The sequence below is a fragment of the Theropithecus gelada genome, chromosome 7b, assembly GCF_003255815.1.
Source record: "Theropithecus gelada isolate Dixy chromosome 7b, Tgel_1.0, whole genome shotgun sequence".
Lineage (NCBI taxonomy): Eukaryota > Metazoa > Chordata > Mammalia > Primates > Cercopithecidae > Theropithecus > Theropithecus gelada.
In genome coordinates, this window is record NC_037675.1 from 21841137 (window position 1) to 21912270 (window position 71134).

At 44.6% G+C, this 71134-nt stretch overlaps 2 protein-coding genes and 7 non-coding genes across 11 annotated transcripts; 3 read left to right on the top strand and 6 right to left on the bottom strand.

The window, feature by feature from the left end:
* Window positions 1–1997: 1997 nt before the first annotated feature.
* Window positions 1998–29061, bottom strand: RNASE11 (ribonuclease A family member 11 (inactive)). Of its 3 annotated transcripts, XM_025392468.1 has the most exons (3): window positions 28756–28978; window positions 9724–9892; window positions 1998–3613 (listed from the first exon to the last, which is right to left on the bottom strand). In XM_025392468.1, exons 2-3 carry the CDS (start codon window positions 9852–9854, stop codon window positions 2992–2994), a joined length of 753 nt encoding a protein of 250 aa, XP_025248253.1. In that variant the 5' UTR covers window positions 9855–9892; window positions 28756–28978; the 3' UTR covers window positions 1998–2991. The 3 variants fall into 3 exon arrangements, with proteins under 3 accessions (XP_025248253.1, XP_025248255.1, XP_025248254.1); XM_025392470.1 differs by lacking the exon at window positions 9724–9892 and having other exon boundaries at window positions 28756–29061; XM_025392469.1 differs by lacking the exons at window positions 9724–9892; window positions 28756–28978 and adding an exon at window positions 6697–6859.
* TRNAP-AGG lies at window positions 28545–28616 on the bottom strand. The gene has a single exon. It is a non-coding gene; the product is annotated as a tRNA-Pro (tRNA).
* A 245-nt stretch (window positions 29062–29306) lies between the features above and the next one.
* On the top strand, window positions 29307–29388 carry TRNAL-AAG. The gene has a single exon. It is a non-coding gene; the product is annotated as a tRNA-Leu (tRNA).
* A 3499-nt stretch (window positions 29389–32887) lies between these two features.
* On the bottom strand, window positions 32888–32959 carry TRNAP-AGG. Its single transcript has one exon. It is a non-coding gene; the product is annotated as a tRNA-Pro (tRNA).
* A 326-nt stretch (window positions 32960–33285) lies between these two features.
* On the bottom strand, window positions 33286–33358 carry TRNAT-UGU. Its single transcript has one exon. It is a non-coding gene; the product is annotated as a tRNA-Thr (tRNA).
* A 13242-nt stretch (window positions 33359–46600) lies between these two features.
* TRNAL-UAG lies at window positions 46601–46682 on the top strand. Its single transcript has one exon. It is a non-coding gene; the product is annotated as a tRNA-Leu (tRNA).
* Window positions 46683–52891: 6209 nt separating this feature from the next.
* On the bottom strand, window positions 52892–52964 carry TRNAT-UGU. The gene has a single exon. It is a non-coding gene; the product is annotated as a tRNA-Thr (tRNA).
* A 1770-nt stretch (window positions 52965–54734) lies between these two features.
* Window positions 54735–54806, top strand: TRNAP-UGG. The gene has a single exon. It is a non-coding gene; the product is annotated as a tRNA-Pro (tRNA).
* Window positions 54807–63288: 8482 nt separating this feature from the next.
* LOC112628281 (olfactory receptor 6S1) lies at window positions 63289–64284 on the bottom strand. The gene has a single exon (XM_025390971.1). It carries the CDS (start codon window positions 64282–64284, stop codon window positions 63289–63291), a length of 996 nt encoding a protein of 331 aa, XP_025246756.1.
* Window positions 64285–71134: the final 6850 nt, after the last annotated feature.

The following is a 71134-nucleotide window of genomic DNA, read 5'->3' on the forward strand; positions in this document are numbered from 1 at the left end:
CCATCTCATGCTCTCTAATGTTTTCTTTCAGCTAAGGGATGTAACACTTATTCACTTCTCAGTTATTTTTCTTCTCTTTCTTTCTTTGTTTTTTGCTTTTGTTTTATTTTTTTTTTGAGACGGAGTCTCGCGCTGTCGCCCAGGCTGGAGTGCAGTGGCCGGATCTCAGCTCACTGCAAGCTCCGCCTCCCGGGTTCACGCCATTCTCCTGCCTCAGCCTCCCGAGTAGCTGGGACTACAGGCGCCCGCCACCTCGCTCGGCTAGTTTTTTGTATTTTTTTTAGTAGAGACGGGGTTTCACCGTGTTAGCCAGGATAGTCTTGATCTTGTGACCTCGTGATCCGCCCGTCTCGGCCTCCCAAAGTGCTGGGATTACAGGCTTGAACCACCGCACCCGGCTTTTTTTTTTTTTTTTTTTTTTTGAGACAGTCTGGCTCTGTCTCCCAGGGTGGAGTGCAGTGGTGTGATCTTGGCTCACCATAACCTCTGCCTCCTAGGTTCAGGTGATTCTCCCACCTCAGCCCCCTGAATAGCTGGGATTACAGGTGTGCACCACCACATCTGGCTAAGTTTTGTGATTTTTGTTTAGTTGAGACTGGGTTTCACCATGTTGGCCAGGCTGGCCTCAAACTCCTGGCCTCAAGTGATCCACCTGCCTTGACCTCCCAACGTGTTGGGATAGGTGTGAGCCACTGCATCCAGCCCACTTCTCAGTTACTTTTCTAAAATGTGCAAGGAACATTTGTTTGACTATATCTAGTCAGGTGGAGTTTGTGCAATTGAGTGGACTGAGATGACAGACTGAGAAAGGGAGAAGGAAGCACGTGGAGATAAACTGGCATAGGAGTGAAGACAAGGATACACCAGCTCTGTAGACTCAGAACAGCAGAGATAGGACAGGTACTGGAGACAGGCTAGGTCAGATGAGAATGGAGTACTGGGGGCCTGGAAATTCAGCCTGAGAAACAGGTGTGAAGCTGCAAGAAAAAAAGGAGCTCTCTGCGGTTTGGGAGCAGAAAAGGGACGTTATAAAAACTGAGTACTTTAAAATCTGAAAACTCATGCCCATCATACTCATGAAGGATCTGAGGATGTACAGGATGTCGAAAGTGTAACACGCTTCAAGGATGAGAGGTGCTGGCCCTCGGGAGCACTGACTCCCCACGCACTCCACATTCGGCCTTGCTCAGGCCTCATTGTATGATGACGGCACAGATCCTGGTACATCAGGGCACCAAAGGACTGGAACCCAGAGTTCCCGCTTCATTCAGAGAAGTGGAAGGGTTTGGTCTTAACTAAGCCTCTTTAAAGGATGCTCCTGGCCCAAAATGAGCCAGCTATTCTGGGTCTTTGTTTTCTCTTCTGGTGAGGGATGCTATGAGTACTCAGTTTGAAGTAGGCAGCGTTTACTTTTTCTTACACATTACAGAAAACTCTCCCAGAGTTTAAATAGTTGGGCTCTGAGGCTGACATACCTCTCAGCCAGAGCTGGAAATCTACTGTAGGAAAGAAGTTATTCAAATCTGAACTAAATTTGAACAAGAGGAGACTGCTTAGACTGCTCTACTGTGAATGGAGTCCACCCTTTTTTTTGATGAGTAGGTGGTAGTGTCAGACTTGCTATGTGGAGCTACCCTTGGGATGGAACTTAGTAAGCACATCTTCCTTTCTGGGTCCTGAGTCCTCCTCCTACAGAGAAGAGAACTTTGGGACCCAAGCATTTTGCTTTATTACTCTGTCCTTTGGCTGCCGAATGCAAACTGAGTCCTAATTATATACCTCTTTGGCCAAACCCACATTGATTAAACAACGGCTACACTGACAAGGGAAAGCCAGCTAAAAGGTACAAAAATGTTGCTGTAATGCTGCATATTGGGTGATTGTAAATGTTTTACAGTTCCAGTATATTGAGAATTCTGCACCAAATATAATAAAGTTTGAGGAAAATGACATATAGAGAATTATGTACAAGAAAGAAGTTACCATGACATAACATTCATTTACATGCATTTATTTAAAATTAGAACATTAAGAAAGAGGGGTCTCAGGATGGAGGGAGGATTTAAGGAGAGGAATAGAAGCATATGGCCACACATCAGTGAAGAAGATAACTGCCCATACTTTATGCAGAATGAACCACGAACGCTTACAAACAAATAGCTGGTAGTGAACAAAATTAACTACAGTATCATAAGACATCAAGGTTGAAGACCAGTCCTGCCTGGTACTTGGCACAGACTTTCTATTCCCATCTTTCTTTCTGCCTCCTCTATTCTTCCATGGCTTGCCATTCCTCTCCCACAGCCCCAGGGTATCAAGACTTTGCTTGAATAAAGATTACAATCAGAATTTTCTTCTCTTTACTGCAACCTGTGAAATAGAGATGGGGGTGGAAGAGTGGAGATTGCATAGGGCTGGAGCTATTGACACTGAGAGCAACAGCTAAGCCAAAGGATCTTTTTCCTCTGGCATCTCCTAAAGGACAGGCAGACCGTTTGTTGTGTGCATACATCAGTTCACACAAGTGTGAGCACATACCCTTTGAAGAGAGTAGTGATAATAATATATGTCACACTCATCACTATTTTTCTGAATAGTATCATTGGCAGTACAATTACTTTTTAATTGTCCATATTGGCTTTAGGCCTTCTTTCCTTAATTCTGCCTAGTTAGGTGGACTCTTGTTTCTTGGCTTTATAGCTGAACTAGGATGAAATTCAGTTTGTTTCAGACACCCCCCCAACCCCACCACCCCCCTCACACACACATATACACAGAGAGAGAGAGAGAGAGAGAGAAGAATCTGCACGCCAGTATCAGTTATAAATTTTAATTGAATTATCCACAATTTTGAATTTTTCACTCCTCCAGTTAGAATAAATAATCAAGAGTTTACTATAGTGCTAAAGAGTAGATATTAAGGAAAGAAACAAGAATGAACATGAAGAGGTCCTTCTTTAGTAAGACCCTAGTCTTAAAGCTCTGTGGGATTTACAACTTAGAGCCACAAACTAACCAGCTCATCAGAGAATGACCTGTCAATACTGTCAATATCTTCTCTAATGAGGTAACACTATGGTATTGGCACCTGGGCAATTGTTTGTCTGCAGTGAGTTGACACACTGTATTTTCCAGTTCTGGGCTCTCACGGCAGCTTATGCCAGGATTCTGTACAAACTTGCAGCTGGGGGCCTTGTGGACCCCGTGCATCACTTCTGTGGAGTCATGGATGAAGTTATTGCTCCACTTGCACGATCTGTTTGCTTCTGAAACTTTTCTCCAGACTGTCATGTCATTGCAACACTCTTTGTCATTACCTGAACTGTTTCCCTTGGGGTCATTATAATGTAACCTTCTGAATGTCAGTAATGAGGAAGACATATCATCCTTGGACATGCTGAGGCTGGTATTTTTAACTAACAGGATCGAGTTCATTAATATCTCAATGGTCTGTTTTCCTTGGCCACTTTTTGCCATGTCATATTGCATCTCTTCCTCTGTAAATTCTTCTTTGATTATCTTCATTGTGCTTTCTGATGCTTCTGCAAGGACCAGCCCCAGGCTGAGCAGCAGCAGAGGAAAGGTCTCCATCTCAGATGTAGTGTAATCTCTTCTGCAGTAAAGACAATAAATGAAAGATAAAATAAGAAGAAGATTAAAGAGGTAGTTCTTTCTTCCTCCTGACAGTTATTCCTGGGAGTAACCCCTACATGTAGGTTAAAATTTTTATATCTGTGAATGGAACTATGATATAATAGAAACACGATCAGCTGTGGAGTCTGAAAACTCATGTTCAAATCCCTGCTTTTCTGCTTATAATTTATTCTACCTTATTTAACCCCAGTTTCCCCATCTGAAAAAAAATGGTGAGAATTACGTAAAGTGATATGTTTAAAGATCTACAACGAAGTATTTGTTTCTTATCCATTTCCCTTGGTCTGTCGTCTCATTGGTGGGGTGTATAATCTCCATGGTGGGTCACAATTCTCACTCAACTCATCCCTCACCATTACCGTATCTCCTATGGCCTCATATATATAGAACCTGGCACATGGTAGCCACTTGAAAACGAAATAAAACACACATCGCCATTTCCCCATCTCTCACTTCTTTTTCCACCCATTCTCAGTCATAAGATTTCTGTCTTGACAAGTTCCTTCAGCAAGTGGATCCTGTACAGGAAGATTCCACTTTGTTGCAGAGCTGGAAGTGAAATTGTGTTTGTTCCCTGGGAGTTTCTGCTGTTGTGTCCAACTGAGGGAAGGAGGGGCAACAGAGGGGTAGACAGGATTGTATGAGATTAATGCAGGAGACCATGTGGAATCAAGGAAGCTCAGGGAGAACTGAACAAAGAGTCCATTTGGCAGTCAGAATCCCAATGGCCTGGGCAACACCATTGCTTCTTCTTCTGTGAAATCTTTTCTGTCTATTTATACCAAAACCCAGCCATGACTTTTTTGTTTTCTGAAACCCTACAGCACAGATTAAGTTGCACTTCATTTTATATGATCTTTTTCATTTTTCTAGTTAGTCGATTAATGTTAATCTTTTCTCCCTCTTGTTAGGCTAAAAATTCCTTGAGCCTGAAACACAGTTTCTAATTATTTATACTTTTATTCATACAGAATCAAATAATGAACTGTAGATTAATAAAGAATCTGCACTCCAGGATCAGTTATAAATTTTAATGGAATTATCCACAGTTTTGGGTTCTTCACTCCTCCAGTTTATAAATAATCAAGAGTTTACCATCGTGCTAAAGAGTAGATGTTAAGGAAACAGGAAGAAGAGCAGAGCAGAAATTCTCAGTCTTTCTGAATCATGTAATTCAAGTGGACAGCATTCATAGCTGCCTGGGTTTTATTCAGTGTGTATAATTACTGCACACACACTAATTTCTCAACACTATTTGTTAACAACATAACATGACTTTACTAGTATATAAAATCCTTTACTTGAGGTCAATCCTGGTAAATCCCGAAAGAATGGTTATTTAAGTTAATAATTCTTTCTCTCTCTTTAGAATGATTCTATTTTCCTCTTTTTTATCTTCCACCTCTATAGCCTCCATCCCTTCTACATTGATCTCCTACATTATTACCCTTACTTCCCTCCTAATCATCCCTTCTTGACCCTCCAATTTCTTCTATACACTACTTTTCTAAAAACATAACTTGCAATGACACTCAGAATTTTTGAAACATTCCTCTTTGCTCACAGTAGGAAGTCTGATCCCCTGAGCCCAGTAGCCAATGCTCTACTTGCTCTAATCTCAATCTGCCTATCAGGATTTATTTTCCATTATTTTGCTACACAAACCTGCCTTAGTCAATCAGGGTTACTCTCTTTTTTTTTTTTTTTTTAATATACCCTATGCCATCTTTCCCACTTAGCTTCTTTCTTGAATGGCTATACTTTTCTGTCTCTTGAAATCCTTCAAAGCCCAGTTCAGATCTCATTCTTTATTTTACACATTTCATCACCGCTTAAGTCTACTAAACCCATTTCCAACTTCTCTGAACTTCTAATCATTCCCTTCTTATACTACTCATTTGATGTTATTATGTATGAACTTTTAAAATATTGTATTTGAATTTAAAATGTATGTGTGAGAAACTAGAGCAAAAACCTAGCACCAAGAATACATAAGCCTTAATTGGGTTAATGGATTATTGATAGATTATTAATAATTAAGTATATGCATCCAGGTGTGTGTGCCCAAGGATGACTTGACAAAAGACCTGATGCATTTTGAAGGGAGAAAGGATGAGGGATTTATAGGGAATTTATTTTGTTTCCTAAACTTCTATATCCTATGCCATTGACATCAGTAGTAAGGTGATAACAGGGAAACAGAAAGACCAGGAGGAGAAAAAAAAAAACAGGAGGAAGAGCAGGGCAGAAATTTCCGGTCTTTCTGAGACATGTATTTCAAGTGGGCAGCATTCACAGCTGCCTAGGTTTTATCTGAAACTGCTAAGAGGTGCCCATTAAAAAAATATACCTGGCCGGGCACAGTCACCTATGCCTGTGGTCTCATTGCTTTGGGAGGTCAATGCAGGAGGATCACTTGAGGCCAGAAGTTCAAGACTAGCCTAGGCAACATAGTGAGAATTCATCTCTACAACAACAACAACAACAACAAAAAGCCAGTTGTAGTGGCACATGCCTATAGTCCCAGCCACTAGGGAGGCTGAGGGGAGAGATTTCTTGAGCCCAAAAATCTGAGACTGCAGTAAGCATTGATCATACCACTGCACTCCATCCTGGGCAACAGAGTGAGACTCTGATTCTATGTATCTGTATAATATATATATGTATATACATATTTAGATACAGATGGATAAATATAGATACACACACACCCAAACTACAAATGTCTAAAATGTCATAATTCATTTGAATTTGGTGTTGATCCCTGTTGAATGAAATTACTCTGAGGATAGATCCTATTGGTTCATCTCAGTTATACTTTTATATACTTAACTAGAAAAGAGGAAGTTTGGTGAGGAAGGGGAGAAAAAGCACTGAAAAGGAAGGAAAAGACAATGAAACCTAGGGAGAGGGATAGGAAAAGGACTCGGAATTCAGAAAATAGATGTAGGAACCTAAAGGATGCATTTCATCCACTTCAGAGTTTTGCCCAGAAAATGATGCTACCAAGACCCAACAAATCACATGCTAGGGACCACCTACCTGTTCCTGTTAAGTTTCTATTCAGATGCTGAGGACTCTGTTTACCTGGTGACACCCAAAATTATATGGAGACAACAATGACAACAGAATTACCACAGAGAACTAGAAAATAAAACTCAGCTGAAAAACAGCCACCTAAGATGGAAGAAGCCATGAGATGAGTAAGCGTTGCCTGCTCACAAGGTTGCAAACTGTCCTTCACTTACGATTATCCCCCCACCTCCCCCTCTTAAATCTAATCAATCACATAGAACTTGATGGTTACAAGAGACAGAGCTAACAACTAGCATAAGTGCACCTTCTTCTTTGATATGACCTTGAACTAAGTCCAAATGAGCAATGAACAGCTGAAGTCTCTCAACTGAAAAGATCAGGACAGAGAGTGCTCTCCAAAGCCTGTGACCCACTCATGCCTGCTCTAGGTCACTGCATGAGTCTCTAGCTCTCACATACAGGATTGAAATGCCATAGCTCAGAATTAGTGGCAACATAATCTGGCCTTTATTTGCCAATCGCCCCTCATTTCTTACTACCTCACAATACAAATTCTCCCCTCCAACAATGGCTATAATATAGCCATTTTCTATACTACCTAAGAAATAGAATTATAGACTAATAGACTTGGAAAGAACTTGAAACGTTATCTAATTCAAGATCCTCGCTTTACAGACAGGGAAACTAATGAATAGAGAAGAAGAGGACTTCATGAAATTCCCAGAATTAGAAGCCTCTCTTTCTCTTCCTTCTCCTTCCAGCTGAAAGGATGCTACGCCTATTGCTGAATGTGGGGAAACTAAGCAGTAAGTCCAATTGTAAGAACTGAAAAGAGAAAAGAGTTAGTAGTCTGGCTCAAAGTCCGCTCTGTTCCTTCTGGAGATGCAAAGAGGAGATCACTGAGCTCTGAGAGTTGCAATCCCTTCCTGGGAAATCCTTATCTGTGTCTCTGTAAAGTCTTTAAGGGAAATGGTTTCAGATCAGTCAGGCTCCTTTCTTTATTTGAAGCCAAAAAGGGAGCTGCTGAACAGAAACAGATGCTCCTTGAGTTGTATATGCTATCTTTAAAAAAACCCTAAGAGGTGATCTCTGTTGCTTCTACAGCTAGCAGTAGGGCTAGGATTAGGCTGAGGTTAATGAGACACTCACTCTAAGACCAAAATTTAAGAGGGTGCCAAAAAACTCAATAATCAAGATAAATAATATTTTAATGCACCAATTTTAGAAAATATTTAATTAATAATTAACTTATTTATTTATTTTTGAGACAGAGTCTTGCTCTGTTGCCCAGGCTGGAGTGCAATGGCACGATTTTGGCTCACTGCAACCTCCACCTCCCAGGTTCAAGCGCTCCTCCTGTGTCAGCTTCCCAAGTAGCTGGGGTTACAGGCATGCACCACCACAACCGACCAACTTTTGTATTTTTAGTGGAGACAAGGTTTCGCCATGTTGGCCAGGCTGGTCTCAAACCCTTGACCTCAAGTGATCCACCTGCCTCAGCCTCCCAAAGTGCTGGGATTACAGGTGTGAGCCAACGCACCTGGCCAGAAAATAAATTTAATGCAAAATAATCACTGATGAACAAATGTTAAAATTGTAAATACCAGGATCTGACCCTGCACTACATGTTACTCATATAACTCATCTGACCCTAATCTTAGCCTTGTCAGATTGGATCTTCAAAATTTTGTGATAGATATTTTGAGCATCCAAGATTTTTGCATTAAGTTTGATTTTTTTAAAATACTGAAATCAAGGCTGGGCGTTGTGGCTCACACCTGTAATCCCAGCACTTTGAGAGGCCGAGGTGGGCGAATCACCTGAGTTCAGGAGCTTGAGACCAGCCTGACCAACATGGAGAAACCTCATCTCTACTAAAAATACAAAATCAGCCGGGCGCAGTGGCACACGCCTGTGATCCCAGCTACTTGGTAGGCTGAGGCAGGAGAATCGCTTGAACCCGGGAGGCGGAGGTTGCGGTGAGCCGAGATCACGCCATCGTACTCCTGCCTGGCAACAAGAAAAAGAAAAAGAAAATCCTGAAATCGGCCGGGCGCGGTGGCTCAAGCCTGTAATCCCAGCACTTTGGGAGGCCAAGACGGGCGGATCACGAGGTCAGGAGATCGAGACCATCCTGGCTAACACGGTGAAACCCCGTCTCTATTAAGAAATACAAAAAACTAGCCGGGCGAGGTGGCGGGCGCCTGTAGTCCCAGCTACTCGGGAGGCTGAGGCGGGAGAATGGCGTGAACCCGGGAGGCGGAGCTTGCAGTGGGCTGAGATCCGGCCACTGCACTCCAGCCTGGGTGACAGAGCGAGACTCCGTCTCAAAAAAAAAAAAGAAAATACTGAAATCAAATATATTCATCTAGGTTACTAGGTTTTTGGTCTTTTGGTGCCCTCTTAAATTTTGCATCTAAAGTGAGTGGCTCATTCACTTTATCTTAATCTCAGTCTTGTCTCTCATCAAACGACCCAGAGATAAGGGACAAAAAATTGAAACACATGTAGAATTTATGGTTTAATTCAATAAAGATTCTTTTATTGAAGCAGAATAAAACAATCCCAACTAAGCAATACAGGAAGGATAAATTAATTACCAGTGGCTTCCCCTTCCACTCAAGGCATTGCCCCATGTCCAGGGTTCAGGTCTGCCTCAGGTACAGCCAGCTCCAATGCCATTGAGAGAAGAGATCTCAGACTCGGGAGCTGATCTTGAGTTATTTAACATAGCCCAGGAAAGTATCTGGCCTCAAGTCATCACAAGTGACAAGAACAAACCCCTCTGTGGTGAAATCGTGGTACCTGCAGGCAGGGTATCTTGTGCCCTCAGTGAGCTGACAGACTGTCATTTTGAACTTTGTCTCACTCTGAAAGCAGAAAATGGCCGAAAGGTTTTGGCAAGCTACCTTCTTGGGAGAAGTGCAAATACCATTGATTTTTCGAGGCCTCTCATGGATGAAGACGTGCTCCTTTTTACAAGTGTGGTCAGGTTCCCTGATGACTCTTTGTATGATCATGTGGTTGCAGTACCTTGCAGGAACGGGAACATCATTCTGAGGGTAGTCCACATGCAAGTGTTCTAAGGTTGACGTCACTACTTCATCGTTCACCTCATTTTCCCAGAACAGAAGCACCAAGAAAATTATCACCATTATTATCATCAGAGGTAAGAGTGACTTCACATCTTTGGCTTTAACTGCTGTTGAGTAAGGGAAGATAGAAAGTAGCAAAGGACAGTCAGATTCCTCCTGCTGCAACCCCTGGCTGCTCCCCCATCCTTGGAATATTTTCTTTCCTTCTCTCCACTAATTAAAATCACACTGACCTTGCAAGATCCAGCTGGAGGCATAGTTCCCCAAGAAAGCCTTTTCTGACCATGTCAGCTCTCAGAGTTCGGTATTGAGCAGTTCTCTAAATTATTCCTGTTGTATTTGTTTTGTTTCTACAAGTTCTTTGACAGCATCTTTGACCACATCTCCTAGTTCTCAAATCCTTCAAAGTGCTCAGCACAGAGCTGGACATATAGAAGGTGGTCAAGGTTATTCATATTGCTGAATAACCTTCTTTCCTGTAATTTCTCAACCTTAACTCCACCCAATTGCACATGATTTTAGTACCTTCTTCTCATCTATTCTTCCCAGTTCCTTCCAAGTCCCTCCCTCTGTCAGTCCTGCTTGGCTCTGTGCTAGCTCCTCTCACCTGTCATTTTTCTGGTCGTTCTCACAGGTAACATAGCCTTTTGATCGTGGATTTGAGAAAATCGCTTGTGTCTTGCTGTTCCCTGACAATAACTGATAGAGAGCCTGTTGAATGTGGGGAGGGCCAAAGTAGAAAAAGGGAGGGACCTGCAGAGGGTGTGCTTGGGCACCGCTGGGGAGGAAGAGAAGTTACCTTCAGCAAGAGAGTCAGGTAAGGCAGGTCCCGAATGTGTCCTCATTAAACAAGTGAGGACTTTTCAGAACATTTAGTGAAGGCCAGTGTGTACCAGCCACAGTACTGCCTCCTTTCTAAATTTTCAATCAGTCCTTATGACAAATATATGAAATTTTTCATTTCATTGACAAATAAATGAGTTGCAGAAAGGTTAAGGTGGAGATAGGAAGTGGGAAGGAAAGCAAGAGTCCCATCCTGTCAGTGCCAAACACTTGAATTTCAGTTTTTTTTTTTTTTTTTTTTTTGAGACGGAGTCTGGCTCTGTCGCCCAGGCTGGAGTGCTGTGGCCGGATCTCAGCTCACTGCAAGCTCCGCCTCCCGGGTTTACGCCATTCTCCTGCCTCAGCCTCCGGAGTAGCTGGGACTACAGGAGCCCGCCACCTCGCCTGGCTAGTTTTTTGTATTTTTTAGTAGAGACGGGGTTTCACCGTGTTAGCCAGGATGGTCTCGATCTCCCGACCTCGTGATCCGCCCGTCTCGGCCTCCCAAAGTGCTGGGATTACAAGCTTGAGCCACCGCGCCCGGCCTTGAATTTCAGTTTTAGCAAGCTTCATTTCCACGTGGTGTCTAGCACAGGACAAAAACAATTCCCTGGCAATAACATTAATCTTGATAAATACCTGGGCTCTTGAGGAGTATGGAGATAGTTCCCAAACTGCTGAACGGTAGAATCAACGGGAGATTTAAAAAAATATTGGCTTCCACCTTGATACATTCTGCTTTAATTGATATTGTGTGTGATCTGGGTTGGGGACTCCTAAAGGATCCCCAAGTGATTCTAATATATAGCAAAACTTGGGAACCACTGAACCATGGTATACATGGGAAACCTACATGGGAGATTAGTGGATAAGGGTTTAGTAAAAAGATAGTGGTTCAAAGTATTGAGACCAGAGAATTCTTTTTGTTGCTATCATCTCCCAGTGAGTTGATATAGGAATGGGCAAATGGACTTAGTTTTACTACTTCATGCCCTGAAGTCATTTCTCTTTTGGAGAGACAGGTACAAAATCTCCTCTGTGCATATCTGTTTCTTTCTAACTGGCAGGAAGAAAATGATTGCTGAGTAAAAAATTATCTAGGAAAAACAGAATACTGGAGAAGCCTTCAAAAAATGCTTCTCTCTCTATACAAAAACGAAAGCCAAATTTCAAATTGTGACAATGAGCAACCAGGAGAATATATTTACTTTCCAAAAATGTCCATTCTGGGTGTCCTTTCAGAATTCGAACTATCCTGTTTTGGATACGTGTTACCCAATGTCACAAAGATATAAGTGCATGCTTAATTTTTGACATAATTTTCAATTAACAAAATTTGATTTTGTACATCTTGCAGAAACAATTCCAATGTATACAGAGAAGTATATCTATGTACTGTAACGCGTTCATTATTTCCTGCCAGAACTTCCAAGTAGCTGAAGTACAGATACTTCACTAAGTGTACAGGCAGAGAAGCAATCCCTGTTACAAAGATTTTCCCCAAAGGAGGCAACTAAACCTATCCCTAGAGTATTACACTGCAAAAGGAGTTGAGGCCGAGTCCAAATGTTAACTAGTGTGGCAGCCTGGAAGAAAATATTTGTAATGCCTAAAACCCCATAAGGATTAGCATCTACGTATAAGGAACTCCTTCCTGTCAGCCCTAAAAAGACAGGAAACCCCTGGGGGAGAAAAAATTGTCAGAGAAAAGCCAATTTCAGAAGATGAAGTCAAAATGGGTAAGAAGCAATGCTCCACTTCATTAGTAAGCAAAGAAATGAAAGCTAAAATCACAAAAGAAATAGTTTATAACCATCAGATTATCAAAAATGGTTATCAAGAATTAGAAAAACAGATAATATCAAGTGCTGGTAAAAACATTGCTGGGCATAAAAATTGGCGTGGCAATACTAGAAAGTAATCTGAAAATGTTTGGTAAAATTAAGGGTTTTTGACCTGAGACCTTTTAATCCCACTCCTGGGTGTAGACTCTAACAAAATATCACAGTATTGCTTCTATATCAAATTAACACTAATTGAGAATCGGCGCAGTAGCTAATGCCTGTAATCCCAGCACTTTGGGAGGCCGAGGTAGGCAGATCAATTGAGGCCAGGAGTTTGAGACCAGCCTGGGCAACATGGTGAAACCCCATCTCTATAAAAACACAAAAATTAGTGGGGCGTGGTGGTGTGCATGCCTGTAGTCCCAGCTACTTGGGAGGCTGAGGTGGGAGGATCACCTGAACCCAGGAGGTAGAGGCTGCAGTGAGCCAAGATTGTGCCACTGCACTCCAGCCTGGGTGACAGAGTGAGATTCTATCCCCCACCAAAAAAAAAAAAAAAGAAAGAAAGAAAGAAAGAAAAATTAAATCTAATTCTGAGTCTTTTGGCTTAGAATTAATTCTCACTGGGGAGAATTTCAACTCACGCCATTATAAAGTTCCCTCTTCCTCCCCAGATTTCCAAGGGAATCTGGACAGCGTATTGTTCTTATTCCTTCTTTTTTCTGTGGCACCTGTAGTGGCCAACGGCATTAACTAAGGGACAAACATTCTCATTCACTTCTCTGGTAAAAACACCTAGAATACAGAGTTCAGATCCAGAATCTTGACCCTTTGTTGTAGTAAGACGTGACTTTTTTCAAACACCTACTATATAAAGGATTTTTGTCACCTATTGTAAGGGTCTTTTATCATTCACGTATTATTTAACTCAACATATATTTATTAAACACTACCTGTGCCAGGCACTCTTTGAGGCCCTTGGGACACAGCAGTGAAAAGACAAAGGTCCCTGTCCCCACCACTGGCTCTAATCAGTACCTCAATATGAAAATGGGTAATGAAAATAGAAGAACTGCACATTTATTCTGCCGTTCCTTCAGAAACTACATTCCTGGGCAACCAAATCACTTCCATGTGCTGTGGAAAAGCTCTTCTTTAGAGAACAATGACAACGAATAAACATGTAAAGAATAATAAAATGAGAAAATCGCCATTTTATAATCATTAATGAAATTATTAAGCCAGGCAAAAAGCATTTGCTGAGTGGTAAAATTATTAAAAGAGAGCCTATATAAGGCTGGGCACAGAGGCTCACACCTGTAATCCCAACACTTTGGGAGGCTGAAGCAGGCGGATCATGAGGTCAGGAGATCGAGACCATCCTGGCTAACGTGGTGAAACCCCGCCTCTATTAAAAATACAAAAAGTTAGCAGGGCGTGGTGGCGGGCGCCTGTAGTCCCAGCTACTTGGGAGGCTGAGGCAGGAGAATGGTGTGAACCCGGGAGGCGGAGCTTGCAGTGAGCTGAGATCACGCCACTGTACTCCAACCTGGGTGACAGAGCAAGACTCCATCTCAAAAACAAAACAAAAAACAAACAAACAAAACACACACACACACACACACAGAAAGAGAGGCTATGGGGAACTTTGCAATGGAAGATCTGGTTGCCACCACCCAAACAGAAGTAGAAGGTGAGTTATGATGTGCCACCTAATATGGTACCATAGCAAGTGCACAGCACTGTTTACCCAGTAATATTGCCAAAGAATTGAGCAGATTAGTTTATTAAGCCTTAGATTTAACTTCCAGATTATAGGAAATTTAGGGAAAAGAGGCACAAGTTATATAATACTACAAGAAAGCAATAAGACAGGTCCAGATTATGTGACATTCTACCAGTTTCTTCACAAAGTGTATCACACAAAAACAAAGAGGGATAAATTGTTACAGATTAAAAGAATATTCAGATTTTGAATCTTACTTGAATGTGAATATGGACTGGGCATCAGATTATGTTAAGAACATAATTTTACTTTTATAAGATATAATAATTATAATTATGTAGAAAATGTCTTTATTTTTTGGAGATAATATTCAAAAGTTCTAAGAGTGAAATAACATGATATCATGTATTTTCTTCCAAGAAATAAAGAGAAAAGAAAGGAAGGAAGAAAAAGGAAGGAGGAAAACAGGAAGAGAGAAAAAAAATCAATGTGGCAAATTTTTCATAATTGTTGCTTTTAGGAGGAAAAGTGTAATAGGATCTATTATTCTATTCTTTCTACTTTTATGTATATTCGCAAATAAGTATTTTCTAAAAATTAAATTCCTGCTCTCATGGAATTTACATCTGGTGGAAGGAGATAGACAATGAAAAATAAACATGATCAATACTTTAGTGTTTTAGTGGATAATAAGTGCTGTGCACTTTTTTTTTTTTTTTTTGAGACAGAGTCTCACTCTGTTGCCCAGGCTGGAGTGTAGTAGCACAATCTCGGCTCACTGCAACCTCAGCCTCCCAGGCTCAAGCGATTCTCATGCCTCAGCCTCCTGAGTAGCCGGAATCACAGGTGTGCACAACTGTGCCTGGCTAATTTTTGTATTTTTGTAGAGATGGAGTTTAGCTATGTTGCCCAGGCTGGTCTGGAACTCTTGGATTCAAGCAAGTCACCCATCTTGGCCTCCCAAAGTGCTGGGATTTCAGGCGTGAGCCACTGCACCCAGCTGCTGTTGTGCAAATTTAAATAGGATGATCAGAGCAGTCCTAGCCGTTATAGGTTTTCCCTTTCTGCCTTTCTGACCAAGCTCTAATATTGTTTGAGAATCTACCAGTTCCCCATATAACCATGAGCTTCAAGGGAACCTGCTGGGGATCTGGGTGTGAATCTGCTGGGCCCTGAATCAGTCAAGGTAATCCCATTCATGTGGGGCCAGTGAGAAGGAAAGGATGCACAGCTGGAAGCTTTTGGGAAGAGTGCACAGGGTAAGGATAAGCTGCTGTAACAAAGACATCATCAGGCCGGGCGCAGTGGCTCATGCCTGTAATCCCAGCATTTTGGGAGGCCGAGGCAGGTGGATCACTTGAGGTCAGGAGTTGGAGACCACCCTGGCCAACAGGGTGAAACTGTGTCTCTATTAAAAATACAAAAAGTAGCCGGGCATGGTGGCGTGTGCCTGTAATCCCAGGTACTCCGGAGGCCAAGGCAGGAGAATAACTTGAACCCAGGAGGCAGAGGTTGCAGTGAGCCGGGATGGTACCACTGCACTCCAGCCTGGGCAACAGAGTGAGGCTCCATCTCAAAAAAAACAAAAACAAAAACAAAACAAGAAAACAAAGCCATCATCAGTAATCCAGTGACTTAAAGAACTTAGATGGTGATTTCTTCTCGGCTTAACAGTTCAAGGTGAGCATTTCAGATTCCATTCACACCATCATTCAGAAACAGAATTATTCATATATACTTTTCTGAAAACATAAAACACTTTAGGAAAATATTAAGGACTAATTCAACTATATTATGGAGTGGAAACCTACCAGGTTATGTACTCAGACTTTTTTTTTTAATTTAGATTTTTATTTTTAATTGATGAATAATAATTGTATATATTTATGAGGTTCAATGTGAAGTTTTGACATATATAGTACATTGTGGGATGATAATATCAAGCAAATTAACATATGCATTACTTTTTTAATAGTGCAGATCCTTTTTTAATAGTGAGAACATTTGAAACCTACTCTTTGAATACTTTTGAAATCTACAAAATGGCAGCATGGCCCAGGAGTGTGACTGGCAGTGAAGGAGCTGGGAAGACCTTGGATGCAGGAAGGTCATTTAAAGCAAAAGGTGCTCCCCTAACTCCACGATTTTTCTGGCCTTTTCCTACTTCTCTATCACCCAGAAGCTACCTTTGAGCACCTCTCTTAAGACTAAAAGGTTGAAAGTGCCTCTGAATTGGGACCCGATTTCTTTCCTTTTCTGTTTATTTTCACTAAGGAGCCCCCCGAACCATTTTCATCTCCTACTCTGGTGATGAAAAGAGTCAGATGATATCCTGAGTTTCTAGCAGTAGAAGTAGGCCTTGCTCATGAGGAAATCTAGGCTGGTTCACACACACTCTTAGTCACCCAATGTAAGTTCACATATCGAGAAATATTTCTAAGAGCAATGCAAAGGCGGTGGGACTTTATCAGTCCCTCCAGGAACCCTTTCTTAAGCTAACCACCCACCTCTCTTCCTTGAGTATCTACAAGAAGCTTTTCTGTGTGGTTCCAGCACATAACTTCCTATGTGGTGCTACAGGAGGTTTATCTGGCCTTCTCCTTACATGGTGCGGGCCTCTGGAGAGCAAGAGGAATGTGCTTGTTCTCTCTAGCACACTGCCTGGTATTTCTGAAGAGATCAAAAAATGTTTGTGGAGTGGATGAATGGGTGAAAGATGTCAGATGTTTCCCCTCTTCTGCCAGTGAGTAGCGGTGTGATCATGGGAAAGTCATGTCACTGCTCAGGGTCTGCATTGCTTCAGCTCTAAAATGGGGGTAATAAAAAAGAATAAAGGAAGAATTTGACTATTTATAAGATCTCACTCTGCTTTTACAAACTAAAGTTCTGAGCTAAATTAAAATGAACTCAATGACCGTTCTCCTAAGATGACAATGCTCTGGCGACAAGTTTTATTTTCCCCTACCCTGAGGGAATATGAGGTGGTCTCTGCCTCCCAGCCTGGAGTGCAGGGGAGCAGTAGCAACCTGGAAGCTGGAACCTGAGTACCAGACCCTGAAGGGGGAGCTCTGACTCAGGAGTGTGGTGGAGCAGTTCTGTGAACTTGCCTAGGAATTGGCATTCGGTCGAAGGGACACCTTCCTAAATCGGGAACACTTACTACTGGGGAAAAAAGGCACGAGACACCCCTACTCTGGAGGGTTCATTGTCTACTTTTGGCAATTGCAGAGCTGTTTTCTTGACAAGGTGTGAAATGAAGGATTTGTGCGGTACCCTCATAAGCCCCTGGGCACTACTCCAAACCCCGTCCTACTACCTCACCTGTCCCCTTGTCCAGGTGAAGTAGACAGACTGGGGCCTGTGCGTGTCCAGAACAAGCTGCTCCTGATCATGGGCAGGACATGTTCTGACGAAGCCATCAATCTCAGCCCTGCAGTGACAGCCCTGTACTATGCACATGGGAAGTCCTGTTCTCCCTTGCGGAAAAACAAGTCATTTTTTGCTTTATAACTTTCCTTGTGTCTCTGAAATGATTGCCACCAGGCAGTAGCCCAAGGAAGACCAGGCTAAGGGAAATTTGCCTAAGCCTGTCTTTCTAACAGCTTCTGGGTAGGACCCTGCCTTCAGTTTTCCACTTCTGAGAATGCTTTGATCATAGCTTATCTGGCTTCTCCTGTGTGTTCCCAGGCTAAGCCCTCAACAGTTCCCTTTGAATTCTCCTTGAGGAAGGACCATTAGCCAGCCTTCCCGTATGGCACCTCCCGGACATTCATATCTTTCATAGCACTCCCAGGCTTGAAATAACATAATTGTCCCCTGACCCCAAATAATCACGAAGGTCCTAAAGAACCCAGATGTGGTAAAAACAGAAACTCCCACGGTGAAACCCCGCCTCTACTAAAAATATTAAAAAATTAGCGGGTGTGGTGCCGTGCACCTGTAGTCCCAGCTACTCAGGAGGCTGAGGCAGGAGAATCACTTGAACCCGGGAGGTGGAGGTTGTAGTGAGCCAAGATTGTGCTACTGTACTCCAGCCTGGGTGACAGAGTGAGACTCCGTCTCCAAGAAAAACAAAAAAAAACCCAGAAACTCCCTTTTCATAACCACCTAACTAGAGCAGAATAAGCAGTGAGCCGAGAGTTGTGAAAGCTGGATTCCTGGCTTGACACGGGCCCTGCCACTAACTAGCTCTGTGACCCTGAGCTTCATTCCATGGGTCTCACTGGCCTCCTTTGAAAGTGACCGGGAGTTGGCAGAATTGGTGAGATGGAGGAAGTGAAAACAACTCAGTTTTAGAGGTGAAAAGCACCTGAGACTACACCGTTCTCTGAAGCAGGGCCCTATGCTTGCGTATTGGAAAGCTGAAACGTAGCTCCCAGGGGCTCAGCCACGTTTCCAGCAGCTTGTTCTGGACACGTACAGGCCCCAGTCTGTCTACTTCACCTGGACAAGGGGACAGCTGAGGTAGTAGTAGGGGGTTTGGAATAGTGCCCAGGGGCTTATGAGGGTACCATACAAATCCTTCATTTCACACCTTGTCAACCCTACTGCACCATAGTAATCTTTTTTAAACACAAATCCAGTTATGTGATATCCACTTTCTCCATCTAAAATGTGTCAATGGCTTTTCATTAGTCTTAAGATAATGACCACAGTCCTCACCTCTGCCTACCAGGCCTTGCATAGATGGCCTCTCCTGAAACCACTCTCTCTCCATCTTCAGATTCCTGCCATGCACTCCTCTTTTTAGTTCCCTCAACTCTTTGGGCTTTCTTCCAACTCAAGGTTTCTGTTTGTTTGTTGTTGTTCTTGTTGTTTGTTGTTTTGAGATGGTGTCTTGCTTTATTGCCCAGGCTGGAGTGCAGTGGTGTGATCTCAGCTCACTGCAACCTCTGCCTCCTCAGATCAAGAGATCCTCCCACCTCAGCCTCCCAAGTAGCTGGGATTTCAAGCGTGCACCACCATGCCTGGCTAATTTTTGTATTTTCAGTAGAGACAAGCTTTCACCATGTTGGCCAGGCTAGTCTCAAACTCCTGACCTCAAGTGATCCTCCTGCCTCGGCCTCCCAAAAGTGCTGGGATTACAGGCATGAGCCACCAGGCCCAGCCCAACTCAAGGTTTTTTTTTTTTTTTTATTGTTGTTGTTGGTTCTACTAAAGTAACCGTCAAAAAGATGAATGAGCTTTATAAAGAAAAGCTCTCTGATATTATGAAGAGCAAAATATAGCTCTTTTTGGCTATGAAAATATATTATTTCATTTACTCAATATTTATTGAGCAAATAGTTGTTGAACATTTATTGTATTCCAGGCACTGTGCTTAGAACAGAGATTTCTACAGGAAAGCAGACAGATGTTGTCTCTGCCCTCATGAAACAGTCAGACAATTTTTTAAAGCTAAGAAATATAATAAATGTATTATGTTAATGATAAGGACCACAAGGGAAATTGCAGGGCTTTATGCAAGCAAAACAGACTACTTCACTTATTCTGGGTTTTCTGGGAAGGCTTGTCTAAGGAAACGAAGGATGCATAGGTTCACCAGGCAGAATGGGGAAGGTGAGTGGAGTAAGGAACACTCCATAGTGAGAGAACCAGACTATGTGGCCTCAGCATGAGCTGTGGTACCCGGTGGCAGAGGCGCTGCTTGGATGGGCCCCAGTGGAAACATGGGAGGCAGTGAACGGGTCTCCCGCGAGTGTGAAGAAGGCACTGAAGCAATTGGAAGCTCACAGCACCAAGAAGGGGTGCACCTTCGCCAGCAGAGTTGGATGGGCATTGCTGACTGTACTGCATGAAGTATAGGCTCAGTCCCTGCGGGACACGGCACAGCTAAAGCACCTTCAGGCGTAAGTTGGGTTCCTGGGGGCCCAAATGCACAGCTTGGAGCAAAACCTGGGGGTAAAGGACCTCCAGGTGCAAGCAGAGCACTTAGAGGCTCAGATAAACAGCCTGGAGCAGGAGCGGGAAACAGCTGTTGGCATGACCTTGAGCCGGTCCTCCAGGCGGGACACTCCCGCTTGGTCTGATCCTGAGGAGGAGGCTCCTCTGCTGCGGGCTTGTCCTGTGATCCACCAGAAGGTAGAACATGAGCCCCTGATGGGACCCGAGGGGAGAGCCCAGAGGCTCCCCCACAGTGGTGGAATACACCTCTTATAGTGCTTATACTCCCACTGAGTTGCAGGAGTTAGGTAAGCAATGCAGGGAGCACCCAGCGGAGCCCCTCCTTGCCTGTCTACCCCATTTTGGGGATGAGGGGCTGACAGCATTTCTCGCTCTGCCTCCGAGATGGAGAAGCTGGCTTCTATCATAATCACCCCTCGCTTCATCAGTGGCTGCAGCTGTGCCGACAGTTGGCACAAGGGCAAGGTGAACACATGTTAATCGAGGGGCTGATGGCCGCCATATGGACTATTAGGAATGATGCCGGAGAGATACCGGAAATTGTGAGTAAATGGCCATCATATGCTGATTTGGTACAAGTATCCCTGGAGATGGGTATGCGGCAGGCTATGTTTGATCTGATTACCTAGAGGCTAGATGATGAACATTTTATCTGCCAAATGAGGGATCTTATGCTGGGCTGGCAGCCTCCGAGTGCTTTTGGCTGTCTAGCTGCTGTTCTTACTCCATATGTGGGGTGCCGCATAGAGGAAGTGACTACTGCTATGGCAGCCCTCGAGGAGGCAGAAGGCCATCAGCGGGACTGGGGAATCCGCGCTATAAAGAAGGGGAAGATGCCCCCTGCACAGGTAACCACCCCACGAAATAAAAAGGGACCCCAGCGGGTGACCCGTATGCAGATGTGGCTGGATTTGCTTGCAGCTGGGCTTGCTGGGAAGAAACTGACAGGAAACCCAATGGAATGCTGTTGGCTCTGTGGAGGCAATTGTCCCCCCAGCAGCAATTACGGATAATAGCCGAGGGGGCAAAATACTGTTGCTCAGCCCAGGCCTGCCCGGACACGGCAGCTCAAGGACTATTTGCAGATGGGTGAAGAGACCGGGCCCTTCCTGTTTGATTAGAAACTGGCTGAAGTGCTTGGCTTGGTTGGGGGGCCGGACGACTGGCGGCCTCATGTGGAACTGGCAATCCACTAATCCCCCACCAATGTACAGCAGATCCTAGCACTGGTAGATACTGGTTCAGACTGCAGTCTTGTTTATGGGAACACAGGTAAGTTTCGGGGAAAAGCTGCATTCATTGATGGTTATGGGGGCCAGTCAGTGAAAGTGAAACCTGTGTCTCTGCATCTTGGCTTCCAGCCTGTACACTATATATGTTTCTCCTATACCTGAATATATTCTGGGGGTGGACATTTTGCATGGTCTGGACTTACACACCATGGCCAGAGAATTCAGACTCCAGGTTCGTGTAGTAAGGCCGGTACTGCGTAGGCTTATACATGTCACCAGCCCCAAGTTCTGCCACAACCCCAACAGGTTATCTCCATTCATCAATCCCATTTGTCAGAGGGGTATACAGAGATAACTGAGATGATTAAGAAGTTAGAGGAGGTGCAAATAGTGTGGGACATCCATACCCCCTACAGTTCCCTGGTATGTCCAGTTGGAAAGCCTGATGGGACTTAGAGGATGAGAGTGGATGACCAGGAGTGAATAAGGTGACACCCCCACTGCATGCAGCTATTCCATGGATTTGAGGGACTACCTGACAATGGAACTGGGACAGTACCACTTTGTAGTGGACTTAGCTAATGGATTCTTCTCCATCGACATTGCTCCAGAGAGCCAGAAATAGTTGGTCTTCACATGGGAAGGGTGACAATGGACTTTCACTGTGCTGCCACAGGGCTGTGTGCATAGCCCCACCATTTATCATGGTCTTGTTGCCATGGACTTAGATGCCTGGAAATGTCCAAAAGGGGTCTGTCTGTTTCATCACATTGATGATACCATGTTAACCTCTGATTCTCTTGCAGATTAAGAAGCAGTAGTGTCCCTCTTGCGGCAAGAGTTGGCAGCATGCGGTTGGTATGTCAACGAATCCAAGGTCCAAGGGCCCGGATTGTCTGCCAAATTCTTGGGAGTTGTTTGATCAGATAAGACAAACGCCATACCAGAGGCTGTCATTGATAAAATCCAGGCATGCCTCCGACCCACCACGGTGAGGCAACTGCAGACTGTTGTGGGCCTCTTGGGGTATTGGCAGGTATTTGTGCTCCATTTGACTCAAATGATAAAACTGTTGTACCAGTTAACAAAAAAGGGGGCTACCTGGGATTGGGATGATGAGACTGAAACAAGCTTTCCGGCTGCCAAGCAGGCCATTCAGCAAGCACCGGACTTACAAGGAATTGATCAGGGGTGTCCATTTGAACTTGATGTACATGTAGCCACAGATGGTTTCGGCTGGGCCTACGGCAGCGCATGGAGCTCTTTAGAATGCCAATAGGTTTTTGGTCCCAGCTGTGGAAAGGAGCTGAGCTCCGGTATTCACTGATAGAGAAGGATTTAGCTGCTATATATGCTGCTGTTCAGGCCTGTGAGAGCTTGACAGGAAGGGTTGCAGTCACTGTGTGGATGACTTACCCAATAGCAGGGTGGGTGCATTCATGGGTAACAACCCCCCAGACTGGGGCAGCACAGACATCCCCATTAGCAAAGCGGGGTGCCTTAGAACAGCAGAGTATACTAAGTACAAGTCTATTAGCAGCAGAGTTACAAGAGGTTTTAGGGCCTGTAGTCCTAACGCAAGATAAGGCCATGGGACCTGAGGCACCCCAGACCTTGAGCCATCACCATTTAAAGAAGGGCGCCCTCCCATTCCTGATGGGGCACGGTATACAAGTAGGTCCAGCCGGGGTGCTACTGCTGCCTGGACTGCTGTAGCAGTCCAGCCTAGCACCGATACCATATGGTTTGATAACGGGTGCAGACAAAGCAGCGAAAGGGCTGAACTTTGAGGGGTGTGGACGGTGATTACTAAGAAGGAGTCGCCTATAGTACTTTGCACCAATAGCTGAGCAGTCTGTCGAGGCTTAACTTTGTGGCTGACTACCTAGAAGTTACAGAATTGGCTTGTAGGCCATCGGCCCATTTGGGCCAAACCACGTGGAACGACCTCTGGGAAATAGGTCATCAGAAAGATGTAACTATCTGTCGTGTGTCAGGTCATGTGTCCTTGGCCACCTCCGTTAATGATGAGGCAGATGCCTTGGCCAGGGTCTGATGGTGAGAGTCAGCACCTACACAAGATGTAGCCTTGTGGCTACATAGGAAACTGGGACATGCAGGGAGTAAGCGAATGCAACAGGTCAGTAGGCACTGGAGTCTGTCTTTGCCGTTGCAGGACATTTTGGAGTCCTGCTGGAAGTGCCCAGCGTGTGCTCAGGCATACCCCAAATGGAGGCACTGCCCAGTGTAACACAGCAACTAGGCCAGATGCCCTTAACCAGATGGGAAACAGATTCCAGTGGGCCACTGCCAAAATCACAGGGCTACACATATGCCTGTAGATACAGCCACTGGCTTGTTTTTTGCCTACCCTTGCAGGGCGGCTGACCAGCAACACACCATTTGAGCCCTGCAACACTTATGTGCCTTATATGGCTGTCCCCTGGCTGTTGAAAGTGATAGAACACATTTCACTGGACAGCAGGGACAACAGTGGGCACAGCAGATGGACATACAATGGGGATTTCATGTTTCTTATAACCCACAAGCCGCTGGCATGATTGAGCAATATAACGGATTCCTGAAGAATGGGTTACAGTTGCATGTTGCTCCCCTATCTTTGCAGGGCTGGAGTTCCAGGTTGGACCAGCTACTTAGAAGGAATTGATCATGGGTGCCCATCTGAACCTGATGTACATGTGACTACAGATGGTTTCAGCTGGGGCCTATGGCAGCGCATGGAGCACTTTACGCCAATAGGTTTTTGGTCCCAGCTGCGGAAGGGAGCTGAGCTCCAGTATTCACTGATAGAGAAGCATGTAGCTGCTGTGTATGTTGCTCTTCAGGCCTGTGAGAGCTTGACAGAATGGGATGCGGTCGCTGTGCGAACGACTTACCCAATAGCAGCGTGGGTGCATTCATGGGTAACAACCCCCCAGACTAGGGCAGCACAGACATCCACACCCAGGTTGGACCGATTACTTGCAAGGAATTGATCAGGGGCCAGTGCAACACATTTGCCATCTGGTTAAGGGCATCTACCCTACCATCACTTAAAATTTTGTGTTAAAATTTCAAACGAGCGACCACGAAAAGGTGGCCCAGCCCTGGTGGAGACCCTGTTACCCTGGGCCACCATCCCCATCCAGCTACAGATACACACCAAGGATGCCATCCTCTGACCAGGTATGGGGACAAATGGTAATAATCTATTGTTGCCTGCCCCAACGCCCCTGAAGGCAGGGGAACAGAAAAGCTGGTGTTGGCCATGAACCCTCCAAGCACCCCATTGCAGATGGTTAGCTATTGTGGCCCCCTGGGGGGAACATCTGCAGTATGACCTACATGTGACTCCTTGGGTATTTAATGTGTGACCTCCACGATTGACCATTCATAGGGGAACCGGCCAGGGAAGGGACCCTCCTATATATGTACTGTCTATGTGGCCTATTTTGAGTTCCCTGTGACTTTGGCTTGGGTACAAGCCCCAAAAGAACCATGGGGAGCTGAGAAGGTGTGGTGTCATCACCCACGGCAGAAGCCCTTGGCAGCTGCATTGCTACCCAGAGAAGAAAAGTTAGCCTGTATTGGCCGGGCGCGGTAGCTCATCCCTGTAATCCCAGCACTTTGGGAGGCTGAGACGTGTGGATCACCTGAGGTTAGGAGTTCGAGACCAGCTTGACCAACATGGTGAAACTCCGTCTCTACTAAAAATACAAAAAATTAGCCAGGGGTGGTGGCGCATGTCTGTAATCCCAGCTACTCGGGAAGCTGAGACAGGAGAATTGCTTGAACCCAGGAGTCAGAGGTTGCAGTGAGCCAAGCTCGTGCCGCTGCACTCCGGCCTCAGCAACAGAGTGAAACTCTGTCTCAAAAAAACAACAAAAAAGAAAAGTTAGCCTGTATTTTGCCTGAGGGACGTGATTTACCCGTTAATACCTGTGCCTGCTTTGTTGTTCTGGCTACAGGCTGACACGCTCCCACAGCACTATGGACTGGGCCCACACCTACGCTGATGCGACCAATGTCTCCAACTGTTGGATCTGCTCCACCCTTCCAGCAGCAGCTGCGGACGGTTTGCCCTGGAACGTGTGTCCTGCTTCTGTGAAGAACTGGACATGGCTAGAAGCTTGGGGTCCCACGGACAATGGGTGGGATGCCACAGGGCGGGCTTTGGATAGAGGACATCACAAAACCTATGGCAAACCTGCCCCCTGGCTGACTCCTAGTGTCCATGATGGATGGGGCTGGCTAATGGGAGAACACTTCGTGCCCCCATTGCAGGTATCACAATGTATAGAGCAGCACTGGGGTAAAGTCACTGTGGGATGGTTGCCTACTGAGGTTTGTGCAAATATAACATGTGTCACCTCACCAAGGGTGTGGTGGAACAAGCGGCCTTACCAAGGCCAGGCCCGCATGGACTTTGTGCCCCCTGGGAGTTTATGGGTCTGTGGGGACACAGGATGGCCCTATCTGCCAGCCAATTGGACTGGACATTGTACCTGGGGTTGGCCCTATGTGCCTGCCACTGTGCTTCCCACATTGACTAGTCGCGGCATAACTGGGAGCCACTGTGTTCCAGCTTTTTGCCAGTGCAGCAGGCCCCCTGGTGGTTCTATCCCTTAGCAATGACGATCCCTGGAGCAGGCGTCATTACTGTAGAAAAGGAGGTTGCAGCCTTTGCAGACCACACAGCTCGGGCCTGAGGTGTGCTCCTTTGGTTAACTGATGAAGTTGATCAGATCAGGAAGGTGGCGCTGCAAAACCGGACGGCCTTAGACATAGTCACAGCTGCCCAAGGTGGCACCTGTGCCCTTGTAGGGACACAATGTTGTACATTTATCCCTGACAATCACCGGAATACAATGGCAGCTTTACAAGGGGTGTCATAGGAGATTAAGGTGACTGAGCACCTTACTGATGACCGCCTGCAGAGACAGTGGGCGTCTTTGGGCTCTGGCCTACATTGGGCTCTCATAATCATAGGTAGCATAGTAGGAATATTAGTGGTAGGTTGTTCCTCTCTGTGTTGTGGCTGTGGCCTATGGGTCCAGGATGTGTCATATGTGCACGGGTCCCCACCAAAAGGATTCCTAGTCCTAGGGGGTGGAGTGTGAGGAACATGGCTGTGTGCGGTCAAGCAGGCATAGGGCAGCAGGCATAGGCCAAGGTAAACAGCCTAGATGACTCATCGGGATTGGGGCACAAACGCACAGTCCCATATCTTATATAATCATAGCCATGTAGGCACAACATAAAGAAGCTCCCACCTGGCTCTCAGTCACTATCGTTTGTGTAGTGTATAAATGTAACACTGACCCTGTGAAGGGGCTGCTGAAGAAAGCCATGTCTCGTTTACCTGCTGTCTCTTGAGTGTTCTTCCAGCTCCCGGCCCCACGTCCACCCACTCCCCTCAGCCCTCAGCTGGGGCTAGAACCTAACCCTGAGCATGACAGAGATGCACAGAGGGTTGTAAGCAGAGAAACAACAAGCTCCTAGGATTTGAAAGAGTCATTCTGACTACTTTGTGGAAAATAGATTTGAGGGCACAAGGACAAAACAGAGAGACCTGCTAAAGGGCTGCTGCAATAGGGCAGATGAGAAATGGTGATGGCTTCGACTAGAGCAGTGGTGGTGGAGGAGGTGGTGAGAAATGTTTGAATTCTGGAAATATTCTGACGACAGAGCCAACATCATTCGTTAAGGGATTGAACATGAGTTGTAAGAGAGAGGAATAAAGGATAATTCCAAGATTATTTGTTTCATAGTTCTTCTAAATATCTGAGGAAGTAGCAGAAGTTAAATACTCAACAGTGTAGCTAGGAATTAAGTGAAAAATACCTGCGATTTCTAGTTCTTGTTCATCAGATGAGTCAGGACACATCTGGCTGAACTGTAGGATGTAAACACTGAATACCCCACTGGTAGCGGGGGAATAGAGATGAAGAGGGTGTTCTGAGGATCTAGCCGTTGCATAGACAGTGAAAGCCTCCCTCCCCCCAACACACGCAGCCACATACCCTTCTCAAATAAGCAGAGTGAACCACTAGGCTGTCTTTTCCCTCTTTGAGTTTCTTGCTCATACCACATTCCATTTCTGTGGCTTGGAAAGTAAGGAGGATTGCAGAGGCAAAATAATTTGGCACATGGTTGTACCCAAAAGAAAACGTAACTAGGGAAGATCAAGGACCAGCTAGAAGGGGGTGATTCTGAGGAACGCAGAGTAGGACACAGGGTTCTTATAGAGTAACCCCGCCCTGCATGGTCTCTGGCTGTGGCCTGTAGAGGAACTTGGTAGTATATGTAGCCCCCAGGGCAATTCCAGTTACATCTTGGGAGCTTTTTTTCTGAAAAATAACCATTCCTATGCTGGGCATGGTGGCTCACAATGGTAATCCAAGCACTTTGGGAGACCGAGGTGGGTGGATCACCTGAGGTTAGGAGTTCGAGACCAGCCTGGCCAGAATGGTGAAACCCTGTCTCTACTAAAAATACAAAATATTAGCCAGGTGTGGTGGTGCAGGCCTGTAATCCCTGCTACTTGGGAGGCTGAGGCAGGAGAATCTCTTGAACCTGGGAGGTGGAGGTTGCAGCGAGCCCAGATTACACCACTGCACTCCAGCCTGGGCAACAAGAGCAAAACTCCATCGAGAGAGAGAGAGAGAGAAAGAGAGAGAGAGAGAAAGCTTGACTCAGCAGTGGATGGTTAAAAAAGTTTCACAGGTGACTCTAATATGCAGACACGATTGCAAATCCCTGTGGAGAAATTCATTCCCGAGAGGCTACACCATCGAGTTCCCCACCCCCACGCACACACAGAAGGGTTCAGTGAGCTCAGGCTTGAATGACGGAGCCCAGGCTTTATTATGTGACAAGACCTTCGCCCCATCTGCTGGCCCCTGCGCTTACAAAGTGAGGGTTATGTGAAACTGTTAAAATATGCCTGTCCTGAATGAACAATTCCTGGATAATAACAAAGAACTGCAAAAGTGAAAAGGTGGTTGACTTAAAATAATGCTTATGTAAAAGAAATACTACATGATATGTGGTAGCACCTGATATGTATCCTTATAATGTAATACCATGACAAAGAGCATTTTTGCCTAAAGATGAAATACATATATTTGAAATAATGGTTCATTAGATGGTACTCGCATACTAACTTCAGACGGTGCTTACTTTGTGCGATGGTGTTTAACATGAATAAATCCGTGGTTTTATTGGGATGTCCACCCACAGAAAATCTGTGACTTTATGGGGCCAGCTGACTGAGAGAGAATAAAACACAGGGCTCGTCCGGGATTTGAACCCGGGACCTCTCGCACCCTAAGCGAGAATCATACCCCTAGACCAACGAGCCACCTGTAAAGTTTGCTTGGGTTACTAAACTTCAATAAGGAAAGTTTTAGCCACGTCTACAGTTGGTCACTGTCGTCTTCTATAACTATGGGCATGGGTGACACCTAGTGGATAAAATTAATCACTGCAGGTTTTCTCACCTAAATTCCGGAAGGCGGCGCCTTTTGACTGCAGATCCCTTTTAGGAACACTGTTCAGGCGTCAGCGGGAATAATTTAGCTGCATGTTTTCACTTCCGAGTGAGCCAAAGATGCTGCAGAACAGGGAGCGGGCAAATCAGGGACCGTCCCAAGTTATCCGGTGGCCGGAAGGCATCTCGTCCTTAGCAGGTACCGACCGCCGTGCCCGCGACCCGCGAAAGCTGTCGCCGCAGGGCGCCCTCCGTGGAGAGACCCCGAGGCAGAAGAGGGCCGTGACGCTGCCCGGTGACCCGCCTTACCTGGCACGGGGCTGGCGCTCCAAACCGTTAGACCTGACAAGATTACCCTCCGTCTCTCGGGACACCTTTCAAAACATGCTCTTTCCACCAATTTCAAATAGTGTGGCTTAAAAGATGAAGGAGAGCTAAACAAGCCAGAAAGAAAAGAAAGAAAAAATCCGGTAAAACTGCAAATACAGGATCATGAAGTTGGCAGGTGGGGAGGGTGAGAGAGAAAAGGGTAGAGAATATGTTCTTAATCGTTTGCGGGTTGGTAGCGTGGCCGAGCGGTCTAAGGCGCTGGATTAAGGCTCCAGTCTCTTCGGGGGCGTGGGTTCGAATCCCACCGCTGCCATGTGGGTTGCTTTTCTTTTTTTCCCCTTGGAAAAACCAGCCGTGTATTCCGATTACTGTACTGGCGCTACGACGTTAACACAGTCTCTTCACCCTTCTTTAGCACCCAATCTCGTATCTCCAGTTGGTAAAGAATGTAGCTGTGCGCTATTTTGGAATGTCTCGTATTTCTGAGTCTTTCATAATGTGCAGTACTTCATAAAGACAGTAAAATCCTCTCAAGATCATAAAGATGCTTTTGAATCCATGGTTTCCCAAAGGAAGGAAAGTGCTAGGACATTAATAACATTCATGTGTAGCCTTTGCTTTGCCTTTAAGTGGACAAGCGTATTTTGAGCTCTTTGCCTTTAAGTAGACGAGCGTAATTCGCACTGTTCTAGTTTTTGAGGAGTACAGAAAGATGAATAAAATAATGCCTACCCACAAGGGAAACTCACAGTCTAAACTGGAAAAATAAACCCTACAATTACAAAAAATGGTCTTGAAACACTGTAAAACATCACTGAGTAGAAAACAAATGTGGCATAAGGACAGGAGTGCAGTGACGAGGGAAGGATGGTGAAGGGACCGTGGGCTGGGCTGTTAGAATGCAACCGGTGGCAATTCTTACATTCCTGACTGTGGAATAGTGACTTGGGCAAGCTGCTTACCTTTTGTGTGCCTCTATTTCCTCATTTGTACAATGGAGATAATACATACTTCTATTATGAAAATTAGTAAATATATATAAGGTGCTTAGCGTCTAGTCTGCAGAGACAAGAAAGCTTAATTTAGGTTTCCATTTGTAACATAATTCCATAGCCATGGCTATTATCCGTAGGAAGATTCCAATCTGACTCTACAGAAACTGGAAATAAATTGCCATTTAATTGTGGCCTCTGGAGATCAGCAGGTGTGCCCAGGAGTGTGGTAATATTCATCCATCCATTCATCTATTCATTATTAATTGCCAACTATGTATAGTACACATTGCTAAGTGCTGAGTGTACAAAATCGAGCACAACAAAAGATTTGCCTTCCTGGAGCTTATATTCTTGTAGGGGAAACAGAAAGAAAGAAGGAAAGAACTGCATATAATAATATTAAGTAGTGATAAATGCTGTGAACAGCAATAAATTAGTGTAGGGTATAATGGCAATTGGAGGCTATTTTGGAAAGAGTGGTCAAGGAAGTTGTCTCTAAAGAGGTAACATTTGAGCACAGAAGGAGTGACAGAGAGAGGGATACAAATATTTGAGGAAGTGATGTGCTAGGCAAAGGAAACAGTAAATGAAAAGTCCGGAACAAGAAATAAGGCCCATGGATTTGAGGAACAGCGGGAGGGCCAGTATAGCTAGAAGAAAGTGAGTGAGAAGGAGGAGGAGGGGGTAAGCAGTTGCTATCAGAGGGACAGACACCACCGGAACACACAAGAGCTCGATCACAGATTCTGTTCTAAATGTGAGAAGTTATTGGCTGCTTTTAAGTGGAGGAGAGCATTGTTTGGCTTACATTTTAATAGGATAACGCTGGCCGTTCTCTAGAATAGGGAGTAGAGAAAAAGTAGGAAGATGAATTAGAAGACTATTATGGGATTTGTAAGAGTTGAAGGAGAATTTAAACTAGGGTGATAATGAATGTTTTGGGAAATAGATGAAGATAGAACAATGGATTGGATGTGATGCTGGAGAAACTGGATAAATGATGGATCTGTTTCCTGAGATACGGGTGGTGGTTGGAGAGCAATTGGAAGAGGAGTGGCAGGAAATCAAGGGTATCATTTGAGACAAGTTAATTCTGAGATGCCTATAATTTGTTCACATGCTGGGGCAAGCAGGTGACTATATCTACAAATCTAGGTCTAGGCTTATGAATAGGAGTCATCAGTATACGATGCTTTGTTAAGCTTCATGACTTGATAAGTATAGAGAGAGAAACAAAACAATGAGCAAGGGGAGAGCAAGATAACACTCAAATATTGAGAGGTCAGGAGAGGAGGTGCCATCAAAAGAGAGTGAAAAGTAGCCTCCTGAGATGAGAAATGAAATAGGACGAAGACTGAAAAGTGACCTTTAGATCTGGAAACATCAAAGTCGTTGGTAACCTTGACAAGAGCCATTTCAAGTGGAGTGGTGGAGAAAAAAGGCCTGATCATAATTGGTAGAGGACAGCATGAGGGCAGGAAGTTGAGATACATAATGCATAACTTTTAAGAACTTTTATTTTTATCTATGCAGAAGAAAGAGAATTAGGAAGAGTGGTTAAGAAGGCATTTTTTTTTTTAAGGATTGGTGATACTGCAGCTGTTTGGGGTTTGTATGCTAATTGGAATGATTGGCACACTGGGGGAAATAGCTGCTGTGTGTGTTCTTAGGGGCTTGGGGGTGGAGGTGCGGAGGTAATGTTGATTTCAGAAACCAAGTCCTTACCTAAAGGAGAGGAAATGGAAAATTCATCTGATGTGAAACTGAAGGAGCTGCCCTTAAATATGAAAAGTGAAAGATGGGCCTTGAAACAAAACAGAAGACAGAGACGATGAGTGTTGATGTGGGTAAGTTCGTCCATCTGCTTCCAGGAGGGGCTATAGTTCACTTCTAATGGAATCGTTTTATTCTGTAATAGTTATTCACACAATAAAGAAAGTTGCTAAGGGTTCACAAAACATGATTTTTAAAGTTAACATTTCAAAATTTGCCTGTAGAGATACACTTTCCCTCATCACTCTATTGCTCCACTGGAGTTCACAGAATTCATTGCCTGCCTCACAGTACAAAACAAACAAACAAGCAAACAAAAAGCAGAAAGGGTGGGGGAAAAGGAGAAGAAAAGGCAATATTATGTAATAACATATAAACCCCTTTTTATTTATTTATTTATTTATTTTTTTGAGACGGAGTCTCGCTCTGTAGCCCAGGCTGGAGTGCAGTGGCACCATCTCGGCTCACTGCAAGCTCCGCCTCCCAGGTTCACGCTATTCTCCTGCCTCAGCCTCCCCGAGTAGCTGGGACTACAGGCGCCCGCTACCACGCCTGGCTTATTTTTTGTATTTTTAGTAGAGACGGGGTTTCACTGTCTTAGCCAGGATGGTCTCGATCTCCTGACCTTGTGATCCACCCGCCTCGGCCTCCCAAAGTGCTGGGATTACAGGAGTGAGCCACCGCACCCAGCCATAAACCTTTTTTAAAAGATAACACATGATGACAATGTTAGTATGTGTCAGCTCCCAATTCATTCCCAGGAAAGAAAGCAGCTCCTTGTGTTTAGCAAGGGCTAAAGTTTCCGAGCAACTTTGCATACGCTATTTTATTTGACTTGACAGGATTGCTAGAGGTAGGCAAGGAGAAGATGTGTTACAGTTTCTCAGAGAGAATAAAAAAGATAACCTAGGGCTTTCTCTGCTTTGCTGTTTCACATCCCTGGGGAGTCTTTGGCTGCAATTTTTCAAAGCACAGTACACAGGGAGAGCAAAGTGCAGTCGTGACGTTTTCAACACGACATTCCTTGTTGAGTTGAAAAAGCGAGGGCTCGTCCGGGATTTGAACCCGGGACCTCTCGCACCCTAAGCGAGAATCATACCCCTAGACCAACGAGCCACGATGTAAGGCCATTTAAATTATGCCCCAAGGCTTATTCAAATCATTAGGCATTTTTTTTCTGATGAACTAGGTTCTTGGGTGCCTTCTATCGGCAGGAATACATACTTATTTGCACAGCAGAAGTAAACCACACGTCCCTAGTTATTGAGACTGGCAGCTTCCGTAGCAGGCGTGAACCCGCCTGGCCTAAATGACTGCCGAAGCGGCGCCGACTTGAAGTCATGCAGATGTGCCAAGCGACAGCCACTCTGCTGCCGCATTGTCTCACCCCGCTTACCTTCTGATGTGAAAATTCCTGTGGGCAAGAGGGAAAAAAAACACACAGGCCCCAGCGAGAATTGAACTCGCGACCCCTGGTTTACAAGACCAGTGCTCTAACCCCTGAGCTATGGAGCCCTCTCGTGGATTCGGTTTTTCTACCTTTCATCTTATAGATTGGTATTGTGCCGCTAGCATTCTAGCTATTCAATAGGATGTTTTACTCAAGCTGAGTAAAATTCCAGGATATTCTCCTACAAAATGAGAACGTTTTCGTGCTCTGTAAATCCCTCGAAAAGATTCTGCTTTGAGCACAGCAACTACCAGGCTGTCTTCCCGTTCCTCACCCTAATACTCTCTTGAGACGTTGCCTACTGTGCCTCTGTGGTGCATGGAAATGGTGTTGATGTAAGAATTTCAGATCTTTGGGTACAAGGGCGACCCCACATACACACCTCCCCGAAATATGAGGCGTCTACGGAGGGCGTCTGATGGACAAGGAAATTGTAGTGCACTCCTTCGGCTTAATATGGTGGTAAAATCCAGGGACGGAGGTGAGAAGAGATTTTCCACGATTTTTTCCTTTCTCAATCCAGATCCCCAAACCTCTAAACTTGCCTTTCTGGAGTTAATCCCTCACTCTCCAAGGTCCAGAGGTAGAAGCAAACAGGGAAAAGGGGTGTTGAGGAAGAAGAGTTTAATCCTTCCCTAAAGACATACACAGATTTATACACAGTTGGTATGAAAATAATACGACTTTTTAGAAAAGATTGTTTTTAATTTTTAGAAACCTTGTTTATATAAGCTGGTGAACAGAAACTAAGCAATTATTTAACTAAGAAAGATCTCGTACCCATTTCTTATAGCAAGTAAGCCGTAGATGAGAACATTGAAAAAAAGCACTGATTCATGAAAACCCAAGAAGTGACGCGACTCTACTTAGTAAGATTTAGACCCTCTGACCACAGGTCTGCTTTTTTACTTACAATTTTTTAGTGCTTTCATGTCCAAGATCGCAAAATTTGTAAGAAATCTGTAAGGTTATTATGATTCATTGTCTCCTTTAATTTTCATTATTTAAACGTAAAACACGATGCTGTTGACCTTACACATTTTCAAGGAAGAAAAGTGCTCTATTTAGATAGGAAAGTAAGGCATTTGTGGCAGATATTCTTGGATTTGGGATGAGTCAGGAAGAGGCCTCACAATGTTGTCCCAAGGTGAGATGAATACGTGTCTTCTGTAGCCTGACAAGGGCTGTTCCTTCTAAGACTCCTGGGTGTTTAACCCTCAGTCTCCTGCTCCCAAGAGAACTACAAGGCTTTGTTTTAACTGATTGAATTAAAAATTGAATCGCTGTACTCTATTTGCCTACATAAGACACTTCACTGGAGAAAACCTCTAACATGATCTCTTTGGGCCTAAAGACACACCTCATAGCTTAAGGAAATGGCAAGTTGCCTACCTTTTTTTTTTTTTTTTTTTTTTTAAACATCAGGGGGACACAAGTAGGCCTACCTTTTTTCTAGAGCAGAAAAGTCAAATTAAAATAAACTTTTGGTCATAGTTGATATGTGATTGTTGGCAGGTATAGACATAGAGTATGTAGTGCAGTGGTTAGAAAAAACCTAAATCGGTTATTTAACTCTGCCAGGTCTCAATGTCCCTGTTTTGGAAATAGGTGTTTATTATTATAATCATTTTTAGTATTATCTTCATTATCATTATTTTCAGAGAGACTGGCCATAGGCAAAACTACTAAGCAGTGTAAACTGTCTCTCAAACGGCCTTCTTCCTCTTTGCTGTTTCTCCTCCTCTCTCTGCTTGTCTTTCTCTGATGGTATTCATGGCTCCTCACCTTCTCTGAGAATCTGTACCCTCATTCTCACCCTGTCACAATTGGGCAAGCTCACTTCTATTCCCTACACGAATTGATTTCTTATCTTCTAACCACAGACTGTTATACATTTAAGAATAATTTAAATATGGGAGGCCGAGGCGGTCGGATCACGAGGTCAGGAGATTGAGACCATCCTGACTAACACGGTGAAGCCCCATCTCTACTGAAAATACCAAAAATTAGTGCATGGTGGCACGCGCCTGTAGTCCCAGCTACCCAGGAGGCTGAGGCAGGAGAATTGCTTGAACCCGGGAGGCGGAGGTTGCAGTGAGCTGAGATCGCGCCACTGCACTCCAGCCTGGGCGACAGAGCCAGACTCAGTCTAAATAATAATAATAATAATTTTAAATATTCAAAGAAGTATTCCAAGGAGAGAAGCCAGGGCAACAATCATGGATCTGATGTTTCTGGTTTCTCCTAGACAGAGGCTGGCTTTGTGGAGAGGGTTCTTACTCCTCTATCAGTACAAATAAACCTTTGACCAATTGACCGTGTCCACACTGAGCCCACCTCCTACCATCAAAGGTTGTCCCAGGACCTTATGTTATATCCTCATTCTTCCAGCCCCTTACTCCACAATTCACTGCAGTTGGCCTGTTGGACTCTAGGAAACTCCAAGAGCCCCTTCTACTAGTTTATCAGACTTAGCAACAGCAAACCTGGTTGTGCTCCAGTGTGTTCTGGCCCATCCTGAGCACTTCCTCGGCTGAGCAACTTGACTCCTAGTTGTAATCTTAGCAATATTTTTAATTGCTTTTTTTGTTGTTTGTCTGTATTTCTTCCATTTCCCCTCAACTTTCCATTTGGAAAAAATTTAATCCTAATGTGGAAATAAACGAACACCAGTTAATGAGAACAAGCAAAGGATATTCAGAGCTTTCTATAGCAAAGGAGTTAGCAGCCTTCACTTGCGATTTTTTTAAAATATAATTTCCATATTATTTTTCTCTAGAGGATAGTTTTTCTTTAGTCCTTAAGCACTCACCATCTTATATGGGCTTTGGTAGGGGTCATGTGGCAGCATCCATATGTCTGAATCAGGGTGGGGGTGTTCGGTCCTTGCAAGCTTCACAGGATTAATTCCTGTCTACCTTGGTGTGAATGACACAACTCCCACAGTAACAGAATTTCACGAACAACTTGGGAAGCCTATAGGCGTCAAAGATACTAGCTTCAGAAATGTCCCTGACAGATGCAGTCTCTACTACGTTTTGAATGATGAACTTCTTGATAGTCTTGCCTTTGGGTAGGCATAGGGCATAGTTCATGCAGCGAATAGGCTGCACGTGGCTGTGGCCCTTTTTGGCATGACCATTGTTATTTCTTCTCTTTGCCATCTTGGAAGTGAGGACCCAAAAAAGCGTCACTTGTGATTTGGCAGAGACTCAAAGGTAGGCAGAGGCGTAGGAAAACTTTATAGTGGACAAAGGGAAGCCTTCAAGAGTGCGCTGACTGGAGACTGTGGCATGAGGACGCGGCGGGCAGGCTAACTAGAAGCGGGGCATCCTATGTGATTGGTTAGGGATGCATATTTGGCTTTCTCTGGTTGATCCTAACTTGGAAACAAAAACAAATAACAGGAAAGGTGTTAATTATTCATAAATTCCTAGCCATTTGGGTCTGGTTTTTACAGAGGTTATTGTTTGGCTTCTTGGGCTGGTTGCTTAGAGATCGTGGTCTGACTTCCTAAAAGTCTGGCTTAAAGATAATGGACTGGCCAGGCGCTATAATCCCAGCACTTTGGGAGGCCAAGGTGGGCGGATCACCTGAGGGTCGGGAGTTCGAGGGTCGGGAATTCGAGACCAGCGTGACCAAAATGGAGAAACCCTGTCTCTACTAAAAATACAAAATTAGCCTGGCGTGGTGGTTCATGCCTGTAATCCCAGCTACTCAGGAGGCTGAGGCAAGAGAATCGCTTGAACCTGGGAGCCGGAGATAGCCGGTGATAGGCAGTGAGCCGAGATAGCGCCATTGCACTCCAGCCTGGGTAACAAGAGTGAAACTCCCTCTCAAAAAAAAAAAAAAGAGAGATAATGGACTGGCTTCCTGTGCTGGTCACTGTGGGTTGACTTCCTGCACTGGTTGTTGTAGGTTACTACTGGTCAGAGGTCTATTTTTATATATGTTCTGGCCACTGTCTGTTTGTATAATAATACCCTAGGGAAAAGTTAAAAAAAAAAAAAAAACTACGATAAAACCTGTATACCCTCTAACTAGAACACCCATTATTCGTAACATTTGCATCCTTCTTACCTCCCTATCCCCCTGTTTACATATACTATCCAAGAGCAGAATATTAGTACCATATCACACCCAAGAAAATTTATAATTCCTTATATGCTAATAGACATACAGTCCATATTCAAATTTCCCCACTTACCCCCTCCCTATTAAAATGATTTAAATTCTAAACAATATTTCTCACTGCATTTAGTTGTAACTTCTCTTTGGTCTCCTTTAATCTAGAAAATTCCCCTCCTGGCCGGGCGCCGTGGCTCACACCTGTAATCCCAGCACTTTGGGAGGCCGAGGCAGGTGGATCACAAGGTCAGGAGATCGAGACCATCCTAACACAGTGAAACCCCGTCTCTACTAAAAATACAAAAAATTAGCCGGGCGTGGTGGTGGGCGCCTGTAGTCCTGTAGCAGGACAAGCCTCAGACAAAACTCCTCAGACACCGAGTTAAAGAAGGAAGGGGTTTGTTTATTCGGCCAAGGGCATCGGCAAGACTTCTGTCTCAAGAGCCGAGCTCCCCGAGTGGGCAATTCCTGTCCCTTTTAAGGGCTCACAACTCTAAGGGGGTGTGTGTGAGAGGGTCCTGATTGATTGAGCAAGCAGGGGGTAGGTGACTGGGGGCTGCATGCACTGGTAATTAGATCGGAACAAAACAAGATAGGGATTTTCATAGACATTTCTATGCAATGTCTGTAATCTATAGATAACAGAACCAATTAGGTCGGGGTCGATCTTTAACTACCAGGCCCAGGGTGCAGCGCCGGGCTGTCTGCCTGTGGATTTCATTACTGCCTTTTAGTTTTTACTTCTTCTTTCTTTGGAGGCAGAAATTGGGTATAAGACGATATGAGGGGTGGTCTCCTCCGTTAGTCCCAGCTACCCGGGAGACTGAGGCAGGAGAATGGCGTGAACCGGGGAGGCGGAGCTTTCAGTGAGCCGAGATCCAGCCACCGCAGTCCAGCCTGGGTGACAGAGGGAGACTCCGTCTCAAAAAAAAAAAAAAATTACACTCTTCTTAGACTTTCTTTTCCCATGGCAATTGTCTCTTAGGAAGTCTCACATACTGAATGTGATTATTTCGTCATATAAGATCTCAGTTTAATATTTACTTATTTCCTCATGATTAGAATCAGCTTAAATATTTTTATCAAGAACACTACTACTGGCCGGGCCTGGTGGCTCAAGCCTGTAATCCCAGCACTTTGGGAGGCCGAGATGGGCGGATCACAAGGTCAGGAGATCAAGACCATCCTGGCTAACACGGTGAAACCCCGTCTCTACTAAAAAATACAAAAATCTAGCCGGGCGAGGTGGCGGGCACCTGTAGTCCCAGCTACTCGGGAGGCTGGGGCAGGAGAATGGCGTAAACCTGGGAGGCGGAGCTTGCAGTGAGCTGAGATCCCGCCACTGCACTCCAGCCTGGGCAACAGAGGGAGACTCCGCCTCAAAAAAAAAAAGAACACTACTACTAATTTTCCAGGATAGATTGTCTAGGGTCTAGGTAGGACTGAATTTCTAGTAAACCAAGCAGGAAGAATGAAGTCTAATGAGTGATAACTTATTTACATGACAGTGCACTATTTCAAGGAGCTTCTGTTCAGAAAATTATGTCATCCTTTGGAGGAGACTTTGTAATTTTCAGCTTCATTGGCTATAGAATATTTTTAAAAGTCAGGAATTTATATCCCAGAAAAGTAGGCACAATTACCAGGAGTCCACCAATTATTCACTGTAACAACATCCAGGAACACCTATGGACAGGCATACTGGTTTCCAAGATACATAGATTGTTTATCTCAGACATCAAGGAACTTGACTTTGCAAAGCTTTAGTCAGTCACACACACACACACACACACACACAAGTACTTGCTTTGATTTGCACTTTCTCAACGTTTTCTTCAGATTTCCACAGACATCCTTCTGGAAACTCAGGCTACACTCACTCTGGTGATTATCACTTACCACTGGTATTGCCATCTAAGTGTAGTGTGTGTGTCTCTGTGTGTTTGTTCATTCTTCTAGGTTTGTATTGTACATACTGTAAAAGGTGGAGAAGATACTTCCTTTTATTCAAATTCAAGTTCCCAATGAGCAAGGATAATAATCTTGTTTGTCTTCTGCTCCTTCCTAAACCTGATCAAATAATAAACACGGATTTATTTGGTGGATGTGAAGTGGGCAAGATTCTATTTCCAAGTCCCAAAAGGCTTCCTGGCAGATGCACCCCACTGGCTTGCCTCAAATGTTTAAACCCATTGTAAACACTCCTGTGTGTTCACTGAGAAGCTGACCATGTTTTGAGAACTTGGCATACTATGGAATTAAAGTCAGGGACTAGGAAAAGCAGTAGAGGGAAATCAAAGAAGAAATTAAATTGTACATCAGACATGATCTTTTTAAACCCAAAGCACCAAGACTATTACAGTGTTTGTGGGGACTGAGTAGGTGAAGGAGGACAATGAGACCAGAGGCATGAAAGAAACAAAGAATAAAAAATGTCTCATATCCTTCCCCTTTCCATTCCCGTTGATCATACCATAGTTCAAAGATTGCATTTCTTTTCACCTGAAGCTTGCAGAGGTAATTGATTTCACTGGATTATTGCATGAAGTCCCTCTTGTCCCATCTCTCTGATGAAGTTCAGTGAAAAGTGGAAAGACAAATACAAACTAGAAATAAGGGGCTTAAATCTCTTTGCTGAATATAAGGATATTTCCCTTCCCTCTTTTTACTTTGAGCATTTACTTTAGAAAACTTTTTTTTTTTTTTTTAAATAGAGTCTTTCTCTGTCGCCCAGGCTGGAGTGCAGTGGTGCGATCTCGGCTCACTGCAACCTCCGCCTCCTGGGTTCGAGCGATTCTCCTACCTCAGCCTCCTGAGTAGCTGGGATTACAGGTGTGTGCCACCACGCCCGGCTAATTTTTTTTGTATTTTTAGTAGAGACGGGTTTCACCATGTTGGTCAGGCTGGTCTCAAACTCCTGACCTTGTGATTTGCCTTCCTCAGCCTCCCAAAGTGCTGGGATTACATGCATGAGCCACTGCACCCGGCCTAGAAAACTTCTAAGTACACCACAGTACTTTGCTTTACTGTGATGGTGAATGTGATAACCATACGAAACCATATCAGAGCTAAGTATGTAAGTGGGGTTCGATAAATCCTGAAAGCATTGACTATCTGATGCAGTCATCAAAAATATTATTTAATTTAAATATAGTATTTAATTTTAAGCAAGATTTTATAGCACATAGAGGGGTCCACAGGCCAACAGGGGGATGGCTTTCTATTGGAGCTAGGAACAGAGCTTTACATTGCAATGTAGTGCATGTCTTCTGCTGCAGACTGATCCAGAAAGATTCTGGTGGGAACTTTCAGATGCTCTAAATGAGCATAGAACATTTGATACGCAAGTTAGTACATAGCGTATTTCTCAAAATTGAATGCATACTCTACCTTTTGGGGAGCTTGTTAAGATTCTGATTCAGTAGGCCTGAGATTCTGCATTTCTCATCTGCTACCAGAAGATGCTGATGCTGCTGGCCTCCAATCACACTTTGCATAGTAAGGCCTTAAATAAATCTCTTGCTCATCTATACATTTTCATCAACTGGACTATTAACAAGGTATGGATAGCAGGAAATTCAAGGTTAAACTCTCCGACAATATTAAAGAATGCTAGATCCTAGAATACCAGCATTCCCGTGCTGAAGACTGAAGGAATAGACATGTGCCAGTCAGACGAACACATTGCATGTATTTGTATCAGGCATCTTTCCAAAAGGGTGGTTATCCATTTGCCTTAGATGCTGGGCAATTAAGTATGCAGCAAATTTGGCATTCTACTAGGAAAGCCAAGACACCTGGCTTATGGGTCTCAGGGCACTTACTGTTTGAGCTGTGCAACCCACTTCTTGAAAGGAACAGGCCAAGTTTCCTCCCTCCCTACTGAAGGATCCTGTGAGCACAAAGCAGGAAATAGGTACTCGAGCAACATTGAATAGGAAATTGAATAGGAGAAGCCATCCCCAGGCCGGGCGCGGTGGCTCAAGCCTGTAATCCCAGCACTTTGGGAGGCCGAGACGGGCGGATCATGAGGTCAGGAGATCGAGACCTTCCTGGCTAACACGGTGAAACCCCGTCTCTACTAAAAAAATACAAAAAACTAGCCGGGCGAAGTGGCGGGTGCCTGTAGTCCCAGCTACTCGGGAGCATGAGGCAGGAGAATGGCGTGAACCCGAGAGGAGGAGCTTGCAGTGAGCTGAGATCCGGCCACTGCACTCCAGCCTGGGTGACAGAGCAAGACTCCGTCTCAAAAAAAAAAAAAAAAAAAAAAAAAAGAGAAGCCATCCCCACTTGTTAGTAAAGGAACTTCAGCCAAGAACAGGAGAGTGTGGTACTTTCTCTCTTGATGAGAAAGTGCTCTGATACCTGTCAGTTTGAGGAATTTGAACCTGCAGCATTCCAGGATCAAAGAGGGCTCTGCTGTGATGACTAGGTTCTTTCCTGTTGAATGGTTCCTTTTATTGCCTGATCTGGCACTAAAAAAGATCAAGATGGGCTCAGATCACTTCCATCACATGAGAATCTTAATATTAAAAAAAAAAAGTCAATACATAGAGAAACAATGGGTTATTTAAATGAGTATTATGAGGTTTTTGTTGTTGCTGTTGTTGTTTTTGAGCTGGAGTCTCTGTTGCCCAGGCTGGAGTGCAATGGTGCGATCTTGGCTCACTGCAACCTCCACCTCCTGGGTTCAAGCAATTCTCCTGCCTCAGCCTCCTGAGTAGCTGGGATTACAGGCATGTGCCACCATGCCCAGCTAATTTTTGTATTTTTAGTAGAGATAGGGTTTCACCATGTTGTCCAGGCTGGTCTTGAACTCCTGACCTCAAGCAATCTGCCTGTCTTGGTCTCCCAAAATGCTGGGATTACAGGTGTGAGCCACCACACCTGGCCAAAGGAGTATTGTTTTGTGTTGCTATAATAGAATACCTGAGGCTGAGTAATTTAGAAAGAGATTTATTTAGCTCACAGTTCTGCAGCCTGGGAAGTAGGAGAAGCATGTTACCAGCATCAGCCAGGCCTCTGGTGAGGGCCACTATACTAGGTCAAAACATGGCAGAGAAGGTCAAAGGGGAAGCAGACACATACAAAGAGGAAAAAAAGAAAAAAAGGACATCTTGGCTGTATAACGACCCACTCTCCCAGGGAACTAATCCGTTCCCAAAGGAAGCAATCCAATCTCACCAGAGCCAGAACTCACACACTACAGAGAGAAGGGTACCAACACATTCATAAGGAATTTACTACTGTGATCCAAACACCTCCTACTAGGCCCTATCTCCCAAGCCTGATACATTGGAAATCAAACTTTGACATGAGTTCTGGCAGGGACAAATTAACCGTATCCAAACCATAGTGGGTATGTTTATCAGACTAACACTTAAACACACAGAGACATAAATGTGACTCTAAAATCTCATCTGGAGATTTCATCAAAAGTTTCAATATGAGGCCCATTCATGGGCCCTAAGTCTCTTATTGACTCAATGCTAGGCATAATAGTGCAACAGATACTTTAAATATTTGTTCTCTCCCCTCCCATTCACCCTCCACAGCTCTTTCAAGTCGTAAAGAGCCCCAGGCACTTTTTTTTTTCTTTCAAGCTGATGCTTCCCGGGCCTACACATTGAGATGGTGGCACACAATTCCTAGGGATTCTCTCTAGCTTAAGAAGAACATTAGTCTTTCCACTTCTGACCCTGGCAAAGACTTGCATATACTGATGGAGGCAGTAAGCTCACACTCCTTTTTCCCTAAGGCTTCCTGTTAGGCAGGGATCTAGACCCGACATGGTGGCACCACCCGGCGTAGGAGGCCCTCTGTTCGAGACTTCCCTTCCTCTTTGAACACACCGGCAGACTTGCATACGTCAAAGGTTCCGGCTGGGCAACCACACTCCCCCATGACCTGCAGCTCACCTGCATTCCACAAGTTCGTAAACAGCAGTTCCAGTTGACAGTTTCCAAAGACCCCTTCCTCATGACCCTTACTCGATTCCTGCCCTAGTAGTTTCAAGACCCCCCAGGCCCTGTTTGTACAACCAGCTTCCCTACCTCTCGAGCTATAAAAAGCCCCTACCCTCCTCCCTCAGCACGACTTCCTCGGCCAGCACCTTTGGACAGAGGAACCTCGCCCGCGAGTCCTAATAAAGGCTATTCTCACTGCCATTTGCCTTGTGTCTTCATTCCTGGTTCGGCTCCAGCCTCAGTTTACCTTACACTTCCTTCAAAGCTTGAAAACACAATGTGAAATTTCTTAGTAGTCATACATGTCAGGTCTCTGAGCTCAAGCTAAGCCATCATATCCCCTGTGACCTGCACGTATACATCCAGATGGCCTGAAGTAACTGAAGAATCACAAAATAAGTGAAATTTAAATGGCGTGTTCCTGCCTTAACTGATGACGTTCCACCACCAAAGAAGTGAAAATGGTCGATCCTTGCCTTAACTACAAAAGAAGTGAAAACGACCAGTCCTTGCCTTAACTGATGACATTACCTTGTGAAATTCCTTCTCCTGGCTCATCCTGGCTCAAAAAGCTCCCCCACTGAGCACCTTGTGACCCCCTACCCCTGCCCACCAGAGGACAACCCGCTTTGACTGTAATTTTCCTTTACCTACCCAAATCCTATAAAACGGCCCTACCCCATCTCCCTTCACTGACACTCTTTTCAGACTCAGCCAGCCTGCACCCAGGTGATTAAAAAGCTTTATTGCTCACACAAAGCCTGTTTGGTGGTCTCTTCACACGGACGCGTGTGAAAATCCATTCAGCCAAAGGGGCTGGCGATGGGTATTTTAATCTCTCTGTCTTAAGTGAGGCCTAGGAGGCCATATCTTTGACCATCCGGCTGGATTCAAAACCTTGGAGATGCTGCCTGCGGGCCTTGGGTGCTGACCTCCTCCTTCTAGGGAGAAAGAGACCTGGTCAGGGCCTACGGGGTGGGTACCCAGTGAGCTTAGATTGCCCATGAGCTGGAGGTTGGGGAGGAGGGTGCTGGCGCCAGAGAGCGACGAGGCATGAAGAGGCGGATGTAACACCGGGTGAGTCTGGGAGGCACCGTGAGGAGCCCAGACTAGAGTGGGTGGCAGGCGGGAGGAGCCGGCCTCCGACCTCTGAATGTCCCATCCCTTTCCTATGCTGACCCTGCTTCCTTGCCTGGGTTCTACGTTTATTCGGTGCTCCCTGAGCCCTATTTTAAAGCTGCTTTTTAAGAACTTCCTTTCTGCTCGCCTCCCCCGACTCCTGGCAGCGGTGACCGTGAACTCGCAGGAACTTCGCCCCCGCCCCCGCGAAGGCCCAGGGAAGAACGCTTTTGTCCTTTCTGTTCTCCCTCAACCTGACCCGTTGGGTCACCAGAGCTTCAGGAGAGACCTCAGAGGCCTAGGGCCAGGAGGGGCGAGAAAGGGTTGTGGTTTTTTGAGTGATTGAGATGGAGGACAGAGGGAGCACTTAAAATTAGTTAACTTTAGTTAGACTCCCAGGAGAATTTCTGGATCCACAGACCAAGAAAACAGCCAAGTGGAAACAGCAAAAATGAATATAAATAATACATAATCCAGGGCTTTGCACCCAGTGGGGTTGTTGGCAAGTCAGTGATTCCCGCTTTGGGTGCAGGAAACCCCAAGTATCACCTTCGAAACTGTTTTCTAGCTTTCCCTCTGTTCCTTTAGAAAGAAATGGTACAACACATGACTATCTCAAAAGATGCAGAAAAGGCTTTCTGTAAAATTCAACATCCCTTCATGTTAAAACCCCTCAATAATCTAGGTTTTAAAGGAACATACCTCAAAATAATAAAAGCCATGTGTGACAAACCCACAATCAACATCATACTGAATGGGCAAAACCTGGAAGCATTCCCCTTGAACAGGCACAAAACACAGATGCCTTCTCTCACCACACCTATTAACATAGTATTGGAAGTTCTGGCCAGAGCAATAAAGCAAGAGAAAGAAATACAGGGCATTCAAATAGGAAGAGAGGAAGTCAAACTATTCCTGTTTGCAGATGACATGATCCTGTATCTAGAAAACTGCCTCATCTCAGCCCAAAAGCTTAAGAAAGCTGATAAGCTGCCAGGTGTGGTGGCTCACGCCTGTAATCCCAACACTTTGGGGGGCCGAGGCAAGTGGATCACCTGAGGTCAGCACTTCGAGACCAGCCTGGCCAACATGGTGAAAACCCATCTCTACTAAAAATACAAAAAATTAGCTGGGCGTGGTGGCGGACGCCTGTATTCCCAGCTATTCAGGAGGCTGAGGCAGGAGAATCGCTTGAACCCGGGAGGTGGAGGTTGCAGTGAGTCCAGATGGCACCACTGCCATGGGTGTCGCCTATCCAGCCTGGGCGACAGAGATGCCGAGAAAAGAAAGAGGAGGGGAGAGAGAGAGAGACAGAGAGAGAGAGAGAGAGAGAGAGAGAGAGAGAGAGAGAGAGAGAGAAAGAAAAAAAAGAAAGAAAGAAAGAAAGGGAAAGAAAAGAAAAGAGAATGAGCAGCACCAGGGCTCCAGGGAAGCCCGGGAACCACCCTTTCTGAGCTGGGGATGCCCTTGGAATATGACCGCCTTCTGGGGGTCGCTTCGGTCCTTATGAAAGGAAGCCGTGATTCTACCGTGGGCATGGGCGTCGGTCTACCTGAGGGTGCAGAGCGGCCTTCTTCCTCAACAAGAAGCCCGGCAATTACACCCAGCCTCGCCATGCTCAAACTGCAGGAGGGAGTTTCCTTTGAACGCAGTGACAGGCTTACAGGTCTGTGAACCAAAGGGCGCCTATTAAGTGACCTGAACTTCGAACCCATGGCACTCTAAGCAATATTTGCACCCACAGAACCACGATCCAACAGCAAAGAGTTCTTATTATTCAGTCTTCTGGAATAACTTGCACATCACCGTAGGATTTTTAAAGTTTCTGTGTTTTATTGCCTAGGTTAAGGAAAAGATAAAGGTCTTCCAGAGACATTGACGCTAATAATCGTCGATTACCTGCTAGCCCACACTTCCCGGGGCGAGTGAAGATTCAGTAATTCCTCCTCTCCCTGCGTTTGCTTGAATTCCTAAGGATGAATTAAAATGCTATCCGGAGCTCTGTTTCCGCGGAATTCAGAATTTTGCACTGGTACGCTGGGGCAAAATGTTGAGAGAATGAAGAAGGTAATTGCAAACAGTGATAGCTTGTGTGGTAGTGTGGCCGAGCGGTCTAAGGCGCTGGATTTAGGCTCCAGTCTCTTCGGGGGCGTGGGTTCGAATCCCACCACTGCCAGTGGTATGTTTTATACAGCAAGGATTCTGAAGTACTAACAAATTCTAGCTATTAAGAAAATTAAATCTTCCTTCCCCAGGACGCTGCCGGATTACAGACCGTTAGTTCCTTTGAACTCTGTGTTCAAGATTAAAATCACCTCGGTTTCCAATTGGGAATAGTGTCGCTTAGGGAGGCAGGCCTCCTCTCCTCGTCCGCGGTCTCTGCTGCCTTACTCGTTGTACTGATTCTCTGGATCCCAGTTTTTGCACTGCACCATTTGGGTTCCCGCAATCAGGAAAGTTCAGTTCTCTTCTAAAATACACGCTCGCATTGAATTATTGTCATTACCTAATTTAAGCATAAGATGGTCAGGAAGTTTTTCCAGAAACTTTCCCATTGGTCCCATCAGTCCGCGGCCGAGACTGCTTTAGGAGTTGCAACTCTGTGCTCGCGAAATATCCTGCCCAGACCCTATTTTGGTTCTAACCACGTTACTTTTGTAATTGAACATGATGGATGGATGGAGGGATGGATGGATGGATGGATGGATGGATGGATGGATGGATGGATGGATGGATGGATGGATAAAGCAAAAACTCAGCGGCTGGGCGCAGTAGCTCACACCTGTAATCCCAGCACTTTGGGAGGCCGAGGCGGGCGGATCAAGAGGTCAGAAGATCGAGACCATCCTGACCAACATGGTGAAACCCCGTCCTAGTAAAAAAAAAAAAATACAAAAGCGGGCGTGGTGGCGCGTACTGACCTGTAGTCCCAGCTACACCGGAGGCTGAGGCGGAGGAATCGCTTGAACCCGGGAGGCGGAGGTTACAGTGAGCCAAGATCGCGCCACTGCACTCTAGTCCTGGCGACAGAGTAAGACTGCGTCTAAAAAATACACTCAGCAAGGTTCATGCTCTCATTCAGAGATCACTATCTCATGGAGAATGGGGAGAAGACAAGTAAACAGTTATTTTGAGTTTGTGATTCAAAAACACTTCAGAACGGATTCTTGACTAACTCCGTTCATTGGGCCCGGGGGTGTCTGTGAATGTTGTGGGTTTAGTCACCCTCCTGCCCCTTCCCAGTGAATCAGGTTACGGTGGTGGCGACATTTCGGGTTTCTGTACCCAGCTACAATACTCGCGTAGAAACTAACCCACTGTGGAAAATTAGAAGGGTTACACTCAGGGCCTATTTAGTGGTATCGTCTCAGAATGGTTGTCCTACTGCGTTTTTTAGCCACTACAGCCCGTCACCTACAGAAGTACTAACGGATTTGGCCGGGCAGCTTCCTCGGGGAGAGATTTCACTGCCGTGACATGAGGAATGAATGAAAGAAACTGAGCAGAGAACAGTGACTCTGTGCAAGAACCAAGTGTCATGCCACCCAGGCTGGAGTGCAGTGGTGCGATCACTACTCATTGCAGCCTCGAGCTCCCGGGCTCAAGCGATCCTCCTGTCTGTCTTCCAAGGAGCTAGGATCACAGTTCTGCACTATCACGCCCACGCCCGGCTGTTTGCTTACTTGCTTGTTTGTTTTGGTAGAGCCCAGGGATTGGGTGGGAGTTGGGAGGGGCGGGGCAGTGGGGAGGGGCATGGTCTCTCTAGGTCGCCCGAGTTGATCTCGAACTCCTGGGCGCCTAGCGTCATGCCACTTTTTGACTCTGCCCTCCTTTTTATATCTTCCTCCCTCCTCATTCAAAATCCTCTTCCGTGCACTCCCAGAACATCTTCCATTTCACTTTGATGACTCCTCCAGACCAGTTCCCTTCTTTTTCACCCACCTATCACCAAGAAATATCTTGGGCCCCCAAGATGTTCACAAAAGCCTTTTGTTTTGCTTCTCTCAGAAATCGAGAGACAAGGCATGTTTTGTCCCAGTGCCTAGTCGGGGGGAAATATCTCTATATCTGTGGATAAATTGGACCTTCCTGGCACTTTTATAAAATTCCCTGTTTGCATAATTTCTGTATCATTGTTCTTCCTTTTTCCACAAGGCAATTGTTCTGTCTTCCAATTCTGTTTTATGAAAATAAGTCAAATTTAAAAGTTGTTGGAACGCCCCCACCCACCGCCACAATGCTCTAAGCCTTCAGAGAGATGTGACTGTGATCTGAGTCACATATGGTTACAACTTCTTTCTCAGATTATAGATTAACTCACTTTCTTATTTTTCTGGTTCTGTGTGTACCAGAGAGAATTAAAGGACATCAAGAAAAAAAACCTACAGTCTTCTTAATTAATGACCCTCGTTATAGATGAATTTCCCTTTGTCTTGTCCTGCTTTGTTTGCTTAGACCAGATAATAGAAAACCCATGATTATTATGCCCTCTACAAAAAATGTTAAATGTACCCTTGCCAAAAAGAAACACTGCCTATAACCAATCAAATGGCTGTAACTATGTGCCAACCTTGTATGAATAGTGTATGAATCATGAATAATGTTGTAATCCTGCTAAAAACTCCTCTGTCTCTGCCTATACAAATGAAACCTCAACTTTCCTTCTTCAGAATGCTGACCCTATTCCTTTGGAGTTGGTATTTCCAGGTGGCCCATCCTCACAGTTTTGGCTTGAGTAAACTCTCTTTAAATTAGAGTCTTACCCTTTTGATTATTTCAAGCTGACAGTTTGTTTTCCCTTCTTCCTGAAAAGTAATTCTGTGCATTATCTTGAGACTGGGTTAATTTTTGCTTTTCTGTTCATCTCCTTCTAGTGACTCCCAGAAACCTGATCTATCAGCTGGATGTTTTCAGCTCCATAGAGGCCATCATTTCCATTGAAACGAAGTGCACTGAAACTTCCTCCATTCCTTCTCCCACTCCTCCTCCCCGCCAGGCCAGCATTTTCCACATTCCAGCATTCTCTCCCTCCACCAAGGACACTAGCATTCCCCAGACTCTCAAGAGCACCACCTCAGAATGTTTTTGCTTATATTGTTTTACTCTTTTCACTGTCCCTTCGTTTCAGTTAATTCCCTCTCCTGTTGATGGAAGGATGCTGACTTGTTTCTATCTCCCCTCATTCATGCCACTCACCATTCCTGCCTTTTTTCTGCCTGCATCACCTCTGCACCACCAAAATGATTCTGAACCCCTATCCTTCCTGCTGTCCCCTCCTCTTGTTCCTCTTGATAGTACCAGCCTCTCCTCCAGCTCTACTCTACCACCCCTGCCACATCCCTTACCCCTACTCCTCTCTGGCACTCTTACTGGCATTTCCCCCAACACATCTGTCTCCACACACACATATCGGAAAGCTCCCTAACTCATTTAAGCTTGCATCAATATTTCTGTCAAATTCTAGCTCAAAATTCAACTTCAGGAAGCTCTCTTCAGTTAGTTCCTCCTCACCATTCTGTTCCCTCCTTTTCATTGTCTTAAATGTGGTCCTATATCGTTTCGTAAACCTTTATGGCAGTATCAATAAATCAACACAGCGTTACCTATTTTGTTACTTCAACTAAACTGTGAATTAAACTTAAGTCACCAAGTTTTAAAAAAATTAATAGATTTTACATCCAAGAGCAGTTTTAAGTTTACAGCAAAACTGGGTGGAAAGTACGGAGAGTTCTTACATTCTGCCCTCTGTCCCCACAGCCTCCCTTATCAAGGACATCCTGCACCAGTATGGTACATTGGTTACAACTAACATTGATACACCATCATTAAACAAAGTCTGTAGTTTAAATCAAGATTCACTCTTGGTGCTGTACATTCTATGAGCTTGAACAAATGCATCATAATCATGACATATATACACTATTATAACACCATACAGAGTAGTTTCACTGCCCTAAAAATCTTCTGTGCTCCACACGTTCATCCCTCTCACCTAACTCCTGGAAACTGCCGATGCTTTTACTGTCTACATTGTTTTGCCTTTTCCAGAATGTCATATAGTTGAAATCATACAGTATACGGGCATTTCAGATTGGCTTCTTTTACTTAGTAATATGCCTTTAAATTTACTTCCATGTCTTTTTATTTCTTGATAACATGTATCTTCTAAGGGCTGATTGATATTCCATTGTGTGGATATAGCACAGTTTATCTATTCACCTGTTAAAGGATATCTTTGTTGCTTCCAAGTTTTGGCAATTATACATAAAGCTGCTAATTATACATAAAGCTGTGAAGGGTACTGTGTGGACATATGTTCAACTCATTTGGGTAAGTGCCTAAGAGTGTGATTGCTGATTGTATGAGAAACATGTATTTGGTTTTGTAAGAAACTGCAAAAATTGTCTACCATAATGGCACTGGGTATTTTTAAACTTTATTTTATAAAGTAAAAAACTTTTTTTTTTTTTTTTTTTTGAGACGGAGTCTCGCTGTGTCGCCCAGGCTGGAGTGCAGTGGCGTGATCTCGGCTCACTGCAAGCTCCGCCTCCCGGGTTCACGCCATTCTCCCGCCTCAGCCTCCGAGTAGCTGGGACTACAGGCGCCCGCCACCACGCCNTTTTTTGAGACGGAGTCTCGCTGTGTCGCCCAGGCTGGAGTGCAGTGGCGTGATCTCGGCTCACTGCAAGCTCCGCCTCCCGGGTTCACGCCATTCTCCCGCCTCAGCCTCCGAGTAGCTGGGACTACAGGCGCCCGCCACCACGCCCGGCTAGTTTTTGTATTTTTAGTAGAGACGGGGGTTTCACCATGTTAGCCAGGATGGTCTCGATCTCCTGACCTCGTGATCCACCCGCCTCGGCCTCCCAAAGTGCTGGGATTACAGGCTTGAGCCACCGCGCCCGGCCAAAAACTTTTTTTATGTAATGTATACAAGTGGCACATTTTGAAAAATACATAAAATTATAAAGAATATCAGTCACCTACAGATAAACAGATTTTGGCATATATCCTTTTTCATTCTTGAATAATAAATTTCTAAAAGTAGAAATAGAATACTTGATTAAATACAATGTCTTTTTAGAGTTCTTGATTTATAATGCCCAATTGTCCTCCAGAAAGCCATGACATTCTGCAAGAATGTTCTTATCAGTATTAGATATTAATAAATAGTTTCCAATTTGATTTCTTATTAGGGAAGGAAGATTTTCCATATGCATACTTGACCTTTTGCTTATTCTCGGTATCGTTTGTTTAGATCCTTTTGAGGGGCAGGCCTTTCTAAAGTATTTCTCCTTAAACCCTGAATTGTCTAGTATGAATTATTCACCGTAATGAAAAAGTGTAGGGTTTGGGGGTGAGGTTTAGGGATGTTACCCATTATCCACTCAATATTAACTAGTCTTACAGATTAGGAGATTGATTCAGATCTAAAAAGAACATCATTAATTTACACCTCGTGAGTAAACAGAATCACATCTACTGCAGAATCACAGAGGACGCATAAAATTAAGGTTCATGGTCAGCAAAATGTTCTTTAGTTGCCTGAAAATAGAAACCCAATTAGTGCTTCACAGTCTTTGGGTTAGGATACATTAATGAAACCTTCTGTTGGCTGAGTAGACTGAAACACGAAAACACGGGCAGAATGGAACCGGCGACCTTAAGGATGGCTGTAGTTATAAACTCCTACAGTCCTCCGCTCTACCAGCTGAGCTATGGAAAATTGTCCATGAGAGATGTTAGTGTAGATATTTGTGCATTGAGTAGCTGCTGGTGAGACTCCTGACTTCTTTGTATTTGGGCTCAGATTAGAGTTCAAGAAGTTTCCAGAGAGCCAGATCTATAGAACTGAGTCCCGGGAGCAGCCTTGAGGCAGTAGGAAGTGAGATCTGAGTAGGAGGTAGTGAGAATGGAAACAGAGCTGAAGCCACCGGCTTGGGGTGAATCTCCGTAGCTTCGGAACTAGGCTGCCTTCAGAGTAATCTGCGAGCCAGTTTTCGCCCCAGGATGGCAGGAACGGACCACCAAGCAATCTGCAAGTTGAGAAGTGCGCAGGACTCCGGGGATCATGGCTATCAGCAGATTAGGTTACATCTCTTCCTCACAAACACAAACCAAGTCTAGCACTTTTCTCCCAGAGACGTGAGCAATCTAGTTTCTTCCTCGCTTACTGCAGGGTACAAACACCTGTTTTCCCGGTATCCTTCATAGGAACCCGACGCCGTACTTTTTCGTCTCAAATCCAGGATCTGGCTTTCACGGAAAGATCATCAAGTGCTTCCTTTCTTCACTAGTCTGTTTCAGCATTGAAAAGGCTAAAAAGCTCCTGCTCTTTTGCAGGAGTGAAGGGGAAAAAAAACAAAAACAAAAACAACCCTATCGCTAAGGCCCCAGCGAGATTTGAACTCACGACCCCTGGTTTACAAGACCAGTGCTCTAACCCCTGAGCTATGGAGCCGCAACGCACAGCGTTTATTTAACAATCAATCTATTATGCAGATAAAATACTAGGTAACTAGTATTTACGTCTAAATAAGGAATACATTAAAAGGAATTTTTGAAGGACGTGACTCTTACATACAAGGAAAAAACATTTTCTTGACCAGGCCCGGACTGGAATGCAAGTCACTGTAAGAGTAAAATGGGGAGTAACAAAATTATTTAATAAAAAGTAATGATTATTCATTCCAACTTTTAAATTCTGGATTTTTGCTTCTTTGGAGATAGCTGAATTATTATCTTTTAAAAGTGGCCCTATTTTTATTACTAAAATTAAAAGTATATGTTTCGCTAGGCAAATGACTTACGTTCTTTAAAAGAGATGAGTTTTCAGTTTGCTTGCTCATCAAAAACGAACAAACAAACCATAAAAGACACGAGCATTAATATATATTGCTATCTTAACGCATGCTCCACATTACATGCTCCCCAGCATCAGGCTTGACAAGTCCCAACTGTCGAACAATATGAGGGTCAGGGTGCGTTTCATTATAGAGGAGAATGCAAGAGTGATCAGAGACATTCTCCCAACCCACTTGGATTCTTAATCCAACTCTCTTAGTCTGAGATTGGGGTTGTTTTGAAATGGGAGGCGGCTGTCTTCAAGCACAGAACGTACCCCTCGGACTTTCAGCTTGGGGGTAGACACAGTGAGGGCGCGAAGGCTTCCAGATCTCCCCCAGACTTTCAGCGGAGTCAGGCTCGGTCACAGATTCCTCTAAGTTACCTGAAGCAGAGGTGGCTAGAAGGGGTCCAGCCCTTTCCTTGGCCCTTTAACGCTCCTCTTCCTAGCATTTCGGAGTCCGGGCGGCAGCTCCTTCTCTTTGGGCCTCCGGGCTTTTCTAAGCGCCAACTTGAAGTCCAGAAAGAATAAAAGGGGCTTCGTCGCATGGGAAGGTTGGGGAGGAAGAGTTTCTCTTCTTTTATCTCCTTTGGTGTCAGCCTAACCAGGAGGCTCAGTCATTCACTAGACAGTTCCCACTGGCCAGGAGCGAGCTCGGCGCAGGGCAAGCCATGTAATCAAGGCAGACACTGCTGCGCCCTGGGGAGGTTAGAGCAAGAGCCTGGGAGCTTCGGTTCCCAAGTAGAAAAGGCTGCCGAGTGAAGACAATCCTCCCCCCACCACCCTCCCACCACCTTTTGAGTGGTAGAGAAGTGGGCTTCTACAGAAGAGAGTGTGGGCAGAGAGCAACTTTTCCCCGACGGCACCTCTTGGGCGCCCTTGAAAGACACCTTAAATCTAAACCTATAATACAGAGGTAATCAACTAAAGCCAAAAGCGAAAGGCCAAAGCACCCACGTGGAGTGCTGGGTGCTGTAGGCGAGAGGTCTGAGGTAGTGGCTTTTAGAGCTCAACATCTTTGGTAATGTTGGTTCGACATTTTCCCCTGGAAGTCCCGCGGTGACCTTTATCTTTCGGCGAGTGAAATCGGTCGTTCTTGTTTTTCCTGGGTCCTCCAACCACCGGCCACCTTAAATGGTTCAGTCCCTTTGAGTACTCGGACCCTTCCTGTCCATTGACCGACACAGCTCGGCCCGGATCCTGAAATGAACGTTTCTACCTTCGGAAAGCTGCGGCTCGGATCCTTCCGAACTCGCACGTTGGCTTTCTTGGGGTCTGGAGAAAATCACTGGCCTCGAAAGGAATCAAAGCTGTTCAAGTGTTGTGCTACAACAACAACAACAAAAATAAATGAACACTCTTAGAGAAAACCGTCATTCCAATTCTGGCTCGTTGGTCTAGTGGTATGATTCTCGCTTTGGGTGCGAGAGGTCCCGGGTTCAAATCCCGGACGAGCCCCTTTCTGTTTCATCTTTCTCTCTTTAAGGCCAGTAGTTAACAATGCAATCGCCGCCACGGCTAGGTCACCTAGCTTGAAGGCTCGACCTGCGGGTGATGAGATTGTTGAACAAACTGGTGGCTTTTGCTGAAAGAATCAAATACAAGGAAGGTGCTGCTACGAAGCGCCAAGGTCTTCACCACAGATCGAGGCTCCCAGACCAGCTCTGACAGGATCTTTTGTCAGCAGGAGAGTGTTCGGGCAGTTCTTACCCAGTATTTTGTGTGGAACAAACTAGTGCACTTCTCACTAGGTCACTTCGTACGGAGAAGATTGCTACCTGAAGGCGTGTTAGGGTCACAATGTCCCGATAGCGCCCGCTTTCTGAGTCCCTGACTGCGCGGTGATCCAGCCGCGGGATGGAGTCTGGCCCTTGCCCTGGCCTTGGCGCTGCTCCACAGCGCGCTGTTGCACTCTTGGTTGTTCTAGTGAGACTTCCTATCTCACAGTTGGAAGCGCTGTTGCATCGTTCGAATGCAAAGTCGCAGCCCTGGGAACTTGAGGGCTTAGAGGACACAGACATTCATTTTGTTCAAGGAAGCGCAATTGAATTATTTCCAGGTGTTATTTTCGAAAACACAGTATAACATAGGAATAGTCGTTTTTGTCACTTCTGGAAAGAATCCACCAGTCCCTTTAGTGCTCTTTGACAGCTCACCTGAACAATCAACAAGTTCTACTGTTGGGTGTCTACCTATAATCCTTGAGTGTGGTTCGATTCTGGAGTGAAGAAGTTGTCCTCGCAATGAACTGCTGGGATGATGAGAGCCTCAAAGTTGCTTGTCTTTCTAAGTAGCTTGTTTAGAAAGGAATCTTTAGGCCGAGCGCGGTGGCTCATGCCTGTAATCCCAGCACTTTGGGAGGCCGAGGTGGGTGGATCACCTGAGGTCAGGAGACCAGCCTGACCAACATGGTGAAACTCCATCTCTACTAAAAATACAAAATAATCAGACATGGTGGCGCGCGCCTGTAACCCCAGTTACTCGGGACGCTGAGGTAGGAGAATTGTTTGCACCCAGGAGGCAGAGATTGCAGTGAGCCAAGATTGTGCTATTGCGCTCCAGCCTGGGCAACAAGAGCAAAACTCTGTCTCAAAAAAAAAAAAAAAAAAAAGAGAAAATTTTAACAGGATTTCTGTCTAGCCCAATTATATTTGTCCTTTCTGAGGTTTCCCTTGGAAGAGTTATGTGTCCAGAAGAAAATAAGGGGTTTTCTGATGGATGATTACAGGAAGGGAGGAGAAAAGGAAGAATCTGCCAACATGCCCTGACTTCCAGGTTGTCTGGTGGGTGGGAGAGGTGAGATGTCTAGCCTGGGAGTTTGTCTTTGCTGAACAACTGCCAGTGGATATGCCCAACAGGAAATTGGATATAGTGTCTGTGATACATCACATAAACAGAATTAAAAATAAACATAATATGATGATCTCAATAGATGCAGAAAAAAGCATTTAATGAAATCCAGCATCCCTTTATGATCAAAACCATTAGTAAAATCAGCATAGAAGGGACATGTCTCAAGGTAACAAAAGCCATCTATGACAAACCAACAGCCAACAGGGAGAAGTTGAAAGCATTCCTCCTGGAACAAGGCAAGGATGCCCACTTTCACCATTTCTATTCAACGTAGTACTGGAAGTCCTAGCCAGAGCAATCAGACAAGAGAAAAAAATAAAGGGCATCCAAATTGGAAAAGAGGAAGTCAAACTGTCACTGTTTGCTGATGATATGATCGAATACCTAGAAAACCCTAACGACCCATCCAAAAAGCTCCTGGATGTGATCAATGAATTCACTAAAGTTGCAGGATACAGTACCAACGTACAGTCAGTAGCACTGCTATATACCAACAATGACCAAGCTGAGAATCAAATCAAGAACTCAATCCCTTTTACAACAGCTTCAAAAATAAAAAATAAAATAGCAATATACTTAACCAAGGAGGTGAAAAATCTCTACAAGGAAAATTGCAAAATACTGCTGAAAAAAATCATAGATGACAAAAACAAATGAAAACACATCCCATGCTCATGGATGGATAGAATCAATATTGTGAAAATGACCATACTGCCAAAAGCAATCTACGGATTCAATACAATTCCCATCAAAATACCGTCGCCATTCTTCTCAGAACTAGAAAAAACAATCCTAAAATTCACATGAATCCAAAGAAAAAGCCTGCATAGCCCCCAAGCAAAGCTAAGTGTAAAGAACAAATCTGGAGGCATCACATTACCTGTCTTCAAACTATACTGCAAGGCTATAGTTACCAAAACAGCGTGGTACTGGTAAAACAAAACAAAACATGTAGACCAATGTAACAGAATAGAGAACCCAGAAAAAAACCAACTACGGCCGGGTGCAGTGGCTCAAGCCTGTAATCCCAGCACTTTGGGAGGCCAAGACGGGTGGATCACGAGGTCAGGAGATCCAGACCATCCTGGCTAACATGGTGAAACCTCCTCCCTACTACAAAATGCAAAAAACTAGGTGGGCGAGGTGGTGGGCGCCTGTAGTCCCAGCTGCCTGGGAGGCTGAGGCAAGAGAATGGCGTGAACCCGGGAGGCAGAACTTGCAGTGAGCTGAGATCCGGCCACTGCACTCTAGCCTGAGTGACAGAGCGAGACTCCATCTCAATTTAAAAAAAAAAAAAAAAAAAGAATCCATATTGCCTACAGTATACACTGCTCTGGTGATGGCTGCACCAAAATCTCAGAAATCACCACTAAAGAACTTCACATAACCAAAAACCACCTGTTCCCCTAAAACAATTGAAATAAAATAAATAACAAAAATAGTGTGTTCTAATAAATAGAACACACTATTTCAAGCAAGAGGACAAGATCAGTCGTGCCAAACTCTGCTAAGTATAAAGAGTAAAATAAGCTTGCTGAGTTAAGCATCATTGTCATAATCGATGATGTCATTAAGAGTTTTATTTATTTATTTAATTTTTGAGACAAGGTCTCACCCTGTAGCCCAGACTGGAGTACAGTAATGCGATCATGGCTCACTGCAGCCTGGAACTCCCAGGCTCAAGCAATCCCCCTTGTTGGCTTCCCAACGTGCTGGGATTGTGGGCATGAGCCACTGCACCTGGCCTTATTAAGAGTTTTATATGTGAAATAATGCAAACAGAAGCATTTTCTACTTCTTCTAAACTAAGTATGTTCTGTCTTAACTGTATATTTAAAAACAAAATACAAATTTCTTTTTTTTTTTTTTTTTTTTGAGACGGAGTCTTGCTCTGTCGCCCAGGCTGGAGTGCCGTGGCCGGATCTCAGCTCACTGCAAGCTCCGCCTCCCAGGTTCACGCCATTCTCCCGCCTCAGCCTCCCGAGTAGCTGGGACTACAGGCGCCGCCACTTCGCCCGGCTAGTTTTTTGTATTTTTTTAGTGGAGACGGGGTTTCACCGTGTTAGCCAGGATGGTCTCGATCTCCTGACCTCGTGATCCACCCGTCTCGGCCTCCCAAAGTGCTGGGATTACAGGCTTGAGCCACCGCGCCCGGCCACAAAATACAAATTTCATGTCAATGAAGGTAAGATCTTAGAAAGGAAAGCTTAGAAAAAAACATCAATAAACAGATTTTTATTTATTCTTTTATTAAATCACAAACTTTAATGGACACACAAGTTTGTATCACTGTTATATGCAAGCACACACTCACATGCGCACTCAATCCACACATACCATCATACCAAATTTCAGGCAAATTTATTTCATATAATAGTTTGAATAAAGGCGCTTGTCATGGTACTTTTATAGAAAATTGAAGCGGGGTGCGGTGGCTCACGCTTGTAATCCCAGCACTGTGGGAGGGTGAGGCAAGCGGATCACCTGAGGCCGGGAGTTCAAGACCAGCCTGACCAACATGGAGAACCCCCCGACTCTGCTAAAAATACAAAATTAGCCGGGTGTGGTGGCACATGCCTGTAATCCCAGCTACTCGGGAGGTTGAGGCAGGAGAATCGCTTGAACCCAGGAGGTGGAGGTTGCGATGAGCTGAGATCATGCCATTGCCCTCCAGCCTGGGCAACAAGAGGGAAACTCCATCTCTGGAAAAAAAAAAAAAAAAAAGAAATTCGAGAAACCCTGTGATTACCAATCTGATTAGTCAATGTACTATTAAACCAATACATTTTTTATATCAGGAGAAGGGCTCATTTCGCCAGATCCATCTTAATCTTGGCAAAGTAAAACACTTTTTTTTTTTGAGACGGAGTCTTGCTCTGTTGCTCAACTTGAGTGCAGTGGCACAATCTTGGCTCGCTGTAACCTCAGCCTCCCAGGTTCAAGCGATTCTCCTGTATCAGCCTCCTGAGTAGCTGGGACTACAGGCATGTGCCACCACACCCGGCTAATTTTTGTATTTTTGTTTGTTTGTTTGTTTGTTTTGAGACAGAGTCTGGGTCTGTTGCCCAGGTTGGAGTACAGTGGAGGAATCTCAGCTTACCACAACCTCTGCCTCCTGAGTTCAAGAGACTGTCCTGCCTCAGCCTCCCAGGTAGCTGGGACTACAGGCACTCACCATCATGCCCAGCTAATATTTTTATTTTTAGTAGAGACGGGGTGTCACTATGTTGGCCAGGCTGGTCTCAAACTCCTGACCTTGTGATCTGCCTGCCTTGGCCTCCCAAAGTGCTGAGATTACAGGTGTGAGCCACCGTCACCGGCTAACATTTACTTTTTTAGTAATCTTTTTCCCCTATGTCCACAGTATAATAATTAGTTCATTATATAAATTTATAGTCACATTTATCTTCTCAAAAATGGATCCAAATTTACTTTCTCAGATACACTACAAAGTATTCATACTTTTTAAAATGTTGCTCCCTGGTATAGTTTTTATTGTGATATTTCTCTTCATAATCATGTTCAATTATCTTATGCCTTGTTAGTATAATTACATCTTCTTAGAGTCACTTTTAAATTTTAAATGGTCGGCCAGGCGCGGTGGCTCAAGCCTGTAATCCCAGCACTTTGGGAGGCCAAGACGGGCAGATCACGAGGTCAGGAGATCGAGACCGTCCTGGCTAACACGGTGAAACCCCGTCTCTACTAAAAAATACAAAAAAAAAACTAGCCGGGCCAGGTGGCGGGCGCCTGCAGTCCCAGCTACTCGGGAGGCTGAGGCAGGAGAATGGTGTAAACCCGTGAGGCGGAGCTTGCAGTGAGCTGAGATCCGGCCACTGCACTCCAGCCCGGGCGACAGAGCGAGACTCCGTCTGAAAAAAAAAAAAAAAAAAAAAAAATTAAATTTTAAATGGTCTTGGCCCCGGGCGCAGTGGTTCCCTCCTGTAATCCTAGCACTTTGGGAGATCGAGGCGGGCCGATCACCTGAAGTCAGGAATTCGAGACCAGTCCGGCCAACATGGTGAAACCCTGCCTCTACTAAAAGTACAAAAATTAGCTGGGCATGGTGGCGGGCGCCTGTAATCCCAGATACTCCGGAGGCTGAGGCCGGAGAATCGCTTGAACTCAGGAAGCGGAGGTTGCAGTGAGCCAAGATCGCGCCATTGCACTCCAGCCTGGGTGACAAGAGCAAAGAGCAAAGCTCTGTCTCAAAAAAAACAAAAAGAAAGAAAGAAAAAAGAAGTCTTACTATATTTTACATTTTAGCCCACAGTCCCATATGTGTAGATGGATAGATCGATTGATTGACAGACAGATAGATGCGTGTGTATGCATATATTTATGTATTTATGAGCCACAGGCGGTGGCTCATGCCTGTAATCCCAGCACTTTGGGAGGCCGAGGCGGGTGGATCACCTGAGATCAGGAGTTCGAGACCGGCCTGACCAACATGGGGAAACCCCATTTCTACTAAAAAATACAAAAATTACCCGGGCTTGGTAGGGGGTGCCTGTAATCCCAGCTACTCAGGAGGCTGAGGCAGGAGAGTCACTTGAATCCCAGAAGCAGAGGTTGAAGTGAGCTGAGATCATGCCATTGGTTTCCAGCCTGGGCAAGAGAGCAAGACTCCGTCTCAAAAACAGAAAAAAAATTATATATTTATATTTTCACATGTATTATGTCTACCCCAAAAGTCTATGCATTCCTTGATGGCAGAGGCCAATATTTGTACCTCTAACATACCAACTTACTTCCTAGAACACAGTATTTAACAAATTTTATTGAATTAAATTGAGCCCAAAGTTATTTTTCACAATGAAACACATGTTGAAAATGGATGGTTTAACATGCTTTATTGTCATAATATGGGGCAATTACTTCAAGAAATGCTATAAATTGTTACATGAATTCCTTTCCTTGCCCAGTGGCTGGAATGGACTTCAGATTTTTACGTTTCATGAAACTAGGTAATTTTTAAGGCACTGTTTCATCTCCTCTCTGGGCAACGCTTCTAGATCACTCCAGAAGAGTTATTTTCACCCTCTGAATCAATCATTCTTTCCATTTCTTTAATACTCAGAAATATTTTGGAATAAAATTATCTACTGTGTTTGCATGCGTTACGAATAGAACCAGATAAAAACATTTCTATTTTCTATGCCCACTGACGCTTGTGGCTAACTCTTTTGATGCTAATACTCAGTTTGCCAGTTTTGCAGCTTTTGTAAACCTCCTTATCATCCACACTCCTTAAATTGTTATCTGTCCCTTAGTTCTCCCCTCAAACTGCTTGAGGTTACAAATTATTCTTGTTCATCTTAGCATATATTCGTATATCACAGTGTTCAACAAAGATTCTTCACAGACCTTTGCTGAATGAAGAAATGAATAAATAAATATTTGTTTCTAAGATTTCCAAAGGCACCATGAATAGGAATCCCCATTCCCTTTTCAAATGTCCAATAAAGCAGATAAAATTTACTACAAAGTTTAGTTCTTGGTAGATACAACAATATTTGGTATTCTTCTTCTTTTTTTTTTTTTTTAGATGGAGTTTTTTGCTCTTTCGCCCAGGCTGGAGTGATGTGGCACGACCTTGGCTCACTGCAACCTCCGTCCCCTGGGTTCAGTGATTCTCCTCCCTCCTTATATAATAAGATTATATAAAATTGCCCTTTTCGGTAGCTGCGATTACTGGTGCCCGCTACCACGTCCAGCTAATTTTTGCATTTTTGTAGAGGCAGGGTTTCGCCATGTTGGCCAGACTGGTCTACGAACTCCTGATCTCAGATGATCCACCCGTCTCGGCCTTCCAAAGTGCTAGGATTACAGGCGTGAGCCACCGCGTCCAGCCTATGTGGCATTCTTAACTCTTTAATATGAAAGCTCCTTTTTCCAATCTTGATTTTACTAAAAACAAAAGAAGATTTAACACAACAGATACAAGAATGTAAAAAGATGAACAAATGAATGAAACATAATCCAATGAGAAAACGAGTGGAGATGTCTTTATCACTGTAATAAAGTGCACACCAGAAGAATACAGTAAATGCTATATTCCAGAAACCCCTCATTGATCTGCTTTTCCAAAGGCACCTGGAATTACCACAGAGAAGTAATTAAGTCCCTTTATTAAATTTGCTTCACCTCTGTTTCCTCTAGTAGTAAATGTAAATTTTTCTAAAAAGTATACACAAAAATATACAGATAATCTATTTTTACTTCATTTTATATCTGTAAGGAAGTTTTTCTTAAAATTCTTGATTTGCATAAACAGTTGGAAGGCTCTACTTAGACTTTCAATCAGTTTCTAGCTTTTGAAGAGAGTGCACACATGGATTTAAATGTTGAATTAAAGCTATGATTCCTCTTCTCAGACAAATGCATATATATTCAAGCACATAAAATTTAGATACCTATCAGGCATATACATTTTCTGAAACCCATCCTTAGATTCCCTACATGATCACGGACTCTTAGGTTAAGACTCACAGGTTGGAAGGTCTTAGGAAGTGTTGATGATATTGATCACGATATATCAATAATAATAATAATAATAACAAGCATTATTATTATTAGGTATGATCTAGGATCAAGAAATTTTGCCTGAAAGAGAAGTGTGAATTGATGACCTGGGAATTCATTAGTAGTTCCAGAATTTAGTCTTTTGGTGATGTCCATAATGATGATGGAAAGGAGCATGATAATGAGAATGTCTGTATTTCAAAATATGATTTTTAAAAATGCCAACAAGACCAGGCATGGTGGCTCACACCTGTAATCCCAGCACTTTGGGAGGCTGAGGTGGGTGGATCACTTGAGGCCAGGAGTTTCAGACTAGCCTGGCCATCGAGCGAAACCCTGTCTCTACTAAAAATACAAAAATTAGCCAGGTGTGGTGGTGGGCACCCGTAATGCCAGCTACTCAGGAGGCTGAGGCAGGAGAATTGCTTGAACCCAGGAGGTGGAGGTTGCAGTGAGCCAAGATCGTGCCACTGCACTCCAGTCTGGGTGACAGAGTGAGACTTTCTCTCTCTAAAAAAAAAAAAAAAAAAAAAAAAAAGACTAGTTACCAGTCTCTTCACTCTCACCTTACTGCTTTCTCATTGAGACAGTTATCAAGTAAAAGATTCATTAAAAAGTCTGCCACTACCTTCCTAAACATGTCCTTCAAAGATTCCTTGACTTGCTCATTACGTAAGGCATAGATGAATGGATTCAGCAGTGGTGTCACAAATGTCGTTATTACTGTCACTGCCCAGTTAGTGTCCACCGAACCACTCTGCGATGGCCTCACATAGAGAAAAATGGCACTTCCGTAGAAGAGGGTCACCACTATCAAGTGGGAGGTACAGGTAGAGAAGGCCTTCTGACGGCCTGAAGCAGAGGGGATACTCAGGACAGCCAGGACAATGAGGCCGTAGGACACAGCAGTAATCAGCAAGGAAGATACAATGACAAGGGAGGCCAGGACAAAGTCAGTCTCCTCCAGCTTCTTGGTGTTGGTGCATGCCAGGCGTAACAGTGGGCCACTGTCACAGAAGAAGTGCTGCACCACAGCACCCTGCTTACAGAAAGGAAGCAAGGCCACAGCCACTGTGGGACCAAGCACAGGGACGAGTCCCCCCACCCAGCAGGCCAAGGCCACACGAATGCACACAGCCCCACTCATGAGCAAGGGGTAGCGCAGAGGATGACAGATGGCTAGGTAGCGATCCACAGACATGACAGCCAACAGTAAGAACTCAGAGGCCCCGAGAAAGAAGTAGAAATAGAATTGGGTGATACACGCAGCAAAGGAAATAGTGTGTTGCCTTGAGAGGAAATCGCTCAGCATCTTTGGAATGATGACGGAAGTGAGCAGAATCTCTAGGCAGGACAGGTTACCCAGAAAGAAGTACATGGGGGTCTGTAGCCGGGTATCAGCCCTTACCACCCCCACAATCAACACATTGCCTGTCAAAATCAGGAGATAGACAAGAAGGAAGACAGAAAATAATTCCACTTTTGCGTTGTTGAGATGTGGGAACCCTGCCAGGACGAACTCTGTTGCATCACTACTCTGGTTCCCATCAGGAGTCATTATCTTTTCCACCTGTGCAACAACAAAAACATGGTCCTGGTAAGAACAGGTCCTCTGCTTACAATCCTGAAACTTACTTTTTCATGGTGTGGGACACATATCCCCAGTTTTTCCAATTGCAGGTCCTGTTAAGATCTGAAGCACTTCAGGTCATCATCTGATTGATTTTAGCACTGGAGAAGATTTTCTCTAAAGGGTAACAAAACTTAGGTATGAAAATGCCAGGGGCCTCCATCTCCTCAATCTTCACATCTCCTGTTCTCAGATCTTAAATAAGACACCTCATTATTGTAATAACAATATCACTGAGCATCTGAATTGGACAAAATATCTGAAAAACGATTTTGTGAAGAATACGATCACCATTCAACCGGGATCAGAACTGGAGTCAGACTACGTAGTTTTAAATTCCTGCATCTCCACTTACTGGCTGAGTAACCTTGGCAAGGTTACTTACCCTCTCGGTGCTCCTCAGTTGTGAAATACAGTAAGGAGCAAATGATATAATAGTGCAAAGAATTTAAGAGTTTCTAGCACTTAACTTAAAAATTATGTGGCAGAGAAAGCCCCTGGCTATAAGTTAGGACACCAGAATCTAGGCTTGGCTTGCCATTACCCTTGGAAGAGTATCAATTTGTGCTTTAACTGTCCAACTATGCAATGAATCACAGGAATCTAGACTATCAGTATACCTAATGAAATTATATAAAATTACCCTTTTTGGCAGGATGCAGTGGCTCACACCCGTAATCCCAGCTCTTTGGGAGACCGAGGCGGGTGGATCACTTGAGGCCAGGAGTTCCAGACCAGCCTGGCCAACATGGTGAAACCCCGTCAGACATTTGTCAGAGCTAAATTATGAATTTCTGACTGTAACTGTTAATAAAATAACAAATTATGTTCTTATGCTTTGATTCTTATTCTTCAATTCAAGTCCTTGCAGTTCTGAGGACCGCCACCAGTTAGAAAAATCAAGTCAATTACAGGCTTGTTTAAAAATGCCTCAGGTATCAGGAGAATCCTCATTCCCTTTTGACAGAGCAGGAGCACCATCATCTTGGACAAACACTGCCACTTAAAGTTCCAGCTCCCTTTCTAGCCTCATGCATTTCAAAGAAATCATTTCTCTTCTAACTACAAGCAGCCAGGGAGAGCAGACAGTAAAACACAGATAAGACAGTTTGGGAACAGAGGGAGGTGAAGGGAAATTCTTTTGGGTAACTGCCAAACTTCACCCTCATATAATGGGCCCCAGTAAAACGGTGGGCCTTAATAAGCACCTTTCTTTCCCTTCAGGTGCACTAAGATAGGGAAGCTAAAAGCACACTCGGGAGTATGCGTGCAGCTACAGAAAGATGTATGGGAACAGACACAAAACTGTCCCTCCCAGATAAGCACAACAGAGACACAGAAGCAGTCCAATCCTCTGATAAACTCTCCCACCCCGAATTCTTAAAAACTCTTAGTCTGTAAGAGAGTGTGCCTCTGACCTAACTTGACCAGAAGCTCCTCTCATGTTTGTTTTCTGTAAAATAAACCTGTCTTGACTGGCAAGCCACCTTTCATGTTTCTTTCTTCTTTCTTTAATACTTACACCTTTAGCCATGCAAAACGTAAGAACTGATCTTAAAACCATTGGTTCTCTGTCAGCTCTATTGTTCTCTTTTGTTGTTGTTGTTGTTGAGATGGAGCCTCACTCTGTTGCCCAGGCTGGAATGCAGTGGCATGATCTTGGCTCACTGCAACCCCCACTTCCTGAGTTCAAGCGATTTTCCTACCTCAGCCTCCTGAGCAGTTGGGACTGCAGGCACATGTCACCACACCTGGATAATTTTTGTATTTTTAGTAGAGACAGGGTTTTGCCATCGTGGCCAGGTTGGTCTTGAACTCCTGGTCTCAAGTGATCTGCCCCTCCTCGGCCTCCCAAAGTGCTAGGATTACAGGTGTGAGCCACCATCCCCGGCCAACCCTATTGTTCTCTAGCACACCCCAACAGTCTTTGTTCTCAGCAAGCGTTAGATTCTTTACTTACAATTTCTCTCCTGTGGGTCCCGCAGGTCCAGACAGGAAAATGTCTGGAGCTTTTTTCTAGGATAAAAGAGTTCTGTGGTCTTTCTCCCCGAGGATTCATTCAGAGTCTCCGCTCCCTCCAGCTTCTATAGAAATTGCCTATTGTCAGTAAAGTCATTCAACTTTTGCTTCATATTTATTATGTACCAGATGCTGCTGTAATTGGAGATTCAGAGATAGAAGACATTGCCATTACCCTCATGTAGCTCACTGCCCACTAAGAATGACAGAAAAATCAAGATGTGTGACAGGTGGAATGTTGCAAGGAAGTATAGGGTACCACAGGGAAACAGAAAAGGAACCAAACTGAAACTCAGAGAGACAGGCAGTATTCTGGAGAAAGGAAAAGCCTGAAATTAGTACTAGAAAATGAGTATGCATTTGATAGAGAGAAGGAAGTGTCTTCAATGGAAAAGAGCAGTGTGTAAACATAGTACCTTTGGGCTACAGCACAGAACATAAGGGGTGGAATATAAACAGATGAGACTGGTCACCCCAAAGGGGACTCCGTCTGGCACTCTGTTGCTCCCTGTGAAAATCCACCATTGAGCTGAACCTAAACTATATCTTAAGTGACAGGGAGATGAGTTCTCAACTCTGAACATGGAAGGGATTCCTCCTACCTCCTCCTGAATGTCCTTGTTGTCTCCATGAGGGTGAAGGTCACCCTGAAAATTTTTTTTTCTCCTTTTTATGATTCAAGTTCCATCTGGGAGTCCTGTTCCGTGTGGGAGTCCTTCCCACACGGTGAACCTTAAGGCTGACAATAGGTTCGCATCCTTGGAGTAGGGGAGGATGGGCAAAGCACTTGAGAAAACAAGGAGAAATTGGATAATCTCCTCCTTCTCCTGAGCTTTCCTCTCTGGTATATTTCCTCACAGGTTGTCGTTCTGCCTTTTGAACAAGCGAGCTTTCTTCTCTTAGGGAGGTTGTGTCATGCTGCCTTTCTTATGGCCATGAGTAAGTCAGCCAACAGCCCCACCCTTCCCTCCACGTAGAAACAATGCCTTCTGCAATGTGACCCCTGTCTTAGATTTCCACAGGCATAATTCAAGTGAAAGACAATTATCTCAATTATTTCACAAGTGAAAGACAATTATCTCACAAGAAATGTTATTACAAAAACAACATGGGGCTAGAAGGCAAGGGGTACATATGGAGGGGTTACACCATTTACCTCCTATCTTTGAAAAGACTTAGCACACTTACCTAATTTGTTTCATCTCTAGTTGTGGAAAAATGTTCCACTTAAAGCGGCCTCTTCACTTTTTTTGCTAATGGAACTTTTGTACAAAGTATCAGTTTTCTCCTTTCAGATCCCTACCTTCCCTGACTCCTGGTATTAGCCTGAGGGCAGGGAGGGAGAAGGCTCAAGTCACTGGTTTCTAACTAATCTCTCTGCTGAAGGGTGGGATCCTTCATGCATAACTTTAGTTTCCAATGGAGATATCTTCAGATGAGAACTAATCTAGGCATCAGAATTAATCTGAACATCAGGAGCCCAGCCAGCAGCAGTGCTTTTTGGAGAGAGGTTAATCAGGCAGTGAGAAAGTAAGACCACAGAGAAAGAAGAAAAAAAAAATTCCTAAATGACCCAGGGGAGATATGCCGTTCAATGGAAATTTCCTAGACTCTGTTAAAAAAACAAACAAAAAAAAAAAAAAACAAAAAAAAACAAAAAAAACACCTGACCCTTTGTTCAAGAAAGGGTGATGGGGAATATTTCTGCATTTGTCTATCAACTACATCAAACCAGGTCACTGCAAAACTTTAGGAACCATTAACGATCAGAATGAAGAAGAGGATGGAGCTTGTTCAATCATGGAAGGCTATGACCATCATCCACCTTTCTCTTGCATGACACCCAGGGGAGATGTTTATATCCCAAGTAACACAGACATTGTGTTTTCTCCCTGATGACTTAAAACGATATTGGGAATCCCTCCCCTGGCTTTGGGGTTAGGAAATGATGGGAGCCCCATGGGCTTGATAAGATAAGGGAAATTTCCCAGTTTCATCTCTAGCTAATTCTACTGCTTCTCCCAGCCTTGCACCTTATCTCCTAGTGGTAATGTATATGTTCCACATACCCAAAGCATTATTCAGAATTCTGGGTCATTGTTCACATCTTTTTCATTGGTGTCCATTCTATGGCCATGACTAAAATCTTGACTCTTCCTACTCTTGTCCTAAGACTCAGTTGAGTCTAGTGCCTATCCGGTCTTCTGAGACAGCTTCCCCTACCCTCCATCCTCAGTCCTACCACCCTACCCACTCTCCCACCTGAGGTATGACAATCTTAATATTTAATCCATTGTATTATAACATTGCTTTTCTGTCTGTATCCTCTGCTAGACCCCAAATTCCTACGGCAGGAATACTTTCATCTCTGTATTTCTAGCACCAATCACAGTGCCTGGCACATACTAGGTGCTTGGCAAATGGCATGTGAGCTAGACTACTCTGAACCCCAGACTTGAGGAGCAACCACCCTTGTCAGATGGGCACCAATTAAGTTTTGAACTGAGAGGAGGAGTGCACAGGGCTCCTGGGAACTAGTTTAGCTGAATTACATCCTTTCTAGACATACTCCTTTCTAGAAAAAAGAAAATATCTAAAGGGAATGAAGCATGAGAAGTGTTTATCACTAGATTCAAAAGGAGTGAGAGCAAAGACTGGGGGAAACTGGCTGAGCTAAGCCAAACAACAACAAAAATCTAAGCTAGAAACTGCAACTCCTGTTTGTTAAGCTGAGGGAAGGAGGGGTCTGAAAAAGAGACCCATGACGTCTAAGAACTAGTAAAGCACATTTAAGCCATACTTTTTTTTCTTTTTTTTTTTTTTTAGACAGAGTCTTGCTCTGTCCTCCAGGCTGAAGTGCAGTGGTATGCTCTTGGTTCACTGCAACCTCCACCTCCCGGGTTCAAGCAATTCTCCTGCCTCAGNTTTTTTTTTTTTTTTTTTTTTTTGAGATGGAGTCTCGCTGTGCTCCCAGGCTGGAGTGCAGTGGCGTGATCTCGGCTCACTGCAAGCTCCGCCTCCCGGGTTCGCGCCATTCTCCCACCTCAGCCTCCCAAGTAGCTGAGACTACAGGCGCCCGCCACCACGCCCGGCTAGTTTTTTGTATTTTTAGTGGAGACGGGGTTTCACCATGTTAGCCAGGATAGTCTCGATCTCCTGACCTCGTGATCCACCCGCCTCGGCCTCCCAAAGTGCTGGGATTACAGGCTTGAGCCACCGCGCCCGGCCAATTTTTGTATTTTTAGTAGAGACGGGGTTTCGGGATCTCACCATGTTGGCCAGGCTGGTCTTGAACTCCTGACCTCAGGTGATCCACCCGCCTCAGCCTCCCAAAGCGCTGGGATTACAGGCATGAGCCACCACTCCCGGCCAAGCCACACATGTTTTTAAACCTTAATCAAATCTTAAGGACTAAGGAAACTGCAGAAATAGATGAGATCAAAGACAGGTAATTTCTTTAAAACAAACAAACACACAGGCTGGGTGCAGTGGCTCAGGCCTGTAATCTCAGCACTTTGGAAGGCCAAGGCAGGTGGATCACCAGAGGCCAGGAGTTCGAGACCAGCCTGGCCAACATGGCGAAACCTCATCTCTACTAAAAATACAAAAATTATCTGGGCCTGGTGGTGCCCACCTGTATTCCCAAGTACTAGGGAGACTAAGGTGGGAGGATGGCTTGAGCCTGGAAGGTGGAGGTTGCAGTGAGCCAAGATAGCGCCACTACACTCCAGAGCAAGACTCCATATCAAAAACAAAACAAAACAAAAAACGCTATTTGCCCATTTGACATCGGCTTTGGTATTTAGCTTATAATACTTTCTTATTCTTTTCTTTTCTTTCTTTTTTCTTTCTTTCTTTTTTTTTTTTTTTTGATGCAGCGTTTTTGCTCTGTTGTCGCCCAGGCTAGAGTGCAGTGGAACGATTTCGGCTCACTGCTACCTCTGCCTTCCGGGTTCAAGTGATTCTGCCTCAACCTCCGGAGTTGCTGGGATTATAGGTGTCTGCCACCACGCCAGCTAATTTTTGTAGTTTTAGTAGAAATGGGGTTTCACCGTGTTGACCAGACTGGTCTCAACTCCTGGCCTCAAGTGATCCGCCCGCCTTGGCATCCCAAAGTGCTGGGATTACAAGCATCACCACTGGCCACTTATAACACTTTCAAACTAACTTGATCATAGGAATGTCCTAGTTTTTTTTTTAATAAAAGTAAACCATGTTAGAAGAAAAATTGTATTTATTTTTAAAGCATACTCACATGGTTCAAAAATAAAAATGTATTGAATGGGTGGCCTGCCCCTCCACACCTGTGCGTGTTTCTCGTTAGGTGGAATGAGGGACTTGAGAAAAGAAATGAGACACAGAGACAAAGTACAGAGAAAGAAAAAGTGGGCCCAGGGGACCGGCGCTCAGCATACAGAGGACCCGCTCCGGCACCGTCTCTGAGTTCCCTCAGTATTTATTGATCATTATCTTTACCATCTTGGAAAAGGGGATGGCAGGACAATAGGCTCATAGTAGGGAGAAGGTCAGCAGAAAGACATATGAATAAAGATCTCTATGACATGAATAAGTTTAAGGAAAAGTGCTGTGCCTTGATATGCATATGCAAATATTTCCATAAACATTTTTCGTGCATAAAGAGCAGCATTGCCACTAGCAAGTCCCACCTTCAGCCCTAAGGCGGTTTTCTCCTATCTCAGTAAATAGAACATACAATCGGGTTTTACACCCAGACGTTCCATTGCCCAGGGACGGGCAG

What these genes read in the sequence shown, in the direction of transcription:
- RNASE11 (XM_025392468.1), bottom strand. Translation starts at nt 9,854, where the DNA reads ATGATAATAATGGTGATAATTTTCTTGGTGCTTCTGTTCTGGGAAAAT. An exon ending in GATGTTCCCGTTCCTGCAAG is followed by an intron (nt 3,614 to 9,723) that starts GTACTGCAACCA and finishes TCTTTACTGCAG; the next exon opens with AAGAGATTACACTACATCTG.
- LOC112628281 (XM_025390971.1), bottom strand. Translation starts at nt 64,284, where the DNA reads ATGACTCCTGATGGGAACCAGAGTAGTGATGCAACAGAGTTCGTCCTG.